Below are 57,792 nucleotides of genomic sequence, written 5' to 3' on the forward strand. Positions count from 1 at the left end.
GGAACATGGTTTCTGTGAGGAAACCTCAGAAATCTATGGGACCTTATCCCTAGCATAGGTGTGGACTTTGGGAGCCCATTCCATATAGAGGAATACTCCCTGGGCTAAGACACATGGGGGTGGGCCTAGGCCCTATACCAAAGGATACAATAGACTCTGATGACACCCTATGGAAGGCCTCAACATTCAGGGGGAGCAGAAAGGATATGTGATAGGTAGGGTTTTAGTTGGGGTGGGGCGGTAGGGGAGGATGGGTGGGAGAAGGGAACTGGGATTATCATGTAAAGCAATCCTGTTTCTAATTCAAATAAAAAAATTGGGGAAAAAAAGAATGTAGATTTTCTCAGTTCTCAGGGTCTTTGACTCTCCTTGAAGATGACATTCACATTCATATTAATTATTTCTTAAAATGTTCAAGATTTTCAGTTTTTTCTTGGCTCTCCTCATAGGTATGAATTCACCTGATTTTTAAATTTCCATAATAATTGAGACCTTGGGAAATCAAGTTATAATTCAATAAAGAATGTGTACAAACAAAATCATGGTCAGATCAATAGAGAAGAAATATGCAAGATGAAGTATAAGTTATTCAAAGAGATAAAAAAAAAGAAACAGTTTATTCAGACACAAAAACACACCAAGCCACCATTGAAAGCCTTGTGTTAACTTGGAGTAGAGTCTGGCCATTTCATATATACTAGTTAGCATCTCAAACACAGAATCAAATCAAGAGAGCACTAGGTGAGGAGGAGGCAGGAGGATGGAAAGTTGAAGGTCAGGCTTACAACATATGAGACCTTGTTTTTTTATGTGTTTGTTTGTTTAAGAAACAAAGAAGGGGCAGGGAAAGAAGGAGGAATAGAAGGAAGGAACAAAGGAATAAAGAAAGGAAACAAGGAATAAATGAAGGAAAATAGATGAAATTTGTATTTGAAAGAAGAAATGTCTAAATTTTCTGTGTCATTAGAAAGTAAACCTTTTGGATAAAAATATTACATTGCAACAGTTAGTGTCCACTTGTTATATCATCACTAGCGAATGAGCAATGAAGAGATTGAGTTGGCTAACAGGAACTTTGGGGATTACCTAAGGGTCCCATGGAGTCACATAATTAATTCTGTCGAAATGGATCTGTTAGTCACCTAAGTGAAAACCTGGTGCAAAAAGAGGTGTGTTTTATGTGGTGACATTAGTGAGATATGTTGATTTAAATATCATACATTATCTGTTCAGAATGGACAGCTTTCTCTGCAGCATCTCCTAGAAAGGGAACCCCAGACTAAGCCCCACTTTTCTCTCCATGGGACATGTACAAGAAGGACCAGGAAAATCTGTTTTTCATTGGGCAATCTGCTACCTAATATACACAAATTACATTACAGTACCATTGGAATGTAAGGGAACACCAATTTAAATTTATATGTCTCCATGTCATGTGATGAGATTTAAGGGGGTAATTAAAAATTGTTCTTATTCCTAGCATTAACTTGGGGTCTGACTTATTGTTCCCATATAACCATGAAAGGAGAGGACAACTTTTCAATTAGGAGATAAAATTTACAGTTGGTAGGGGCTTTTTTTTAACCTCCCAGTTCATTACATGGTGTAGGTATGCCTCATGACAGACATATGATTCCATAGTCAACTATAACATCCTCAAGTGTTCATTTCCTGTGATAAGTGATGGTGTTTTCTGGTTACTAACAAAGTAGATGGAAGTAGAATATTCACTCACTGAAAATTTATTCAATGAACAATTCATACCAAAAAAGATAATAAAAACCTCCTTTCCAAGATCATTTCAAAGGACTGCAGTGTGCAGAGAGCAATTTCATAATGTGGGCTTTAATATTTAATATTAATATTAACAGCTTTGCGAGTGTACACCTATGCTATTCTTTTTTGTTTTGCTGAAAATAATTGCAGTCAACAAAATGAATCCATTTAGCGGACTAACTTTCCAGACTAAAGAACTTTGAGGAAGAGTTCTGGAGATGGTTTTGTGCAAAGCATGACTCTGACACAAATGACATGAGGGGAAAATAGAGACTGGAAATCCAATGCTCCAACCATCTCTGTAGGTTTGCTCCCTCTTGGGTTGACCAGGAGTAGTCTCACTGCTTCAACCTCATGCTTATTCCAGAGATGATTTTGTCAGAACCTGTGTTTTTCACCCTTCCTTTTCCTGCTGTTACCATCTTCCTCCTCCTTTCTTCCCCTCCCTGATTTTCTGGTAGACAGACAGGCCTGGAACTTCCTGTGAGAACATTGACTTTCAACTCCTGATCCTCTAACCTTCACCTGCCATGTACTGAGATTACAGCTGTGCAACATTATGTTTGACTTCATACCTACCTCATTTTATGTTGTTCATGGTACTACTTATTGAATTAAAAAGATAAATTGTGTTTCTTGTCTGTTGCTTTTGACTGAGGATTATGTGAAAACATTATTTCTGGATCCAGACATATTTTCTAATGTGTTGATGACCTACTTGTGTTACCTTGTTGACATCCAATGGGAAGGTATGGGTTACAGGGTTTAAGCTCATGTGTTGGTGTTAGGTCTCTGGCCTTGCTACTAAGGATACTTGTGACATTGAATATTCAATTTCTTCATCTATAAGACATGGTTAATAATAGCACTACATTATCTTTGTGAGGCTGCCATGGGGTGATTTGTGGTGAACATTAGCACAAGCTTGGAACAAAATAAATGCTCTATAAATGTTAGTCATTTTCATTGAATAATTATTTCATTTGTGTCACCAACTTCTTGTTATGTTCAGATTTAGATATGTCTTTTGCAATCCATATATCCAATCCCCATATCCTATCTGAGTGGATTTTATACAGGGTGGATTTTGAATCAGCCTCATACAGTACACGGACCCTAGAATGGAATGTTAGAAATATAAAATATATGGGTATGAAGGTCAGATTCCAAACTCCTTTTAAATATCTGTCTGTCTGTCTGTCTGTCTGTCTGTCTGTCTGTCTGTCTTTGTGCATATGTGTGTTCTGGCATTGAGTTTATGTGTATCACAAGTGTGCAGGTGCCAGCAGACACCAGAGAAGCAGAGAAGCAGCAGATAACCTGGAACTGGAGTCAAGGCCATCTAGGGTGGATTCTAAGAACTGATCCTGAACCTGTGCAAAAGCAATAAACACTCTTTTTAAAAAAGAAAATATAGACTTTTTCATGTTTATTGATATCTTGTCTCATGTCTGTCTGTGAACCACATGCCTGGAGTGCCTGTTCTTACATAAGATGGCATTGGATCTTTGGAAGATGAGCTGCAGGCAGGGACATGTTGGTGCAGGAAACTAAACCAGGTCCTCTACACGAACAATGAGTGCCCTTAACCACTGAGGCATCTCTCTACCCCCCCTATGCTATCATATGGTAGACTTAATTCTGGGTCATGATTTCTTTATTGATGTGGAAGGACTAACACTAAACGTGATTTTTCTGAGACAGGGTGGCCATGTTTGCTTATGACTTTGGTTTCCATTCAATAATGCTACATAATATCAATATAATAATATAATATGTGAATATAACATATAATATATAAAATGCAATATTTGATAAAATATATGTTAATACCAAATTGATATCAGTAATTATAAATTTATTACTACAGCAATTATTCTCTGATATATAATATTCCAGTGCATAAATTACCACAAGGTGCTAATTCTTTTCCTGTTAAATTTGAGTTGTTTGTAGCTTTGCTGTCCTGAATAACAATAGCATACCAAATGCTGTGTCTGTTAATTTATGATGCTTATAATCTTACCAGTGAAGAGTGAGAATACCACACACATTAGGAAAAGCACACCAAATTAACCAGTATATGATTTAAAGCACAGGCTATACAGTTGTAATAAGGAGAAAGAAAATTGTATGTTTGTGCATAACTTTAAATCATCACTGAGGAGGCAGAGGCAAACACAAACTGTGAGATTGAGGTCAGCCTGGCCTACAAAGTATTTTGAAGGATAGTCATGGGTACATAGAAAGACTCTGTATCAAAAACATGAACAAAAAACTCCCCAAAATCAAAAAATAAAATCCCAAACCTAAGTGACAGTAGTAGTGGTGGTAGTGATAATAACAGAGTGAGATCTAAAATAGAGATGCTTATATTATCTTTACCATTTTCAACATCATTACATTGTTGTTTTGAACATTCACACAGTTGCTTGGGATGGCTTAGAACTCACTCAGGAGCCCAGGCTGATCTTGGATTCCCAACAATCTTCCTCCTCTAACCTCTGCAGGGCTGATTAGAAAGGTGCCTTACATACCACAATAGAATTGTGTGTATTGTGACTGGGTTTCCTCGCTCAGAATGGTTTCTTCTAGAGCCATCCATTTTCCTGAGAATTTCAAAATTCCATTGTTTTTTCCGCTGAGTAGTACTCCATGGTGTAAATATACCAATTTTCTCTATCCATTCTTCAGTCGAGGGACATCTAGGTTGCTTCCAGTTTCTGGCTATTACAAATAGTGCTGTTAAGAACATAGTTGAACAGATGTCCTTGTGGTATGAATGTACATCCTTTGGGTATATGCCCAAGAGAGGAATTGCTGGATCTTGTGGTAGACTGATTCCCATTTTCCTGAGAAACCGCCAGCCATACTGATTTTCAAAGTGGCTGTACAAGTTACACTCCCACCAGCAGTGGAGAAGTGTTCCCCTTTCTCCACATCCTCTTCAGCATAAACTCTCATTGGTGTTTTTGATTTTAGCCATTCTGAGAGGTGTAAGATGGAATCTCAGAGTTGTTTTGATTTGCATTTCCCTGATGGCCAAGGATGTTAAGCACTTTCTTAAATGCATTTCAGCCATTTTAGATTCCTCTATTGAGAATTCTCTATTTAGTTCTACATCCCAATTTTAATTGGATTATTTGGTGTTTGGGAGACTATCTTCTCAAGTTCTCTGTATATTTTGGAGACCAGGCCTCTGTCAGATGTGTGGTTGGTGAAGATCTTTTCCCACTCTGTGGGCTGGTGTTTTGTCTTGCTGACTGTGTCCTTTGCCTTACAGAAGCCCCAGCAGCATTCTTATGCCCTCTCCAAGGCAGACAGAAGCATAGTATGTAAAGATAAAGGGACTTCACATGAAGCTCTGCATTGGTGGAGCAGGAGACTGGATGTGAGACAGGAGGAAAGGACAGAAAGAAAAGAAAGGGACCATGTGAGGGAAAAGGAGAAAGACAAAAGAAATGGAATAATTATTCTACAATGTTCAACTGGATGATTGAGCACTGCTCTCCCGCCAAAACTTTGAATCTGATATTAAAGAAAATTGTTTAAAGCTAAAATATCCAGGACATTGAACCTCACTTCATGTGAATGGAAGCTGCTTTGTCAGAGTTTCAGGTATGTGATCAGCATCATCTGTTTCATATTTCACACTTCACAGTTAAAACAGATCTGTCTTCTCTCATTTCATATCTGTACCTTCTGGACTCCTCCACCTATGAGTCTCTCAGTAGGGCAATGATTTTCTGCTCTTAGACTCCTACTACAGCTTACCATGCACCTTATGCAAAATGTGGTTTGATATGAATATTCTATGAATCCATAATATTGAAATTATTAAATCCCATCACCTACTTTTCAACAACAGTCTGAGCACTCAAAGGAAAACAGGAAAAATTAGGCCAGACCAGAAATGTCAGCTGCAATTCAATGGTCAGATTGAGAGGTGGAGTAGTGAGTACCCAGAGCAAAGTGGGACAAAAGGATATCTTAGCAAAGAAGGATAACTTCTGCCCATAATTTAGGAAACAGAGGACAGCCTTGGCTGTTTTTTGCCTTGCACTTTAGTAAAAGGTTCTTAGAGGCTATGAACCTTCTTTTCCCAATTTTTCCTAGAGACAAAGCCTGTAAACTAAGTCTTCATTTGCTGTATTGGTATGTGCCCAGGAAGCAAAGTGTGAGGTTGGTAAATAGTACATGAACTCTTCCTCCTGTACCCATAAAAGGAAATTCAAACAATAACTGGGGCACTTGAGAACCCTCATTCCTATAGACTCATGTCACTCTTGACAGTATGTTTCCTTCTGATCAATACTATCCATTGGATTTGAGGAAAGTATCTCTGTTACTTTGCAATCTCTGTGGGCCTTTATTTCATTTTTGAAGAACCTGAACACATTGGCTCAGAGTCCTCACCACTAGTAGCACTAATATTGACTGAGGCTCATGGTTTACATTGGATTGCTCTTTGTGTCATTTATCCCACAGGTTTTCACAAGTGTTTATTGGCAGTCTCAAAAAGAATGGTTTTAATTGTTTGAATCCCCCTTTTTATCATATACTAAGCAATCTCATTTTCATCCTAAAAGAAATTAGAAAATATTTAATAGACTTGCTTACTATACATTGGAAATAGATGTACAGTGGTCCTTAAGGGAAATCCAGTCCCTCTGGTAAACTAACGAGAAAGTGGAGGTGCCAATTGTTCACACTTGTAATATCCTACCTGGGAGGCATGATGTTAGGGATTGCCCTGGATAGAGGACAACGTAGGCTTCTGTGTTAGTCACAGTTCTCTAAATGAGCCAATAGAATGAATAGATACATACAAGTATAAAAGGGTTTGATTAGAGTGGCTTACAGGCTGTGGTCTGATTTATCCAACAATGGTTCTCTCCCAATAAAGTCCAAGATTTTAATTGTTGTTTGGTTTGCAAGGCTGACTATCTTAGCCACTCTTCAGTATATTCTGGAATCCTGAAGAAATAAGCTCTAATACCAGTGAAGGTATGAACTTGCCAGTGAGGGTGAAAGCAAGCAGGCAAAGCTTCTTTCTTTGCTGTTCTTTGTACAGGCTGCCATCAGAATGGGTGGCCTGGATTTAGAGAAGTTTTCATATCTCAAGCTACCCAATCAAGAATAATCCTACCCAATCAAGAATAATCACTTTCATGTGTACCCACACCCTTAGATTCAGTACATTCCAGATGTAGTCAACTTGACAATCCAGAATAGCTATGGAAACTACACAGTGAAACTGTCTCATAAGAAAGGAACTGTGAAAGAATCGGTAGTTTATGTTGACTGTGGTTTTCAGACTTTGGACCTTTAGAGACAATCCTTAGCTGTAGCCCCTATGCTTGAACTTTGATGCCTTCTGTTTTATTCTTGTTTCTTTGAATAATGAAATTCATAACAGAATAGGCAGAGACTGTTGTCTGCTTTAACATATCTTTAATGTTTTATGTGTATGGGTTTTTGTCTGTATGCAAGTCTGTGTACCACATGCATTCTTGCTGCCCATAGAAGCCAGAAGAGAGCATCAGTTCCCCCTGGAACATTGGAACTACCAAGTGCATTCTGAGATTTGAACCTGGGTCATCAGAAATAGCAACACTGCAAACACTGAACCATCTCTCTAGTCTCATTGGCTACTATTATAATGAATCTATTTAGATATAAGAGAAGTATCTTGGCAGGAAGACCTTTCACACAAATGGTACAAGAGAGAAAATACGCTGAAAGGGGAAAGCTGGAAATACAAGTTCAACCATGCCTATCCTACAGGATTGTCTTATCCCTCCCTTGTTTCTTCATAACTCTGTTTTATTTTTCATGTTCAGTACTCTATTCAGTGAATGAACCATTCTACACTGTCTTAGAGGAAAGTCATGTGGGTAACAAGATTGCTAGGGTGAAAGTACTTGTCAGGTAAGCCTGGGAACTTGAGTTCTACCCCTGATGTCCATAGTGAATGGAGAGACTCAGCTCCTAAACTTGTCCTCTTGCTGGGTGGTGGTGGTGCATACCTTCAACCCCAGAATTCAGGAGGCAGAAGCAGGCAAATCTCTGTGAGTTTGAGGGCATCCTGGTCTATATAGTGAATTCAGGGCTACACAGAGAAACCCTGCCTCAAAAAAAAAAAAAAAGTTGTCCTCTTGACTCTACAAATACCTGATGTGACACACATACACTTACACACACAATTATAATTTTTAAAAAAAATTTATTAGTTCAAATTCAGAACAAGCTTGCTTCACATGTCAATCCCTTCTCCCTCCCCTCCCCCCAACACTCCCTCCTACCCCTCACCTGCTCCCCACCCCATCCACCATCCACTCCTCAGGCAGTGTAGGGCCCTCGATGGGCACACAATTATAATTTAAATACAAAAATTTAATTCTAATTTAGGCTCTGTATTGTTGTGATACATCTACCTGAGATTACTCAGATACAGGTTCAAGCCTATAGGAAGTCTTTATTACCAGGCTGGCAAACACACTGGATATTCAGGATCCCAATGTAGACCCCAGTCTTTCTCAGGGTGAGTTTCTAAGTATAAACAACATATCCTGGGTTGTCATACTTCAGGTTCAAGAACAGATAGCCAGACGTGGAACTACAGAATCCAAAAAACAAGTTAGTAAATTTAAACACTTTCTCAGAACTATGGACTTTGATGTACTCAGTCTTTGCATTTGGATGTAGCCAGTGGTGAATATTATACATGTACTGAGTAGTATGGCTGAATGGTACTTCCATCATGGAGCCAGATGTGCTAAGGTCTGGGGGCCTGCTAAGGTCTAAGGCCCTGTTACAGTGTTAGTTGCCCCACCCTAGTCTAAGGAAAGTGTCCTTTAGTTATATTAGGCAGGCTAGGTATAGAGATAATGCCCATAAGATTAGATGGATACAGTGCATTTTAGACTTACACTATTTCATATTATGGTGGATTTGTCATGATACAATTTTCTCCAAAGTCAAATACAAGTTTTACTCTGATATTTTGTCAAATCTTTGACTCTACAGTGGTAGGTACCTGTTCATATTGGGATCAAATAGCCCTTGCTTATTGGCTACTAAACATGGATTTATATACATGGTTGTGACATTAAATGTGCAGAGCCAACAGTAATCAGAAGGAACAGTAGGACTAGAGGGCCTGCAACATTGAAAAGTACAGACTCCAGCCAAGAGAAACCAGATAATGAGAACAGAAACCCTGGGCTACCTCAATGCAGAGTCTTTCCCTTCTGTGAGGTGTTTTCTATGCATAGCTAAATTAGCTCTAAGGATCCCTAAATGGTTTGTATAAAAGCAGAAAGTAGAGAGCCTAGGCCTGGCCCAGGATGATGTTGTGGAATTTGGGGAGCCCCTGTGGAGGGCTCTACCCTCTATGGGGAGTGGAGGGAGGAAGGGGATGGCTGGGGATTGGGGAGAGGGGTGAGAGGGAGAAGGGATTGACATGTGAAATTATAATTTGTAAAAATTAAATAAAAATAAAATAAAATAAAAAATAATTTGAATTGGATAAGAAAGGAGTGGTTCATACCTAGGAAAGACAAAAAAAAAAAAGCAGAAAGTATCCCCCAAGGCCATACAGTAGCCCCAAATTCTGTATACCTCATGTCAAATGTCCTACCATGTTGTAAGACTACCTCAGCTAAAGAGTTCACTTGTTCCTCTAACTTTGCAATAGACTTTTCAAATACAAATAAATCCTGGGTTATGTGAAATCCTATATTCCTGCAGTTAGAGTCAGCCATGCTATGCTGGTTGCACCAAGAGTGACTCCAGATGTTCTTAATCCTAAACTTTCAATATGGGGTATAGATATCTGAGGTGGTAGAAGGCTTTTATACTTTGGATCCCAAAACATTAAAAGGAGGCAATATAATCAGACATAATTACATATACCGTATTAACATCACTAGGATAAAACTTGCATCAGTCTTCTCTTTAGTGGACCTTCACAGGTCCTGAATTGGTCCATCTCTCTGGAACTTGGTTGTTGGCTTCCCTACACCTGGGCCACCTTATCCCTCTGTGATACCCTTGGTTAGGGAGTAATGTATGGAGGTGTGGATACCATCTACCTTGACATCAGAGGGGGTAGTCACCATGCCCAGATAGGCTCCCTTCCAGCAGGCTACTAATTCAGCACTTCCATATTTCTTGATCCATAGCTTATCTCCTGTCTATAAGGAAGGTGGATTAGATTATTAGACACTGAAGTGTAGACTTAACTGAGGAGGACATAACCACATGAGTCTGAGGCAAAGCCTGCGCAGATTGAAGCAAATGATTAGTAATTCCAATATCTAATTCCAGTCCTATCTGTGGGAGGATAGGCGGAAGCCTTCCAAAAAAATGATTTCAAATGGAGTCAGCCTTTGACATGAGTAGTACAGGGAGGCCTAAGGAGGGCAATGGGAAGGAGCCCCACCCATCCTTCACCAGTCTCTATGGTTAATTTTGTTAAAGTCTCCTTTAGTGTCCAATTTATCCTCTTTACTGTCCTGAACTTTGGGGATGACACGCACAATGTAATTTCCAATTGATCCCCAGAACAGCAGAAATACTTTCAGTTACCTTGCATGTAAAGGATGGTCTATTATCTGGCCCAATGGACAATGATATTCCAGACTTAGGCATTATCTTACTTGAAAGTTTCTTAACTGTATTCTAAACAGTCTTGGTGGGAAAGCTGTCTATCCATCCGAAAAAGGTATCCACAAAAACAAGTCAATCCCTGTATCCTCATAGTTAGTTATGGCATGAATTCTGTAAAATCTTCTTCCCAGAATCTAGCCTCTGCTGAACATTGTCCTCTAACCCCTGGAGGTGGCACCATTCCTGAGGAAGCATTTGTTTGTTGACTGTCTTGACATCTGGGAACAATTTCTCATATCCTGTGGTCCATTCTTGGGAAAAAACAATCTATTCCTCATGAATCAGTTAACCTGGTTTTTCCCAGGTGAGTCCCTTCATGGAGTTGATGAGCCAAGTGCTCATCAATTTTTCTTTTTAAGTCAACATTGCGGGGGGGGGGTGGGGGGGGTGCTGCTTCTGTATCCAGCTTCTCTGCTGGCTTAAGGTCCTCTTCTGAGTCATCTGGCTTATCAGACAGGATGAGTTCTGGGAAGGAAGGCAGTCATTTTACTGATTTAAAGGAAATTTCTCTGGCTGCCCTGTCAGCAATGCCGTTTACAGTTGCCTCCATGAATCCCCTTCATGTTGACCAGGACCGTGTATGAGAACAACCAGTTTGTGGTTGAAATTGTAGCTAACAGGTCCAATATCATCATCTTATTTTTGAAAAGTTTTCCTCTGCTACTAAGAGTCCTCTCTGCAGGTAGATAGCCTATGGACATTCAGCAGCACAGGCATTTCTACTGCCAGCACATATATTTATAGTCTTTCCTCTTCCCAATTTGAAAGCCTCTGTGAATACACCAATTTCTCCCTTCTGAGAACCTGCTGGTGCCTCTCTGAGACCCCAGTCCTCTCTGTTTCAGCCCCCAGTCTGGAAGCCCTCAGTGACTCAAGGCTCCTCTGTGTTGTCTAGGCTTTGGATACCTGACCCCAAATACTGGGACTCTGATTTATCGGCCCCCATACCAGGAGTCCAAGGGGACCCAAAGATAGTCAGAAAAGAAAATGACAGTTATTTTCTGAACTCCCAGATCTCTCAGGGGCCTCCAAATGTTATAAGTCTGGGTTCATTCAGAAATTCAGCCGTCTTACTCAAGTTTTTGGCTTTAGTAAATTAGAGGATTTTGTTGTTGTTTTTTTGTTTTGTTTTGTTTTTATTAAAATGAGACTGGCCAAGACCAAACCAGAGAGAGTTCTTTAGGTAAGGCCCTGGCTATTTTTAATCCAAGGACTATAAAGGTCAAAACCACAAAGTTATAATTTGGAGGAGTCACATTAACTCACATCACATTAACTCTCATGTCTGGGTGTGGGCAAGAATTGATTTTATAACAGAGGACCAGCAGGTGCCTCAGCCATCCAAACAAGCATTTCATACAAAAGGAGAACTTGGCAGTTACCCTGTTAAATCTTGTGGTCCATTACCTTGTAGGAATAGCTAAGGAAATGAAATATTTCACAAAAATCAGCAAATGTTTTAAAGAATAACCCAACTGCACCAAAAAGTGATCAATCTTGAGCCAGCTGACAGTTTGTATTCAAAGTAGGTGTAACGTTCTCATGGCTTATACAAGCTAAAAGCAATTTTGTCTTTACAAGCCTATCAGAGTCAATTTGTCCTCTAAACATAATGTTCCCCAACACATATATACATAGCTCTGCCATGTAATCTTAGTAAATTGACGTTTCCTTTATTCTATACTACCCCTGCTCCCACCAATATTCATTGACCCAGTATCATATAGCCTCCACACTGTCTGAGTGTCTGTATGAGATATCTTTTCATTCTCTCTAAACCTATTAATTTCATTGTGTTTACAATTTGTTTAAAAGCTATAAGCAAAGGTCCGCAGGTGGCATCAGGGAGCCAGCACCAGCAGGTAGGCTGATGTTCTCTGTGGTAGGAATGTCAACTTCAGTGAGGAGGTAGAAAGAGCAATAAATCCAGAATAATCTGGAAAGAGCAGAAAGACAGAGTCCCAAGGCCTGAGGAACTATGGCAAGTAAGTTAAGGAGTTTGCAGTTAAAGAGTGTGAGGCCCCAGTGTAGAGTAGTGCATCAGAGAGTAACTGGTGTGTGTATCTGCTATTTCTGTAAGGCTGAAAAAGGGGAGAAGTATCCAAAAGGTTCTGGATGTCCTACTGATCCCTTATAAGCCATCAGGATGATTTTACTTTAGGGGAATGAGCAGTGGTCCTTGCCAGGATTCTCGGTGTAGTTCTTCTGTGTAGATGGAGTTTCTTTTCTACCTGGTCCCACAGCTGTTTAGCCCCAAATAAGCACACAGAGGCTTAAAGCAAATATACATTGCTTAGCTGATGCCTTAGGTTTCTTATTGGCTAGCTCCATCTTAATTATGAACCCATAATTATAAATCTTATCTTACCAGAGAATGCCCAGCATCCTGTCTTCCCTGAAGCTACATGACGTCCCTCTGGCAGCTCCTCTCTGCCTTTCTCTTCTCATCATTTTCCTAGTCTGGTAGTCCCACCTATACTTCCTTCCTGGCTACTGGCCAATCCACATTTACTCATCAGCCAATAAGAGAAACATATCTTCGCAGTCTACAGGACATCCCCCATCATCTCTGCATTAAGCTGAAGCTAGGGATGAACCCTAAATGTGCACATGCCTCAAAAACAAGCTGAAAAGCCACCTTGAAGATAGTGGAGATGTTTCCATGTCGTATACCCATTTTTTGCTGGAGCTCAAAGGCAGGAAAGACATGAGATTAAAAGGAATACAATGGACCAATGAGCCTGAAATCCAAAAGCTGGCAGTCTTCCTCTGCAGAGCATGTCCTCTAGGTCTTACACACACACACACACACACACACACACACACACACACACACTTGAAAGGGATCCATCCTGGATCTAGGGCCAGTATTTTCAGGCAGGCATGTGTTTTGTTGTTTTTTTGGTTTGGTTTTCCTGAGATTATTTCATTGTCTGAAGAGAGAAGGGGACAGTACACAGGCCTCATTATATAACACATTATGATGATGAACCTTTAAAAAATGTGGGGAAATGACTATGGAGAAGATTAGGGATGGGTGACAAAAGCCACTCTTTTAAAGGCACCATCCAGGGCAGCTGCTGTCTGGTGTTGTCCAATAAGCACCCATTCTTCTGTTGATGTTTCCAGTGGGGGCATGCTTTTCAGAGCCTTCCAAACCTCATTGGAAAGATGAGTTGCTCTTGGTTTGGGAAGGTGGTAGAGTAGCCCTTCAACAAAACCAAGTGTTATATGCTAGCCTTGCTCTTTGGCACAGGACAGTCTACAACCCACCGTCATATCTCTCTTGTTAAATGATGGTGTGTGCATGTGTGTATTAGTGTTGTATTGTTTGGACTTGGACCCTGGTTCTTAAACATTCTACACAGGTGTGCTACTGCTGGAGTTACATGCCCCAGATCCACAAGATGCTCTTGGCTCTATGTCAGCTCTAATAACTACTTTCCCTTGATTCACTGTTGTGGTTCTCATCTTATGCAAGTGCTATCTAGGAGCCAGGGATTGAGAAAAGACTGCCTTTGGGAGCAGCAGATGAGTGGAGGGACACCTTATCCCCTCCATTGAGCACTGCGCTCCTCTCTGGTTCTTTGCTGTCTTTCTGTGAGAAGAGGGGATGAAAGGCAGCTTGTGGTCAGGGCAGGGACTTGTCCAGGACAAACTTGAGTTCTGATTCTGTAAAGTGCAGGGGTGTCCAGAGAAACATGGGACTGTTGATTCCTAAATGTGGTGTCCTAAATCCCTATAGTGGGGCTGTAAGCCAAGTCTTTTATGGGTACTTGTGTAATCTCCTTTTCCTTTCCTGTGATATCATCTACTGAGGATCTTTAGAAAACCTGAAGGGATACACTCTGGCCCTGGACACATGGGAAAGGGCCCAGGCTCAGCACAGGAAGATTTGGTGGACTTTACAGAGCCCCTGTTGAGGGGCTCTCCCCTGCCTGGGGAGTGGTGGGTGGATGAAATGGGGGGTAGGTTGGGGGTGGGGGAGGAGGGTTAGGGTTAGGGTTAGGGTTAGGGTTAGGGTTAGGATTAGGGTTAGGGTTAGGGTTAGGGTTAGGGTTAGGGTTAGGGTTAGGGTTAGGGTGAGGGGAGGGAGATGGAGAAGGGACTTACATGTGAAACAAGCTTATTCCCAACTTGAACTAATAAAAAAAAATTAAAAAAAGAAAATCTGAAGCCAAAGGGTTTTCTTCTCCCCATCACTGGTGAGGCCTGAGGTCAGAACTCATTAGTGTCAATTCCAAGCTCCCTCGTGTTTTAATCTTCCTTTCATGTTTAGATCTCTGCCTCTCTGGTCCTTTAAATTAACAAATGCCTCTGCACCATCTGGCTGCTTAAAGGAAACTTAGCCAGCTAGCCACCAGCAAAAACAGCCTTTTGTTTTGTTTTGTTTTGTTTTTGTTTTTGTTTTTGTTTTTCGAGACAGGGTTTCTCCGTGGCTTTGGAGGTTGTCCTGGAACTAGCTCTTGTAGACCAGGCAGGTCTCAAACTCACAGAGATCCGCCTACCTCTGCCTCCCGAGTGCTGGGATTAAAGGCATGTGCCACCAACGCCCGGTAAGAACAGTCTTTTAGCAATGGTGAGGATTCCTGAACCAGCCTCACCATGTGCATGGAGCTAAGGGATCTGTGGTACAGATGACAAAAGGTGTGATTGATACAGATCAGCTGTGGCGATAGCCCTCTGAGGAAACAGCACTGAGCCAGGTAGCAGGGAACAGTCCTGGAAGCCAGACTCACCTATTCATAGGCCTCAGGAAGCTCAACTGGCTGCAGCTCAAGAGTTGAACCAAGGCCAGGCTGAACAGTGTCTTGAGACCTTGGTTAGCCTGCCATCTCTTATCTTCAACTGCCCTGGGATTTCTCAGGGCTTCCTGTCTGGAAGGTGCCACTCTGAGGCCCCAGGCTAAAACCAGGGTTTCTAGCAATACACAAATGTTCTAGCAACAGATAAAAATGAACTCATAAGGAACCTCTTTACAAAACAGGCCTGAGAGAGATCCTTCTTACCTTAGCCTTTGATTTCAGGATTCTGCCTTACCTCTGCACTCTAGAATAGGGCTAAGAGAACTCAGGCAGTAGGGATCACTTTTTCAATATCTCCACATGTTAGAATATTATTTTAAGATGTGTTACTTTTGTTTATGCTATATTTGTTTAACTCTGTGAAGCTGTGACTTTTTGCCTGAATGGCCAATATCTAGGCAGGAGAAAGTATAGATGGGACTGGCAGGCAGACAGTATAAATAGAAGGAGAAACAAGAAAGGAGAGAAGAAGGGGAAGAGGAGCTCAAGGGCCAGCCTTCAAGTCAAACATCCAATCACAGAGTAAGAAGGAAAGGAAAGGTATACAGGAATAGAGAAAGATAGAATCCCCGAGGCCAAAGATAGGTGGAATGATTTAAAGTCAAGAAAAGCTGGCAAGAAACAAGCCAAGCTAAGGCTGGGCATTCATAACTAAGAATAGGCCTCTGTGAGTGATTTATTTGGGAGCTGGGTGGTGGGCCACCCAAAAAAGCCAAAAGAGTAAAACACAACATTACTAGTTTTGTTAAACATGTTGTTCATTCAAAACAATTAAAGGAATGAAAAAAGTCCTAAATTCAGACTCCTCATGGGGCATTTGCTTGAGTCTTGCTGTCTTAGCCAGTTTGACAATCTCTTGCAATTGATGAGTTGGAATCACCATTGCTCAATGGAATTTTAATATGTTTGTGCCCAAATTGGCCACCTTGGGAGGACATTCCCAATTCTTCATATATTCTGCATTCTTTTCCTATTACTCTGCTTGCTTTGAGATCGAGGAAGTGTTTATAATTCTATTTTGTCTGTATCATTTTATTATGCTAATAATTTTAAGATACTCAAGACACAAGGTCAACAGCCAAAATTAGTTTTCCTATATATCAGTAATTAACCTCACAAAATAAATAAAGTATCTAGCAATAAGTCTAAAGAGGCAGAAGGCCTTTAACAATTGAAATTATAAAGCATGAGAAAAGACATTAAAGAAAATACTAGAAGAATCAAAGACTTCACATGTTCATGGATAAAGAGAACTGAGAATGTTAAAATGGCCATTCTATAGAAAGGGAGCTCCAGTTTCAATGTCATGCCCATCAAAATACTGTCTTTCTTCATAAAACTGGGAAAATATCCTAAAATTCACATGAAGCAAAAGAGTCACTAAGTAACAAAATAATCCTCAGCAAAAAGGCAAAACTGGAGGCTTCACAATTCCTGTTTTCAAATACTAATTACAGAGCCATGGTAAAAAAAAAAAAACACACACACACACACAATGTGGCATTTGCATAAAAAGATATATAGATAAATGCAATATAATAAAATACCCTAAAATAACCCACTTGGTTTAAATCGAAATTTTGAAAAAGGTTTTCAAAACATATGCTGGAAAACATAACCTTTTCAACAAATGATGCTAAAAATACTGAGTAGAAGATCCCTCTCTGACCCTATGCAAAATAAACTTAAAATAAAATTTTAAAACAACTTAATATAAGTATTGAAAGTGCAAGAAAAATATATAGAGAAAAAACACCTCCAAGACATTGGGACAGATAAAATTTCCTGAGTGGGAGCAAACATAGCAAAAGTAAAACCCTACTGGAACTATCCTACAGATGGGGAAAACCTTTGTTAGCCATTCATCTGGCAGGAGACTGCAACCCAGGCCTGTGACAGTTACTGCTGATAATCAGCATGGTTGGCTTAAGAAGTGTCTGGGGATAGTAAAGCCCACCTCGGTGTGTCTTTAAGAACATTCCAGAGAGACTCTTCTAAGAACAGAAAATCTATCCTAAGTATGGACAGCATCATCCCACAGGCTGGGAGCCCAGAAAGAATAAAGCAGAGGATCCTCTGGCACAGGCATCTTCTCTGCCTGCCGTGCTCCACACTGGTATCAGTATCCAGCTCCACCATGCCCTTCCTGTCACAATAAAATGACACTGAGCCGAAACGAATCCTTCACCTGTCTCACTGTTTCTCTCTACTGTATGGCATAATGACATGAAGTCTGACTAAAACAGGTACTGGGTTATGGGGCTGTTGTTGTGACAATTATTAACCATGGGGACCTCTGGAACCAGTTTGCAGAAAGAATTTGGAAAAGATGTAATTATAGGCTTCAGGCTTTGTTTTGAGGCTACATTTAAAGATGATAGAAAACTTAGCAGAAGCAAGTTCAGGGTAGTAGAGTTTGGACAATGATATTATTATTGCCAGCTGTTTTTAGCCAGGTTTGCAGTGAAAACTGGGAGCAAAGAGTCTTTCAGAAGATCAGAAAAGCTTATTTGATTTTGGGACCAATGAAATGTTCCTGCTGAAGAAATTAAAGGCTATCAAAAGAAGCCAAGCACGGTAGACAGACGACTGCAGCTGCTTCAGTACCCACAATAGCCGCTCACAAACACCTATAACTCCATCTTCAGGGGATCTGGTGCCCTCTTCTGGCCTCTACAGACATCAACACCATACACACAGAAACAAAAATAAGTCTTCTAAAATAAAAACAGACTTTCAGCATTTACCATGTTATCTGGTTCATATAAAGAGATCCCTGGCTATTTTGAAATTGTTTTCAGATACCTAGAAAAATAAGACTTTCTTAATATTTTCAATTGTAAGGAGGAAAATATAATTCTTTGCTAGTTCTCTGAAACTAAGAGCCACTGTAGGTTTACATGATGGCACCCACCATGTATACACAGGCCTGAATAGAAAAAGCAGAAATAAGTTGCTTTCATTATTAAAGGATGATGGAATCCTCTTTCCCTCCTCTTCTTCTTCAGCCATGGGAAGTAAAAGTAAGTTTCTACCAGGAAGCAGGGAAACTCTTTCTTGGAAGTTGTCCAGTTTGCACCCAATACCTGATGTGGTTTGTGTCTAAGACCTCTACCAGCATTCTGTTCATGAAGTATTTCCTTATTGTGACTTCTCTGCTTTGGGGCTTTACTAAAATAGGTGAACTTGAGTGAATTGTGTGTCAGTTCTGGGATCTGGACCTCTCGTCTCTTTCCTTCTTTTTCTCTTTGAATGGTGGTACCTTAATCTGTGAGAACAATGCTCATGGGCAACAGCTTCTAGCACCTTCATAAAATACCTCAGCACAGCTTAGCATTGTTGCAGAACTGGTTTTAGACTTAAAAACCAAGTAAGTAGAAGAAAAAAAACTTTATAAACAATGGAAATAATTCTAGCTGTAGTATTTAGTTGAACTAATGTTTATTATGGTTGATAACATGATTGATTCTGTAAGTATTTGGGATCCTGTTTATAGGGTTAGGGAGGGTTGCAGTGGGAGAAAGGAGAAATTGATTATGTTAGAAGGAAAATACTGCTCGTATGTGTTTGTTTTTCTTTATATCTGTCTTGCTAAAAGAAACTTGATATTCCCTGTAGTTGGATGGGGGTTTGAGGCCTCTGTCATCTGATATGCAGCACAGTGTGCAGAAGCATGCAGGTGACGTGTGGAGTGTCCAGCAGGTTCAGGGTGCCCAAGGGCAGATTTACAACCCTTGTGTCTGTGGCTGCCATGCCCCCCTCCCCAGTCCTGCCAGCCTCTCCTGATGATCCATTACCTCTGTACATAACTAAAGCCTAGGCAAAGGAACATGTGTGCATGTCCAAATGTGCAAATGAAAAGAGACAGACAGAGAGACGTACCCAAGGAACTTGGAGAGGTAAGTGATATATCTTGGTCTCAGAAAATGAAGGTGAAACGAGTCATCCTCTGTCATGTTAGTGAATACTGTAGTAGCCCAATTTTTTTAAATCTTATTTCCTTTTCTTGTATCAAGGATAATTCTGTCTAGACCAAAACACAAACAAGGGAAAACTCAAATCAAGAAGTTTAAAGCTAACTGCACACTTGGCATCTATAGCAAGATGTGGCATTTCAGGATTGGTTGATGAGATGGAAGAAGTGAGAAATGGTGTTGGTTTAGGGAAAAATTAAAAACCTTTCTGCCCTCATTCTGTGGCAGACTTTCTTGGCTCTCTGATTTCTAATACAAACTATATCTCAAGAACTAATTTTTTAGTAAATATCTCACAGAACTTGAGTGGGATTTGATTTTGATACCAAAGACACTGCTGTACTGTTGCTTCTTGTTAGGCTTTCCCAACAGTCAGAGGACAGGGCAAAATGCTAAAGCTGAGGAAAACTTTACCTTGTCTCTTTTCCTGTTTCCTTCACTCCTTCCTCACTTTTTGAAAGATATCTTACTGGCCATTCTGGCTTTGGAAAGAGATTGATTTTATGCCTCCCTGGTGCTCTTTGAACATGGGTTGTATCGCTCAGCATAACATTGATATTCTTGCAGAGCAAGAAACTTGAGAAGTGCAAAAAATAGAATTTTTATTTTCCTTTATCTAATCCTTACAAATAAAACTAGTCCATCCAACCTGTTATATAACGGTCAATATTCAGTTATGAAGAGAAGAGCAGACTACATGAAAGCTAAATGCTGTTTTCTTTCTCTCCTGTATAGCTGTGTTTCCTATACTGTGTTTTTAGGGTATGGCCTCTGGGAAGTTAAAAAGTGCATTGTTTAGGCATACTATTGATAAGGTAGACAGAGAGAGGGGGAAAAAACACGTGGTACTAATAGTCCAACAAACGTGATCAGGTTGCTAAACTTCATGAAACCTTACTTGTTATTCTGACATGTAAAAGTAGTGTTGATGTTGTGTGACTTTTCAAAGCATTAGGTAGGTTTATATGGTAATAGGGATGTTAACAATAAGAGCTCTTGGAACATGCTGTGGGAAAACAATGTATGCATCAGGAACATCATTTCAACTATGAAAGTGAGGCTGCCGGCTTCAGGGAGGGAAACAGTTTATGATTCTTCTGCATCCCTGAGTCTGCACACACTGCACACACTGCCATCTTCTGCTTTAAACGCAGGGCACTGTCAGGAAGTTAAGAACCCCAGACTTACTTACTGGGGGAGGAGTGAAGCTAAGGTCTGCTGTAAAGTTTTCCCATGTTTTGTTTACTCGTTCACCACTGTTTAACATAACCACAACCTCACAAAAACAACTCAAAGCTTCTTTGCTAAATTGGTAGTGGTATTGATCTCCATTGCTGGATCCAAGGTCTTCAGGCAGATAGCTGGCTACCATGCTATTTCAACAAGGAAACATGGAGCTCCTTACGTGATCTCCTTAGATAAAAAATGTGCAGTCAATGCCCATCCAGTCCTGAGAGTGTCTCAGGGTCTGAAAATTAAAGAGGAAGTGCAATACACTTTTGCACGCTGGTGTGACTGTCACTTAGGAGCACTGTGGTAGGTTGGCTGGGGGGGGGGCATGTCTGCAGAAGACACGCACTTTATAAGAATGAAGTGACGTAATCAGTGCTGGCCTGGTTAGATTTAAAATTGCAAACTATGTGGGAATGGGGATGACGTGTTTGCCAAGACTGCAACCATATTACAACATTGGTTTTATACAGTAAGTGGCAAATGGAGTCTCCAGATGGTGAGAGGCTTCTTTCCACTCCTTACCTCTGCTTCCATGGAAATGTGTGCATTACTCAGTCCACAGGAGGACTTACTGAGGGAGGGACCCTATTCCCAGAGTGGGCCTCAGTCATTCCTCTCCTCTGTGGTAGCAGTCAAGGCTAGGTGAGTAAGTGTGGGATTTTCTGCTCACCAGTTGTCCAGGAGCTGTGTATACCTCATTTCTAACTCATGACTAAGTAACTTTTGGTTTAACTTCTCTCAACCCTACAAAGTTGCCAAGTCTGCCCTCCCTCTTCTCAGCAGCATTGAACTCTGGCCTATAGCATCATAAGACCTGTCGCCTATGGTGGGACTGCTCCCCGGCCCCTAAGCCTCTGAATGTCTTGCTTTGAAGCTACTACAAACTGAGGGCAAATTGCAATCTCTGGTCTCTTGAGTTTCCCCCGCCCCACCACCTTGCCTTCAAGCACTGCCAGCTATCCTCTCCCGGATCTGCTCCATACTTCCAACTGCTAGACCCACAACAGCTTCTGTCCTTGCCTTTTCCAAGTGGGGTCAAAGGCTGACCCTTCCCCTCTGGAGCCTTGGGGTTCTGCTCATTGCCAGGACTTGGTAGAAAGGACACGAAAGGTTCTTTTAAGCTGACTGCCGCATACACATTTCTCTTGTTTCCTGTGTGATATGACCAAAAAATAATAATAACCAAGCCAAATATTTAAGTTTATTATTAATATTATTATTATGATTATTATTTGACAATCTTATATCCAGTGGGCTTTTTGGAAGCTGCATCCCTGGCCCTTTCAACATCTTCTTTGAATGTAGTTCTCAACTTGTAATCCCCACCCCCAAAGTTGGGGGAAAAATAAAAAGCTTAACCAGGTCAGGTCATAACACTGCTGCTATAAGCCATGGGAGGGTGGTTTCTTTGTTTTGTTTTGTCTTTGTTTTGTTTTGTTTTTCCATTTTCAGCCAAAACCAAAGATTTCTTAATGATTGTATAAACTCAAAACAAACAAACAAGAACAAAAAAAAAAACAAAGAAAAGGGAAGTCTTTGGCCTAGATCCAGTCTGTGGCATCCTGGCATTTAGAGACAAGCTTGAGGGCAGGTGAGGATACCCCTGACCAGCTCAAAAGGGCAAGCAACCTTTTTTCCAAGTGCCTGCTCAGTAGTTTTGGCTCTTGCCAGCTTGTGAGTGGAACACGCATAATGCATAAAAAAACATTGGCACATGACGTTTTCTAAAACCAAAGCCAAAACTCCATCACCACCACAACTCAACTAACAGCAACCAGGGTCATCACCAGAGCTTAGCACAGGGCTTTAGAGCTGGGAGCTGCTGCAGGATGGCCAGGGACTCCACAGATTGGGGACGCTGAAGACACTGGCGCAGGATTGGCTGCTCTGCTGGGTGCTTTCACCCCTGGGGCTGGGTTTACACCCGAGGGGCCCTTCTGAGCCTACTTTCTCTTTTCTGTACTAGAACTGCTTGGAAGTGGCTGTCCATTTGTTAGGAAACAAAGAGCAATTATCAGACTTTTCTTTCCTTGTTTGTAGTTTTGTTTCCTTTTGCAGCACCACTGTGCAACTATGCATTGTATTTCTACAATGTGACTTTTTAACTTGGGGTTGGTTGGGTGGGTGGGTGTTTGCAAATGAAGGAGATTTTTACATGGATCTTTTTCATCTCAGTTGATTGGGGGAGGGAGGGTATTTGGTTCTAGGGTCATACAATGCAAAATCCAAATGTTAATCATATTAGCCTGATGCAGATACCAAAGACAATTTCTCTCCTGCAGAACCTTAGACTTGTGTACTAAATACGATTACCCAGCACTTGCATTAGTCTAACCTCAATAATCCCGAAGCTTAGATGTATATTTTGGTATATTTCTAGGATATTAAAAGAAAAAAATGTCGTTTACCTTCTTATTTGTTTCAGTGTAATGCTCTTAAAGTCATAGCATGAAATACTTGCATTGTCCTATTCTTGGTAGTTTGAAATAATAGTATTTTTGTATGTTTTGGGTGTGTCTGTATGTATTAACATTCAACATAACAGTTTTTACTGCCTAGGTGTTCGTAATAAAAATGAAAGATTCTGAGTATACATATTAGTCAGTAATCTCCATGTGTCCACTTGAGTGTGGAGTCACTTATAATACCCAGCTGGGATCTGGTTTTAAAGAGACAGTGATTGTGTTTTTCTAAAGATGTTTATTTCTGTTTTTAAATATCAACTTCTCCACCCCACCCCCCGCCTTTTTTAAAAATTAATATTGATCCAGGGGTGTTTTCCCACTGTTGTCAAGGGAGGAACACAAGGGGAATTGGCACCTTGAACTCCCAAAATATATTATTTTGTGTACTTTAAAATGTGACTTTGAGTTCTTTGTGGAAACTTAGAATATGATATACATGATTCTTTCCAGAATTGTCCAGCAGCAGTATTGAGGCAGTGACAATTCCTGAGTAGTTGATTGGATGTCCTCTTACATTTCTCCTTAAGGTGACTGCAGTGTGGGTGGCTATTGTGTAACCTCACTGCCCCAGAGTGTCTGTAGCCATTTCTCCTCAGGGAATATTTTATAAAATCAGCTGGTAACTCGGGGCACTGGCCCTTATTATCTGTGCCCCTGGGAAACCTGAAACACAAGCAGTTGTACTTGTTGGGGATTAGCTGATCTCCAGAGGCCTGGGGATGTGGTGGGGGCTGAGTGGTTCTGTCTCTTTAAAAGTGCTCTTTATGTCATTCCCCTTTCTGGGGCTTCCAGAGGGGCCACAGGCTTTGGGAGAGATTTTGTGGGTGCCAGTGAATCAGAATGAAATGGTGGGTTTGTGTAGATGCATTTGTCTGCTGTAATTTTTATATATATATTAAACTTACTGTAACTGTATAGTTCCAATTTCTGTTGTAAAACATTAAACCATTTTCCAAGTGTTAAAAAAATAAATAAAATAAATGAAAACAGACCAAGTAATTTGCATGGGGACAATAAGAAAGATGGCTTCAGTGTATGTAAGGCATAGGCTTAAGGGTGTGAAGGGTGTAAACGTTTTAACAAATTTAAAACACTATATTTTCAGAAGAGAAATGGGTGGTACCCTATTCACACAGGGACACCTAGGGACTCATTTCTCCACATTCATCCAACAAGGCATACAGAGGCACCTATAACCAAGGGGACCCATTAGTGCTCAGGTTGGCAACAGACTGTTGTTATCAATAATATTCTGGTTTTCTAGGCATATATTAAGCAAGAGTTATGACTTGCACATTTTCCTTCTTGTGTAGAAGGAGAGAAAAATCTTTACTGGTCGCCCTGGGTACCATATCCAGCTTTGATCTCATTATCTCTTCAAACAATAGTCTGATAGCTATCATTTTAAAAAATTTCAAGTATTACCTCTTTTATTTGATGCTATTTCTGTCATATATTTTGCCAGCTGTTTTCACCTCCCTCCAGAGTGAGTTGTTTCCCATGCCTTCCTTACCCAGCCTGTTTCTAGTACTTGAAAGTTCATGTCTACTGACTCAGAAGTAGCACACAGAAGTGATTTCTCTAGTTTTGGTCTAGTCTCAATTTTAGGGGGACCCTGTATTCCTCAGTCTTGGAGATGGACCCTTCTCAAAGATCCTGTGTCTTCCCAACTGTGCTGGTTGGGTTTTTGTTGTTGTTGTTTGTTTGTTTGTTTGTTTGTTTGTTTTGTCAGCTTGACACAAACCTAGACATATCTGGGAAGAAGGAATCTTAACTGAGAAAATTGGCCTGTAGACAGGTCTCTTGAACATTTCTTAATTAGTAATTGATATGGGAAGGCTCACCCCATGTGGGTGGTACAACCCCTAGGAAGGTGGCCCTGGGTTCTATAAGAAAGCAGGCTGAGCGAGCCATGAGGAGCAAGCCAGTAAGTGGCACTCCTCCATGTCCTCTGCATCAGCTCCTGTCTCCAGGTTCCTGCCTTGAATTCCTGTCCTGACTTCCCTCAGGGATGGACTGTGATGTGAAACTGCAAGATAAAATAAATCCCTTTTTCCCCAAGTCGCTTTTGATCATGATGTTTAGCAGTAGAAGTCCTAAAATATCAACACTAAAAGGTCTACAAGGATCTTGATCCATGACAGTCTCCTGTGTCCCCACTAAGAGCATAAATTGTCACAATTTTTCTTTGTGTGTCCTTAATAGGTCTTCACCAGAACCTATTTAACTTGTTTTCCCTCCAGGTGCTAAGGGAATTTGTTCCTATGTGGTCTTCAGTGTTTGGGTGTTTGCTCATTGTATGTGTATGAGAATTTGACCTACATATATCTCTGTGTACAATGTACATACCTGGTGTTCACAGGGCATCAAATCCCCTGGAACTGGAATTATAGATAGTTGCAAACTACCATGTGGGTTCTGGAAATTGAACCCAGGTCTTCAGGAAAAGCAGCAAATGCTTCTAATTCCTGGGCCATCTCTTCAGTCCCTGTGACATGTTTTGAACCTGAACCCCAAGGGACAAACTTTATCTGGTCATTCTACTGTCCCCAATCTTCATCATGGACAACTGTCAGTATGTGATGGATGTAATCTCCCCCTGGGAGGGTGGTTCCCAGGGGTTCTATGCCCTTGATGTAGCCCATGTGCAACTTTTAGCACTTTAATAAACTCTAGAGTCTAGTCATTCTCCTCACATGCTGGAGAGGGAAGGTGAGCTGATCAATATTCACACCTTCCTCCTCCAAAGTGCTCATCTACCTTTGTTTTTCGGGTCAACCATTCCTCCAGCCACCCCTGTGGTGTTGTCTTCCTATGATGGTTTTCATCATTTTCACTTTTCATTCTTTTCATCCTTCTCTGCCAGAGAAGGGTGTGTTAATTTAGAGCCAAAGACAACACAGACACTGATGTGGTCTCTAAAAGAGCTAAAGTCTTCTGGAAATTGAGGCCATGAGATAAACATCCCATCTTTCTTTCCTTCCCACACCCCATCACACACAGTCCTGTGGTCTCCACAGCAAGAAACCTTTCATCTACAAACACCACATGGTCTAGCACTGCCTTTGCTGCATTGACCCCCCAAAGCTAGCTGGGCTTCCCAATCAGAGTTCAGTCTTTTTTTTTTTCTCCTGGAGTGGCTTCTCTGCTGCCTCCTTAGTCCAGACTTTAGTCCAAAATGCCACTTCCTTATCTTTCAGCCCTTGGGCTGCCTGAGTGGTTGCACCAATCTTCAAGTATTCTTCCTTCTGGTTGTATTCTGGCCATGCAGGCAATGTCTTCCCATTGGGATTCCTAGAATCAAAATCAAAGTTTCTCAAATCTGCTTTATGGTTCCCATGTCTCTCCAAAAATTGGATAGATTCTGGGCATACTGTTGCCATGGGTCATACAGCTCTGGAGATGAGGAGCACTCCATCTACTTGGATAGCCTGACCACTGTTAGAGAGTTCTCATTGTCAAAGTACAACAGTCATATGCTCAGGCCTTTGTCCAGTTCAACTTTAAAATCCACCACTTCCCCATGGGTACCCCCATAACATCCTAGCTCTCCCATTATCCCTGTCCATCATTGCCACCAGTCTCACCCATTCCAAGCAAAATTGCCCCAAAACTTCATCACCATCTTGCTGATTCTGCTTTCTTCACCTGAGGCAACCCCTGTGAGAAAGAAGGTAAAAGCCCTTTGATGCTCATACTGGGCCACAAGCCAGCAGCATCACTGCCATGAAATCCTTTACCATTATGGATTCTCTACTCTTATACCATATTAACTGAGTCAAAATATCTACATTTGAATAAAATACTGGCCAATTTCACACTTTCAGCACTGTGCATGTAATCCATCAGAAAGCTGGATGCTTTTGTTTTCCATACCATATCTCCAGCTTGTCCTATAAGTTTGAGGTGCCATAACTCAGGGCTTTAAAACACACACACACACACACACACACACACACACACACACACACACAACTTTCACAGTCTAAAATATATTAGAAATGTGAAAATCCTAATGAGTAATCCAGATTGGAGTTACTGGTGTGCCATGAGAGTCAGATGGGACTGCTGAGAGTTAAGGTACTGGAGACATTTGTGAAAACATGCCAGAGCTAAAATTATCTAAGTTTTAAATATATAGAGACATAGATAAACACTTTATACCTAATTCAAGGTTAATGCAAATTCCAACCTTCGCCATACTCCTATGAGCAGGAAACTACTGGCACTCTCATCTTCAGGCAATGCAATGTACAGGATTCTAAGAGACTATGCCGGGGACACAAACACAGTCCTCTTTCATGCCCATTAGAGCAGGGAAAGACTAGGGACTGCTCAAGCTAACTCAGCTCCTTTTGATGAACCATGAAACTAAAATCAAAGAGGAGAAACTCTCTCAAGAACACCCAAAGAAGACTGGAGTCCAGGCCTCCTATCTTCAGGCACATAACTAACAAGGAGTCATTACCTTTTGTAAAAGGGGCACCAAATACTGAGAAGAGCTCATCCCCGTGGTCTCCCATCACCATCCCAGGTTTCAAGTCCGATGAGAAGCTTGGGTGGTACTGAAATTCATACATGTATATGGGGGCTCCAGCATCTGAGAAAACACAGGTCCATGTACAATTCATGCTGAGGCACACACCTGGATGGTATCAGGGTCCCCAGCACTAGGAGAAACTCTTGACTGTTCTCTCGAGCTCTCCAGCTTCTACCATCTATGTTAAATATGTGCTTAGCATGCATCACCAAGATCCTCCTGATCTTCCTGTGTCATTTCCTCATCTCCCGTCTATGTTTTCTAGAACCACCTTCTAAATTAATTACATGCATTTGGGTCCTTTCCTCAGCAGGTGCTACTTAAAGGCAGATAATACAACAGGTCACTACCCATCCACAACCATGTAGAACAAGACTTAGGGCCTAACTTTCAACAGTGTCCATGTCTGTCCATACTAGGAGATAAATGGGTCAGAAACTAATACTGATGTCAGTGACCCTCTGCAACCCAACCCCTGGGTCTCACCTCTGTGATGACGGGCCACAATCACAGATGGCACAGCAAGTAACACATCTCCTATCAAGTCTACAAACAGGTCTTTGTTTTTGACAGGGTCTTCTGCCCCTCCTAAGTACTCCTTGATGGCTGCTGGAATGGCATCCTCAGGGACATTCTGAAATGGATCAAAGAAGCAACCCCTGCCCTGAATGAGGAGCAATGTGGTTTAGAAGTTTTCATTGATCATGAGCCCTTTTAACCCTTCAGTCCCTGGTAGGATGATGAAGTGTTACAGACAGGAAAATGAAACAGAACTCCAAGCCTACGTATATTTGTGCCATTGGATTTTCTGTTATTTGAGATGAGTCCCCAGCCCTTCTGTGCTTTCAGTCAATTCTCATAATCCCCATAAGCCTCTTACGAAATAGGGGCTAGACTTCCTCAGAAGAGATGTGGCTGTCTTCTGGTCCAGTTTGCCTGCAGAGAGTGGATATCCCATAATCTGTTGCAAAAAAACAATGTGTCAAGTACTTGTGAGTCTTCAAGAATTAACAGAAAGAACCTAATAGGAAAAGCAATAAAATCCATTAAAAACACAAAATTTCTTTGTTGGGCCTCAAGGAGCACAGATCTTCCAAGAATTAGAAAAAAATCAATGAAACAAAAGGACTTAGATCTAAAAATTCAAGAAATACTAAGGTAGGTGTGTGTGTGTGTGTGTGTGTGTGTGTGTGTGTGTGTGTGTGTGTGTGTGTATTTGACATGTCAGTCTATGTGGTGTGCTGATCCTTCAGTCAGTGAAAAAATATAAACAATGGTAGTGTATGCAGAAGCAGAGATCTCAGGGACAGAGGACATAGAACACACCACCCCTCAGACTTGGATAATAGCAGAAACCAATATCAATCGTGATGCTTGTGTTCTTGGTGACCTCTGAAATTCTCCTGCAGTGAGAGCTGCAGAACTCTCAGCATGTTGCTGGCTATATTCAAAGCTCTTCAGTCAGAGACAGGAGTATAGCATGGCTAAGGAGTACAGTAGCCTAAGGCATAGCCCAGGATAAGCACAGCCCCCACTATGCCTGCATGAGAAAGCTTGATGCTTTTGGGTACAGTTATTCTAGAAAGTATCAATTATCAACCATTTCCCTGCTTGGGATGTGAATCTCCTACTCAAAGCCATCTCCTCAAAGACCTGAGAGCAATCTATAAAAAATAAAAATAATTCAAAATGTCTTCAAATAGCAGTATTTGGTGAGATAAGTCTTGGCCAAGCTACCACTCTCTGCAGACAGATGTTTGAATCCCATGAGCACCTTCCTTCACAACTCTGATTCCTATCATGAAGAGTTTGACAGTTCTCCTGCAGGTGATCATTAATTACTAAAGCCTGGGTAGAGCCACTTGGACTCACAGCCTCAATACCTTCTTTGCACTCAGTCCATCCTGGAGTCATCAATATCTTTTAGTGTCAGGGATCTAGGTTCCAGGAATGATTAATTGTTTAACTTACTGCAGTCATATTACTGCATAAAGCCTATCCCACTGCTTCAACTAGCATCTGACTTAACTGTCCACTGAGACACCTGAGATTATGTATGGAGATCCACAGGACCAGGGACTCCACATGCAGACTGGAAGCAATTATGCTAGGCCCAGCTCTCCCTACTCTCCAGTTCCTTCCCTTGTCTGGATGTCCTTCTGAGAAAGACACAATTATTACTTCCATGGGTCCATACAGGACTCTTTAATAAGAAGAGTGTTTATGAGATACATTACAAAGGCTCCCAGGGTTGAACAATGGAGAAGATTTTCATGCCAATGTCTACTCATAACAGTGAGCTCAGTTTCTCTGGACTCAGAGAAGAGGTAGTAAAGCCTTGAGTGACTTAGGGTGGGGTGTATCTGTGTCACATCTGGACTTTCTTACCAGTGGAAGAAGCCAACCAAACTCTTGCTTGTTGATCCCCACAATGTAGGGTACAATGCTGAAATTCTTCTCAGTCAGAATCTCTTCTGGTGCCTTGGGCAGCAGCACTCCATCAATAGCAGTAGGCAGGAAGGGGCAGTTCTAGGGGAGAGAAAAGAAGCACTATCTGTGATTATTTCTTCCCAGAGAACGCTATGTCCCACCCTACCTTTGAGAATACAAAGTGAGTACCCAGACTCCGGTGGCTATGAGCAATAGTCACAGAGACTTACAGTCCTAACAAGGGGGCTGAGACATGAGGGCAGAATGCCAACTGGGAAGCTAGCAATGATGATATAGAGGGGTGCACAGGGCATCTTCACTTAAATTGAAATATACTTGGTATGAGAATAATTGTGATTTATTTACACATAAATACACATGTGGACATACAGATATTATATACATATAGAGTTCTTGCTCTTTGTAGAACTTATGTCTTCAAAGTTGCAGTAAATATGAAATTAATAAATATTGAGTCACCACTCCAAGGAGAATTCTCCAGTTAGAATTCTAGAGCCCTAGGAGCCTCTAATCACAAAGTTTTCATCAGCTCTTACTTGTGTGGGAGTTCCTGTTTATAAACACAATGTGCTGTTTAGGTTTATTGATACATGTAACATTTATACAATGACTAAAAAATTTTTAACATTTTCCTGACCTGAGTAAATTAGTTGTAAATTCCTTTTGGCTTCAATCTCACAAACATGCTTTCCATGATGTACTGTGTATGTTTATCTTATTGATTGTTAAATAAAATACTGTTTGGCCAACGAGACAGCAAGTTAGACAGGACTAGAAGTCAAAGAGGATTCTGGGAAATGTAGTAGAGAAGTGGTGATCCAGGCAGGAAGTGACATAGCAAGGGGACATATTTAATCGAAGGAGAAACAGGAAGGGCCCCTTTATCCCATTCACATCCTCCAGTGGCAGGATGTGATCCACCGGCAAGGAGGGATGCCAATAAGGCGTCTGATAAGATAAGTCTTATAAAATATATAGGTTTATGATAGTTAAGACTGAGCTAGCAGATGAGAAATCCTAGTCATTGGCCAAGCAGCTTTGAACCTAATACCAGTTTCTGTGTATTCATTTGGGCCTAACTCAGGCCGGCGGCTGGCAAAAAGCTCACACATGGCGGTGGGGCTAGGGGCTTTTGGCAGAAAGACTTATTGCAACATTACATTATGCTTTTTTTAAAAAAAAACTATCATCATGAGGAGGCATAGTGGCCCCTGCCTGAAATTCTGACACTCTGGAGCCTGAGGCAGGAGGATTGCTACAGGTTTGAAGTGAGCCTGAGCTACATGCTGAGTTCAAGATTATCCTGGGCTAGTGACTGAGACCTTATCTCCCAAAAGAAGTAGAGAAGAAAGGGAGGGAAAAGAAAGATACGTGGATTCCCCTGGGAAGGAGAAATAGACACAATCTCCTGAGTAAACGGGGAGCATGGGGAGGGGGACAAGGGTGAGAAAAGTGGAAAATGAGAGAGAGGATGAGAATATGAGGGAACAGGATGGTCGAGTTGGGGGAAAGACAGAGAGGCAGAGCAGGGAAAGAAACATCTTGGTAGAGGGAACCTTTATGAGATTAGCAAGAAACCTGGCACTAGGAAGATTCCCAGGAATACACAAGGATGACCCCAGATAAAACTCTAAGCAATAGAGGAGAGGATGTCTGAACTGGCCTTTTCCTGTAATCAGATGGAGGACTACTGTAATTATCATCCTAGAGCCTTCATCCAGTAGCTGATGGAAGCAGAAGCAGATATCCACAGCTAAGCACTGGGTGGAGCTCCCAAAGTCCAGTTGAAGAGAGAGAGGATAAATAATATGAGCAAAGGGGTCAAGACCACAATGAGGAAACCCACAGAAACAACTGACCCAAGCTAGTGGGAGCTCACTGACTTCAGACTGACAGCTGGGGAAACTGCATAAGACCAAACTAGGCCCTCTAAATGCGGATGACAGTTGTGTGGCTTGGAAAGTTTATGGGGCCACTGGCAGTGGGACTAGGATTTATCCCTACTGCATGAACTGTCTTTTTGGAGCCCATTCCCTATGGAGGGATAATCTCTCACCCTAGATACAGGGGGGAGGGCCTTGGTCCTGCCTCAATGTGATCTGACAGATTTTTTTGACTCTCACCCTCTCTGAGTAGTAGATGGGGATGGGTAGGGCATCTTACCTTTCCAATGAACTTGTGGTGATGGACCCTTTAGGCATGGTTTCAGGTGCTGATGTGACCCATTAAGGTAGAAAAGAGGCGGTCTCAAGCTCTCTTGGGTTGTGGAGAGCATCAGAAGGACAGAGACTACATCTTCTGGATCAGGAAGACCTCTGTGGTTATTTACTCTTACCTGTGTAAGTGCTTTCCTAATAAATACTTATTTATCATTTATCGTGGGCCTAGTTAACACATTTAAACCCCTGCCTTCACAGGGGAGATGGGGGAGCAAAAGAGGGAGAGGGAGAGGGAACTGAGTTTGATATATAAAATTTTTTTAAGATTGTTTGAATTTTTTCATCCAAAAAGGAAGGAAGGAAGGAAGGAAGGAAGGAAGGAAGGAAGGAAGGAAGGAAGGAAGAACGGCCAAGTCTTCAGAACGAAAGAAAAGGTCAACCCCTTCCCATGTCTGCAGATGTAGCCGCCTTCCATCCTGCCACAGTTTTATCACACACTTCGGAAGGAGCAGTTCTTTCCCCACAGCAAGACAAGCAGGAACACCTTCCTCCCTCTTTTGGATGTGCTGAGATGTTAATTGATGCTCTCAACACCTGCCAATTTCATTTTTATCTTAAGTCTGAACACATAACATTTTGTTTTCTGCATATACATTCCAACACTGAAATGGAAGATGCCACAGACAGAGGAAGGTCCTAATGTAGCCTACCCACCCCAGAGCCATTTTGGAAGAAGAAAATGTAGATGAGAATGTGGAATCTAGCAGGGGATATGAGTTGTTGACAGGAAGCACTGGAGTAGAAGCCAGGCAAGACTTAACTCCAGTCTTCATGTCTGTGTCTGTGTTACCCTGGCAAATGACTTTCCCTCTTAGGGCATCAGCAGTAAACACACAAGGAATCCACATAGGAAAATTCTCCATTCATAGTTTGACATGGAATAATACTAATAAGATTAAAAACTGATAATTCAGAGGGAAAAGTTCCTTACCTCTCTGGAGTCTCCAAGTAAATTGACCTTAAAAAGTTTCTATAAAGAAAGAGGTAGAGATTTTAGTGAGATGGTCTCCATGAATAAAAGCTGATCCTTTGACTGTCATCCCTAAGGCATCAGGTTATCCCTTGTAGCTCCTCCTTATATGGGCCCAGGCTAAGAGGACACTACGCAGAATTCTCTGAATATTGGCATGGTCTGGGATGAGAGAAGGGGGCATCAATGAGGTAGATTCTTAGACTCAGAGCCCAGATTGCTGAAGCTCTGGGGAAGACACCTACTGCCTATGAGGTTATTCTTTGTCTTTTCTCTTTTATTGTCTTAATGTTTAATATTTGCTGTTTATCATAGATTATTTTTTCCATCTTTTTTATTTGAATTAGAAACAAGTTTGTTTTACATATCACTCCCAGTTCCCATTCCCTCCCTCCTCCCCTACCACCCCCCAACTAAAACCCTACCTATCACATATCCTTTCTGCTCCCCAGGGAGGGTGAGGTCTTCCATAGGGGGGTCATCAGAGTCTATCATATCCTTTGGGATAGGGCCTAGGTCCACCCATGTGTATCTTGGCTCAGGCAGTATCCCTCTATGTGGATTGTGCTGCCAAAGTCCACACCTATGCTAGGGATAAACACTGAACTACTACAGGAGGTCCCGTAGATTTCTGAGGTCTCCTCATTGAAACCCATGTTCCTAGGATCTGGATCAGTCCCATGCTGGTATCCCAGCTATCAGTCTAGGGACCAAGAATTCCCACACACCTATGAACACCTGATTTTTGATAAACAATCCAAATTTATATGATGGAACAAAGAGAACATCTTCAACAAATGGTGCTGGCATAACTGGTTGTGGACATGTAGAAGAATGCAGATAGACCCAAGCCTATTGGCATACACAAAACTTAAGTCCAAATGGATCAAAGACCTCAACATAAATTCAGCCACACTGAACCTATTAGAAGACAAAGTGGGAAATACCCTTGAATTAATTGGTACAGGAGACTGCTTCCTGAACATTACACTAGTAGCACAGACACTGAGATCAATAATTGATAAATGGGACCTCCTGGAACTGAGAAGCTTCTGTAAGACTAAGGACACAATCAGCAAGACAAAACGACAGCCCACAGACTGGGAAAAGATATTCACCAACCCCACATCTCACAGAGTGCTGATGCCCAAAATATACAAAGAATTCAAGAAGCTAGTCTCCAAAACACCAAACAATCCAATTAAAAAGTGGGGTGCAGAACTAAATGGATAATTCTCAATAGAGAAATCTAAAATGGCTGAAAAATACTTAAGAAAGTGTTCAACATCCTTAGCCATCAGGGAAATGCAAATCAAAACAACTCTGAGATACCAACTTACTCCTGTCAGAATGGCCAAAACACCAATGACAGTTTATGCTGGAGAGGATGTGGAGAAAGGGGTATACCTCTCCACTGTTGGTGGGAGTGCCAACTTGTACAGCCACTTTGGAAATAAGTATGGCGACTCCTCAAGGAAATGGGAATCAGTCTACCACAGGATGCAGCAATTCCACTCTTAAGCATATAACCAAAAGAAGCACATTCATACAACAAGGACATCTGTTCAAAGATGTTTACTATTTGTAATATCCAGAAACTGGAAGCAGCCTAGATGCCCCTCAACTGAAAAATGGATAGAGAAAATGTGGTACATTTACACAATGGAGTATTACTCAGCTGAAAAAAAAAATGGAATCTTGAAATTTGCAGAAAAATGGATGGAACTAGAAGAAACCATTCTGAGCCAGGTAACCCAATCGAAAAAAGACAAACATGGTATGTACTCACTCATATGCAGATTTTAGACATAGAGTAAAGGATTACCAGCCTACAATCCACACTGCCAGAGAAGCCAGTAAACAAGGAGGACCCTAAAAGAAACATACATGGTTCCTTGGAGAAGGGGAAAGGGTCAAGATCCCCTGAGCAAATTGGGAGCACGGGAAGAGGGGGGAGGGAGCTACAAGAATGAGAAGGGGAAAAGAGAGGGATGCAGAGGACATGAGGAAGCAGAAAGGTTGAGTCAGGGGAAGAATAGATGATAACAAGAATGGAGATACCATAATAGAGGGAGACATTTTAGGTTTACAGAAAAATCAGGCACTAGGGGAAATGTCTGGAGATCTACAAAGATGACACAAGCTAACAATCTAAGCAACAGAGGAGAGGCTACATGAAATGTCCTCCCCAGATAATGACATTGATGACTGACTTATATGCCACCCGATATCCCTCATCCAGAAGCTGGTGGAAGTAGAAGCAGTCACCCACAACTAATCACTGAACTGAACTGGAATCCAGATGCAGAGAAGGATGAGTGAAGAGCAAAGGGTTATAGACCAGGCTGGTAAAACCCACAGAAACAGCTGACCTGAACATTGGGGAATTCTTGCTCCCCAGACTGATAGCTGAGATACCAGCATGGGACTGATCCAGACCCCAGAAACATGGGTTTCAGTGAGGAAACCTCAGAAATCTATGGGACCTCCTGTAGATGGTCAGTACTTATCCCTAGCATTGGTGTGGACTTTGGGAGCTCATTCCACATAGAGGAATACTCCCTAAGCCAAGACACACAGGGGTGGGCCTAGGCCCTATCCCAAAGGATATGACAGACTCTGATGACACCCTATGGAAGGCCTCACCATCCAGGGGGAGCAGAAAGGATAGGTAGGGCTTTAGTTGCGGGGTTGGTAGGGGAGGACGGGAAGGAGAAGGGAACTGGGATTGTCATGTATAGCAATCCTGTTTCTAACTCAAATAAAAAAAATCTGAAAAAAAACTTAAGTCCAAATGGATCAAAGACCTCAACATAAATTCAGCCACACTGAACCTATTAGAAGACAAAGTGGGAAATACCCTCAAATTAATTGGTACAGGAGACTGATTCCTGAACACTACACCAGTAGCATAGACACTGAGATCAACAATTGATAAATGGGACCTCCTGAAACTGAGAAGCTTCTGTAAGGCTAAGGACACAGTCAGCAAGACAAAACGACAGCCCACAGACTGGGAAAAGATATTCACCAACCCCACTTCTAACAGAGGGATGATCTCCAAAATATACAAAGAACTCAAGAAGGGAATCTCCAAAACACCAAACAATCCAATTAAAAAGTGGGGTAACAGAACTAAATAGACAATTCTCAATTGAGGAATCTAAAATGGCTGAAAAGACACATAAGAAAGTATTCAACATCCTTAGCCATCAAGGAAATGCAAATCAAAACAACTCTGAGATACCATCTTACTCCTGTTAGAATGGCTAAAATCAATAATACCAATGATAGTTAATGCTGGAGAGGATGTGGAGAAATGGGAACAGTCCTCTGCTGCTGGTAGGAGGGCCAACTTGTGTTTTCTATCTACCCATATTCCCTGGCAATAACACCAAAATTCTCCTTTGGTGAAAAAAAGGAAAGATAAAATGACTTGGTAGCAGGGATATAATGGCCTCAAGGTGAGATAAAGCAGGAGGCAGGATGGACCATCAAAAGAGAATTGGTTTGTCCCTCCCCCACCCTTCTCTGCTATCACTTTGTAAGTTCAGACATCTGTATGAGTTGAGTCACCATGTCCCTGAACCTAGAGGCTAGTCCAAAGATGGATGTGTGCCACTGTCAGTGCAACAGAATTCAAATCAAATGTTGGGACTTAGACAGTTTCTAAGGAAATAGGAAATAGTGTAGAGTGCTCTGTCTTTAACCTGCCAAGAAGATAAATATGCTTCCAAAAGATGCCAATAAAGAAACATTAAAGCTGTGATGTAGAGTCTCAATAACATCTCCAGAGTCCACATGCTAAGACATGAGCCCCTTGAAGATTCTGTTGCTCTTTCCTTTGTCAGTCCAAGGCCTCAGGCCCCGAGTTCTGTCTTACATTAGGAAACCTTGACCCTAATAATCTCATTTTCTAGTTCTAAACCATGCTTTTCTGTAGTGTGTTCATCAAAGCTGCAGTGATCACAATGCTACAACTTAGCTTTCAGGTCTGTCCTATATATAGGAATCAGTCCTAGGACCCATCCACTGTAATAGATGGGGTAAAGCTCATAAGACCTTGACCCTACACACAGAACTATAGCAACAGGGGTAAGCTGGGAGCTGGAGAGGTGATCTCTTCTCCGGGAAGAGCACAGCAATTGGTTTCCCAATGCCAAATGGTCAGCCTTGAAAACATATATACAAGTAACATTATATGGCATGAACAGGTTATATTTAGGAACATATGTGAATAAACAAATACATAATTTCATGCAATAACTATCAGTGAGAAAAGAGGTCACAAATTTGAAGGAGAGTAGGGAAGGGCATATGAGAGCATTTGGGTAGAGGAAAAGGAAAGGAGAGATTTTGTAGTTATAACCTTAAAAATTTAAAAATAAAGCTATATTGGGCGGGTGGATGGATGGATGGATGGATGGATGGATGGATGGATGGATGGATGGATGATGGATCCATGGATCGATGGACAGATCGATGGATGACAGATAAAGAAATAGTACAGGAAAAAAAAAAAGCTTAGCATGGTGACTCACACCTTTAATCCCAGATTCATGAGGCAGAGGCAGGCAGATCTCTGTGAGTTCAAGGCCAGCCTTATCTACAGAGTGAGTGCTGGAACAGCCAGGACTACACAGAGAAACCCTGTCTAGAAAAACCAAGGAAAGAAAGAAAGAAAGAAAGAAAGAAAGAAAGAAAGAAAGAGAGAGAGAGAGAGAGAGAAAGAGAGAGAGAGAGAAGCAGGGAGGGAGGGGAAGGGAAGGAGGGAGGGAGGGAGGGAGGGAAGGAAGGAAGGAAGGAGGAAAGGAAGGAAGGAAGGGGAAGGGAGAGAGGAAGGAGGGAGGGAAGGAGAAGGAAGAGAGGAAGGAAAGAAGGAAGGAAGGAAGGAAATAAGGAAGGAAGGAAGGAAGGAAGGAAGGAGGAAGGAAGGAAGGAAGGAAATAAGGAAGGAAGGAAGGAAGGAAGGAAGGAAGGAAGGAAGGAAGGAAGGTTGATCTATTCCCAAAATTGGGACAGATGCTCATAAAAACTAAATAAATTGTGGCACCATTCTTCTAAAAACTGTGCTTAATGGCCTCATCCTAAAGTTCATAATAGCAATTATTTGTGGAATAGGGAAATTTAAATTTCTGAAAATAAAAATATGAAACATTAATAGGATGACTAGTATTGCTTTAGGATAGATCATAGATTGCTACATGGTTGCTTTGTTGAAGAGCTGAGGAGTTTGCCCACATAGTGCCAGTGCTGTAACATAGGTGCCATCCCCAGCCCTATTACACAATTGCCATCCTGCTGCTTTTGAACTTTCTTATATTTGTGGTATTTCATAATAACATAGAATAATGGAATTCCAAGTTTGGGTCAAAAGGCTTCTAACAGGTGAGAACTTTCTTGGACAGACCACCCAAAGTAAGGTACAGCTAAATAGATAAGTCTTGAGATAAGGAAACAAGGTGGGGCTACTCAGAGGAGCAAACCTACCAGTTTCAGTGTGGTCTCCAAGAGCTCATCCTCTGTCTTCTGGTGAAGGCAGTTAACCATGACAGCTGAGGTGGTGGTTGCACACCCAGCAGCAATAGCAACTTGCTATACAAAATCAAAAGTATCAGCAGAGGTCAAGATCAATGTCCCTTCCCTCCATCAATATAGATAGAAGTTTTTGACACCATCCTTGATTTCTGAAGAAGGCAGGGGGTACTTGAAAATTCTCTAGACCAACGGGCATGTGACCAACAGGGGGTTTACATATGTTTCTAATTGAAATGATGACATTATATCTATATCTCTATTACCTGAACTGTAAAAATTGGCACCAGCTGTGTTTCATGCAATGAAGAGCAGGGAATCTTAAATTTCACTGTCTGATTCACAACATCCTTCTCTATTCTCTGGCCTTTTACTTTCAATGTTTCTACCAAAAGATTAGGATGATTATTGCACCTGTCACATAAGGAGGGCTGGTGCCTGTGACATAATGAAGGAAGGTTCTTATCTCTATACATCATAACTTATAGGAAGCCTAGACAACACAAATTACACAATGATACATCCAGGCTTAGAGAATGTGGTTTGGGTGGAACTCTGCAGGCTTTCCTGCTCAGCTGTTCTCACTTCTGAGATTCTGTAAGTACCTTTATTTGTTTTTTTCATACAATATATCCTGATTCCAGTTTCTCTTCCCCAACTCCTCCCAGATCCTCATACCTCCACACCCACCCAAATCCACACTTTTCCTTTCTCTTTCTCATTATAATATATAATAATGTATCCCATCATCATCATCATCATCATCATCATCATCATCATCATAATAATAATAATAATAATAATAATAATAATAATAATAAATAGGAAAAAGGCCAAAGAAAAGGCACAAGAAACATACAGATGCAAGGACACACATATTCACAAACAGAAATCCTATAGAAACACAAAACTGGAAACCAAATGTCCAAACCAAGCATTATGAGACAAAAAAAACCACTCCAAAAATGCTTTTTAACAGGGTTCATTGTTAATTTTGTGTTGGCCATCTATGGGGCCTGCCCTTAATAGATTGTATGCTCAGTGAGATTTCATCAGAGAACACTAATTTTTTTCCTTTGTGAGAAGTACTTTGGGGGGGCTTGTGTCCACTTTTCCTCTCTGCACTGGGACGCCATCTGGTTTATACCTGAATCTTTAGGCAAGAAAGACCTCCAAGGACTCCAGAAGAGCAGAAGAAAGGGCATGGGAGGTGTTCCAGGTAGGTCTTACCTCAGCCACAGGTCTGACATCTTTCCTGACCATACCCGGGATAAGGGCCACACCACTCTCAGAAATGGCTCTGTGGAAAAGGTTCTTGGCCAGAGGAGACAACAGCTGGCAGGAAGAAACAGAGTTTGTATTCACAGAAGTGGTCAGTGACTCATTTGCCCATTAAGTCTCCCTCTATGTGCTTCTCGGTCCTGGCTATCTAGGGACTTTGGTACTCTATAGATACAATCATGTATCCCAGCATGCACCCCAGGTTACCTGTAAGACCAATTTTCCTAAGAGAGTCTCACTGGAACCAGAGTTTTGAGTAAGAAACAGAAAGGGAAGTATGTATGTGTTAAGTACTCAATCATAACAACAAAACTATTGGAAAGAGAGTTAACAATCCCTGACCTCAGATTCCATTTCAGCACTTCTATTACTTGGAATTAATCCTACGAAAGGGTAGTCTGAACAAAAAGAACCAAAAAAGAAGTTATTCTGGCTACCAGGAGATATCCACTTAAAGCAGTGTTCTCAACCTTCCTAATGCTGCAACCCTTTAACTCAGTTCTTCATGTTATGTTGACCTCCGACCATTAAATTATTTTTGTTGCTACTTCAAAGCCATAATTCTGTTACTATTAGGAAACTTAATGTAAATATCTGTGTTTTCTGATGGTCTCAGGTGACCCCTGTGAAAGGGTCATTTGACCCTCAAAGGAATCACAACCCACATGTTGAGACCAGTTGTGTTAAAGTTGTGTAACTGCCCTGTTGTGCCATCCCTGTTACAGTCACCCCTGTGTTGCAGTCATCCACCACCTCTAACTCATACAACACTCCCCTCTTCTGCAATGACCCTTGAGTCTTGGAAGAAGGGATGTAGTATAGTTGTCCATTTGGGTCTGCACCTTCTGCAGTCTCCTATTCTCTGCATTCATCACCATCTACTGAAAAAAGGCACTTCTGTGGTGAGGGCTGAGAGATGCGCTAACCTCTAGGTATAATGCTAAGTTCTTAGAGATTACTTTAGTTCTATGTTCATTTAGCAGAATAATAGTAGTACACTCTCTCCTAAGGCCGATGATCCATTTAGCTGAAGGTTCTTACCAGAAAACAGTGCCAGGATAACTCAATAATTTAATATTAGGAGATTAGATAGGTAAAAAAAATAATATTACATAAGAGAGTTTAATGTTTTGGGAAATATTTATACTATATTACAATATTAAAAGGAATTTGTTAAAATCATAGATAAATAATGACGAAATGATACATGGGGAGGTAAAGATAGATAGAGATGGATCTAGGCATGATGGCACATACCATCAATCTCAGGATTCAGGAAGCAGAGTCAGGAAACTCTCTGTGAATTCAGGACCAGCCTGATCTACATAGCAAGTTTCAAGCTAGCTGGGGCTATGTAGTGAGACCCTGTCTTTAAAAAATACAAGATAAGAGATATAGGGGAGTCAGAGAGGAGGGAAGAGGCATAAAATGTGGAAAAACTAAAAAAAAATTGTCAAAACTATTACATTGGCAATGCCTGGGTGGTGGGACACTGGATAACTTTATTCCTTAGGCTCATCTGAAATTTAACATTTACTATACTTTAAAAACACACTAAAATGTTTTGTAACTGTCAAACCATGGAAGAAGCATGCATTTGAACAATGAGGTTAAATGAGGGGCAATCCTCTGCTCATCCCAGAGGTATCTAATGAGTTCCTTACAGCTCCCAACACCATCTGGGTCCTCAGTGTCCACAGCCTATTTCTACACCAACACATCACTGTCCCTCTGGACTTGTCTGTGTTCCACGTTCTCTGCTCTGCTCTCCACTTCTTGTTTTGCTCATTCTTCCGTCACCTACCTTTATCAACCTGCCAGTCCTCAATTACAGATGCTCTCCCTCTTAAAGATAGAGAAGCCTTCATACTACCTCAGAGGAAATTCTTGCCTGTTGCCAAGTTCTCCAAAATGTAGACTTTCCTTGTAGCCATTGAATGGCATTCTGTCCACTCATGTTTTTGTTTTTTCCTATTTGAATTCTATCTACCCCTAGTTCCCAAGCATGTAAAGTCCTAATGCTAATGGATTAGCAAAGAAGAAAAGGCTCTACAGTAAAAGATAGGTATGTCCCTAGCTTAGACATAATTAAGTATTACTATGGCACCAGTATGTAAAGCTGAGTTCTGAGCTTTCTGAGAGCAAGGAAAATTTGATCCTTAGCTCAACACTATCTGATATTATACAATAAGTAAATTGAACTCTGAGAGCAAAAATGTCATGGCTGGACTGACTAGCCTCCTAGAGATCCTATTAGAGCCACATAAAGGTAGGTAGGAGATCTGGTGCTGGGGACACTTACAAGAACAGAGACACTTTCACCTCCTGCTGACTCTCCAAAGATGGTCACAGAGCTTGGATCTCCTCCAAAGTTGACAATGTTGTCCTGAACCCAGCGTAATGCAGCCACCTGGTCCAAGTGGCCCCAGTTTCCCCGACTGTGTTCATCCCCTGTGCTGCAAAAAAATAGGGTGCAAGTATGAACAGATACATCATAGCAGGTTCTAAGAACCATGGATTGACTAGAAGTTCAGTGTGAGCATTCTGGAATAAGGCTGATTCTGTCCATATTCCTGACACAGGGAACTTCATCTGCCCCTCATCCTTATAGCATTGTTCTAGATGAGGCTTCCCTCTCTCAGAAAGTGTGTTCTGGAGCATCACTATGTATCTAAGAGTGATCTAAGACCTAGAGCACAACTGAGAACTAAACAAAAACTCCTGACCACAATGAAAATCACAATCAGATGAAAAGAGAGCATACCGCCATCTAGTGGGGACATTAAAATGAGCAAAGAGAAGCTAGGAAGAGATGGAGAGGGGAGAATGTAGGATTTCGTGGTTATGAAGAGATCCTTTGAGGCACTGGCATTTAACGGAGATAAATAGAATGAACATGTCTACTTCAGAAATTATCAGAGGAAGGAAGTAGAGCTAAGGGAAAGGTTCCAGGGCCATGGGAACAAAGCTGTGTAGGAAGAGAGTGTGTAATGTGGGAAGAGCATGCACTGTGAGCCTTGTATGACTTGTAGACCTAGACCAAAGTGGGGGCACTGTCTAGTGACAAAACATAACTCACTCTGACACATTCCTACTTTAATCATGACATTAGCAATATTGCAATAAAATGTGGTTAAGATAATTATCAATGTCTGGAGGGTGGATGGGATGGGGACAGGTGGGGGTTGGAGGGAGAGGCAGGAGAGGGAGAAGGGTTTGACATGTGAAGCAAGCTTGTTCCTAACTTGAATTAATAAAAAATAAGAAAAAAAGATAATTATCAATGTCAAAGACATAGGGCTTTGATTAGTAGATTCAATGTATTTAGATTCTAAGCATATTTCAAAGGAAGCCAAGAAAAATTGATATGGAACTGAATATAGGGAGGGAGAGAAAGAAAAATCCAGGTTTCTATTAGACCTTTGTCCTGATCAAAGGGGAAAGTGGAGCTGCCAGCAGCTATACAGGGACCTTTGAGGGAAGAGGTATGTTTGTTGGAGAGGTAAATGTAAAGGCATCCTGTAGACACCCCAGGGAAATAAGATGATGTAGCTAAAGGCAAGCACCTAGGATGCCAAGGAGAGGTGAGGACTACAGATAGGGAGCTGCAAACGGACCATTGGAATCACTCAGGTATTTACTGGAGCGGGAAAAGGGGCATCCAACAAGAAGGGGAATGACCAAAGCCAGGAGAAGGATTATCTCAAAGAGGCCTCAATGGCTGTCCATGGCTGGTGCAGTGAATCACATGCAGTTAGGAGTACTGAGAAAGGTCACCGTTGGCCTCTGGGGCAGTTTGAAGTGCATGGGCAGATGAAAACATGCCTGCAGGAGCACTCACTAAGTTCGTTCAGCAGACTGTCCCTTCTTTCCTTTCCTATAAGAAGATGTATAGAACTCAGCTACTATGCTGTGTGGTAACCAGCAGTACAGAGGAATGCAGTGTGCTGCCAGCACCGGCCAAAAGAGGTGAGTGTTTCAAAAGTGATAACACGAAGAGTGGGCCATAGAGAACACATCAGGGCTTCACAGGTAGGTAGAAATCAAAGCAGGAGAAACAGTACAAACATTCAAAAGCAGATGGACAGGCATTGCTGCGGAATAATGAGGTGGGTGAGGTCAAATAATGAAGAAGAGACAAGAGGGTTTTTGAAAGAGTTGAGCAAAGACCTCCATGAGAGATTGTATCACTATAGCTGGGTTCTAAAATCTTTGAATTGGCAGATGTTATGGTTTAGGTATGGTTTGTGCTACCAAGGTTCATTGTTCCCCAAAGTGACAAGAATATATAGTGATGGATCCTGTACAATACAAGGCCCAAATGGAAGGTGACTAGGTCATCAGGTTATGCACTTGGAATGCATCTGTGAGAAAGCTCTTATAGGAAGAACAAGGCTCCTCCTTTTGTTTCCCTACATCACTATGAGATGTATGCAGTTGTTTAGGCTGAAGACTCCCTGTTGATGTATTGGCGGTGTGGCAGTGCTGATAAAGGCCTCACCAGATGCCACCATGAAGTCACTTGATCTTGTACTTTGACTCTTCAAAAACAGAGCTAAATTCACCCTTTTATTTTGTATAACCAATATGCAACTGACTATTATGGGAGCTAATGCACAGTCTCCAATGACCTACCTGAAGAATCCCCAGATGCCAAGGCGGTACTGAATGGCTACCACCACCACATTTCCATGGGCAGAGAGGGCCAGTCCATCATAAGTTGATGCCCCGCCCATCACCAGAGACCCTCCATGGATCCACACCATCACCTGCAGGAAATAGCAGCAAGGGCTATAAGAAGCAGAACTGGGAAAGCTACTAGAAACTGTCAGTTCTTGTTGGATTTTTTCCTTGCTCTGACTGAAGGAGGCCAATGCCCAAGGTCTATGAGTGCCCAGCAAGGATCAAAAAGCATCTTCTTCCATATCCCCTCACGAGTGCTCAGCCCACCATCCAACTTTGTGTCTGCTGAAAGTACATGCCTTTCACTCCCACCCTGAGTGCCATGTATTCTAATGCTCTTTGCATTGATAGCATCGTTGCAGTCACAGGAAGGATCAAGGATGTGCTGTTTTCCCCAATACTCATCCCTGGACTCATCTACCTGAATTTATACTCCATAGCAGTTAACTCTGTAGTTGTAGGTTAAACTCTATTATATATAGTGATTATCTCAAGACCCAAGAAATCCCCCCTGGGATAGTTAGAATGAAAATGACCCCTGTAGGCTCATAAATTTGAATATTTGATCTCTAGCTGGTGGAACTGCTTTGGAAGGATTAGGAGGTGTGGCCTTGTTAGAGTAGGTACTTCACTGGGCATGGGTTTGAGGTTTTAAAGATCCCTGACCCAGTAGCTTGTTCTTTTCCTGCTGCCATGAGAATGTTTAAATAATATTATAACATTGCCAATTAAGTAAAACTTGTAATTTGTGACATATACCCAGCACTGACCTCCAAGCATTAGAAATAACTTTCTTATCTATTCTTTATGTCATTTATTCCCAGGACTCTTCAACCTGAGAACATTGTAACCCTACTTTACATTATAATTCTCTTCATTATTTTTTCTTTTAATAGTGTTGTTGGCATAGTGGTAATAAACTCACACTATCTTCCTTTTAATACATTCTACCTTTTCATTATTTTGAATGTTCTTTTGTATTTTGTCATATTCTCAAAATATAACCACTAAGACATGTGTTGTTGTTTCAACAACACTCTAAAGAGTAAAGTACATGACACACAGATCACATTGATGATTCAGGGAAGTTGTGCCATGGTTTCAATGGTTCTTGCCATTTCTGGCACCATTAGTTGGTGTAGTCATGTTATTCTTGCTTAGGGTTGGTATTTTTAGCCATGTAAAGTTTGTGTTTTCTAGGATATGACAATTTCAAACTATATCCCTAATGAATCAGAGATTCTAGACAGCTTCTCCTACATGAAATTCAAAGTCTCCACTCCAATTGATAAAGAGTTTGCCATCTGTCTTAGGTGGGAACTATACCTCTCAGAAGCATGGGGAAGGTTTTACAAGATGGATCATCATTCTTCAGTCCCCCTAAAACATTTTAGGGACCACAGCTCTCAGGGAGATTTGAGGTGGGAGAATAGGATATAGAGGGGCATTAAGATTGATAAATGAGAGAATCTAGTGGCAGAGAAAAACTGGAAACCCCTTTGACCACAAATTACATGGAACAAGCCAGCATGTATGGAAAACAAGCCCAGTGATCTTCAAATGCTGGCAAAGCCAGGCTGTGAAATGAAAATCTTATGGCCCAAGGCCTCTGAGCATCAGACCCCTCCCAGTTCTCCAACTCACTTCATTCTCAGCAATATTTTTCTCTTTCTTAATAAACTTTCTCTATTTCTTTTTTTTTTTTTTTGGTTTTTCAAGACAGGGTTTCTCTGTGTAGCTTTGGAGCCTATCCTGGCACTCGCTCTGGAGACCAGGCTGGCCTCGAACTCATAGAGATCTGCCTGCCTCTGCCTCCCGAGTTCTGGGATTAAAGGCGTGTGCCACCAACGCCCGGCAACTTTCTCTATTTCTGTCACTATTCATATGTCCCTGATCCACTCTTCTGTTTCAGAAAACAAGAACCTAGATGTCTTGGTAGGAGCACTCTGGACTGTAAACACCGACAATACTAGAAGGAAGGCTGTATGAGACTGGTCCATTATCCCGCCTCTTACTGACCCTGAGTGTATAAGAGAAAATGAATACATGGGTGAATGGTCTCTATCCCCACTTCCTTGTGGTTTCAGAGTACATACAGAACAAAACAGGAATTCTAAGAATATAACCTAATACTTCACTCCTATGTTAAAAGTCAGAGCATCTCAAGAGCATCATGATACCCCAACTTCTTCCATGAGTCATTTTCTATACCATAGCCCCTTTACCTTCAGCCTCCAATTAATAGCCAGCCCCATTTCTGGCTCTCCATTTATTTGGAAAATTCTAATTCACTAGGTCACCAGCCTGTGATGAGATGAGGAGGGAAATGAGCTACATTAAGTCCCAAATATATGGCCAAAGTGTTTCTGACACTGTCTCACTCTACACCCTCCACACTGCCATAGGACAGTAAAAGGTTTTACATATGACAGCTGCGGAACAGCCTCATCTAGTTCTTAGCTCATGACAAAGACACTGGTGTGAAGATCAGAAAACCCAGTCTCTTATCCTATATCATTAATGGTTGACATAGTCTTTTCTTCAATTATTGCCCTAGTTTCTCTCTCTCTCTGTAACAAAAAGTTCATTATTCATCAGTAAGATTCTTTCAAGCTTTAAATTTCTGTAAATTATACCTCAGCTGCTCTAGGGATTATATATTCTCTTTCTAGTAACTAAGACCACTGTGCTTCTGTTTGTATGAGAGAACTTGGCTGGGTGAGGTGTGCATCCCAGATGTGTAGCAATCTCAACCACGGCCTGGCTGACATCACCAGGACAGCGTGAGGGAAGGAATGCTTGCATTCCCAATAGTAAAGGAATACTCTAGACCCTGCCGGAGAGCCCCTGTCCCCAGTCTCCTTCACCCCCTTCCAATTGCACAGAAAAGCCAGATGCTGGAAATCACAACTCCAGATCAGTGGTCCCCATGCTCACCGGAAGCCTTGTGCTCTTTGTCAAGTCAGCAGGAGTGTAAATATTTAGGTAGAGACAGTCTTCAGAAAATGTGAGAGGAATGCTCTCCTTTCTGTTGGTGAAGAGATCAGAGATCATTTTCCCTACCACAGCATCTTGGGAGCACCTGAGACAGAGAGAAAGAGAGAACATATGAGGTTCCACCAGACAGATACTGGGCATGTCACCTGGGGCTTAGCTTTGCCCTGCAAAACTTGAACCTGGAAATGAGGTTGGATTTAATGAGGGAATTACCAATATGGAATCAGGTAAAAATATAAGGGTATTTATTAGGGAGATGCCTTACTTACAGAGCAACCTAGCCAGCCAGCAGGGCAGGAGTAGTATAGCAAGCCAATGATGAAAAGGAAGAAGAGAAGTTCCATGTGCACGCCCCCCACTCTTAAACCTTCTCTATGTCACCATGACCATGCCTTCGCAGGTCAGGCATACCTGTAGCCAGCCCCTAGCAGGCATGGTTACGGTATCTCCTACAGGTATCAAAGGGTGAGGGGGTCTTTGTGTTTCCTGAGGGACCATGGAATTCTGTAGCGTCTCCTGAATCTGCAGAGGATGATGATCTAGCATCACTCCTCTTTCCGGAGTGTTTGGGCTGCCTTAGTCAATGTAAGGAGTTGCTCACATACTGACTTGTCCTGGAAGATGGCACCTGTCTGATGATTTTCTTCTGTTAGGCTTTGTATAGCCTATAGGGTGGACTACTTCTCCACCACATAAACATGATCTAGTTCTTGAAATACTTCAATCAACCAACAATATACCTCTAATGACTGACAGCCCATGGCAGGTCAGGGGTCATATCTCTGTGGGACAAAGAGTTTCATTCTAGCCCTGCCTCAGCCACTGATGTGCTAGGCAACATTGGGTGACTTTCTTTCCTGCTCGGGTTCCTAATCTTCCAGGTACAGTTGAGAAGAGTGCTGTCTTCAGGGGCCTTGCCATTCTGGCCTGAATAAGGTTCTATTATCCACCTGCCCCAGTAACCATTGGTGACTTCCTTGATGAAAGGTCTTAGAGATTATTCCCAGATTGTAACTATTAGTGAGAACTGAGTTCTCCCAGTTGATTTAAATTGGTATTGATTTAAAGTCCCTTTATGAGATAACATATTTAAGCCCTAGATTATCCAGAGTGCATTCTTTCATATCCTGAGTTCCAAATAAGAAAAGTGGGCACAGCTTAATTAGAGAAACTGTCCAAGGTACTATGAGCAGGAAGACACCATAGTGTTTACATTCCAGGTAAAGTATAATCAACATCCCTGATCCCAGTGGATTCTAAGGGAAGCATGCACTCCTTAGTATAAAAGGAAAAACTGAGGCTCTCTGATACCAGAATCACACAGATGTCAAGTGGCAGAATCTGAGATACTAGAAAGGAATTTCTGATTTCCTTCTTGGAGAGCATGTCAATAATAGCAAGGGGAATAATATTCGTAAGAGATTTTAATTTTCAAGTACCAAAGAGGAAAAGGAGTCCAACATCACCAGTAATTTAGATAAGCATAATGCAAAGATCTAATGCTATAAATTATTGCTGTGATTTAATACTATTAGTTTACTCATTCAGAAACCACAAAACAAGCATTCTTTGATTAAGCCCAAGCATTGACAAGCATCTGCTAACTAACGACTTTTTCATATATCAGTGAAAGAAGTGTGTATATTTAGAATATTTATGAAGAGAAATTGAGCCAAAAGCACATATTATTTGATTCAGTAATGCCATTTCTGGGGCTAAAATATTCATCAAAGTGTGTAGCTAAAACATATCCACAATATTCCTATTCATTTGGTCAAGAATATCAAAAACAACTCAACGACCCCCAGAAAGAAATTGACTAAATAAACTGTATTTCAATAGCAAAATTAAGGCAGCTTCTTAACATCAGACTGTGATAATTATGGGATAGAATAATGATGATCCTGATATTCTTATGAATGAGTGAAGAGTCCTCCACAATGCCTCTGTCTGTGAACAGGAAGAACATACAGCAGAGACAAGGATGAGAAAGTTCCTGCAGTTCTCTCTGGATGATGAAATAGTGTGCAATTTCAGTTTTCCTGTCTCCACTTCCTGTGTTCCCCAACAATTTTTTGCAAACTGTTTGTGTTCAACTTGCAACCAAGAAAAGAATAAATGTTGTTTTAAAAGGAAAGAAAAGTTAGGAGTCCAAAAGAAGCAGGTTTCTGGAAACCTTCAGAAAGACTTGAGAAGACGGGTCTGGACTGACATTGATGGGTGTTCAGACTTCTTGGGGAATGGCTGTCAGACCATCTGGAGTACCCAGCATTCTTCCCTCACAGGCCACAGTGACGAAGGAAGACCGACCACCAATCATCTTGTGACTAGGCAGTATGCTTGGATGTGCAGTGAACCTCCATTACCCTCACCCACATTTCTAATGACAGAACAGGCAGAATCTTACTGCTCAACTCCTTTATCTCATCAAAGCACTTAGCGTATTCTCTAAATTATTTATTATTCTACTCATTATCTCTTAACAGCAAGTATCCTGCAGATCATTGTTTTCTTTGCTCATGGATTCATACTCCCAGGGCATTCCCAACTCACAAGAAGCACTAAACGAACACATGATGGATAAGGGCTCTAAAAAGCCATGAAACTTCTGGGCTGCTTTAATTTCTAGTGTTTGTAAGGACTTCAGACAAAACACAGTTGATCACGCAATTGCTGACTCCTTTCTGCATCACTGAGACAGATGTTCTTGTGGAACAAGGCCCAGGGGCACCCCAGTGACTTACATAGGTGGGTAGGAGGTAACATTCTTCACGAAGCTCCAGGGCTCTGTAGGCTGTGGTGGAGCAAACCTCAGGGTTCCAAGAGGAGGCTTGGCAAAGGGGACTCCCAGGAAGATGGCCACAGGCTGTACAAATCCTTCTAAGCTGACGTACTTCCCCAGGACTTTGCCATGCATGGTGTCCACCACGGGAGGTGAGGACAGGTTGCCTGCTGGATATGGAGAAGAAGCAAGAACACATCAGACTGACAAGACCAGTCCTGGATTCCGGTTTTCCCACTATCTATGCAGGTGACCTTGAATAAGTCACCTCAAATCTCTAGGCCATGGTTTCTTCTCACATGAAATGAAAATAATTCTTCATAACTCACAAGAATGGTGGAATGAATAAATTAGAGTTGGAGGTATAAAACTATCCAAGCAAAGCGGTTGTAAACAGAGAACTTCCAGTGAACATCAGTTTCCTCTCAAAAAGCCTCTGGAAGCATTTATCTGCCGTGATCCTAGTGCAGGCTGGGTGAGAAGATGAAAGGTATATCTACTTGTTTGTGGAGAAATGGCCCAATAGGTGAAGGACCACAGACACACTTGACCTGGCTCTGTGAAAGAGGTTTTTATCCTGGGAGAGGACAGGAAGGGTAATAACGCCTGAAAGGAGCGAGGCCTTCTAACTGGTGTGATCATGGAGGAACTGGATTTACAGATGGGGAGATGGAATAAGGTCAGATGGGAACAGAGCATACAAAACAGAGAAAAGAGACTGCACAAAGACCCAGAGAGGCCAGAGCACAGGGCCAGGCCGGGAATGGCAAGTGAGCATGATGCCACCAAGTGGAGTCTATGATGAGAAGAAGATGGTCCTGGATGAGCAGGTGAAGTCTAGCATAAGGATTGAGATTATTTTGTGGACAATAAGCTGCAATAAGTGTGCTGGAGGACAAAATGTATAATTCTAGAACTTTCCTTTGTTGGCTCTGGGATGGGCCATGCAGAGAGTAGAGACTGGGTATCGGGCTTCTGTATGCTCATAGATGAGATTCTCTCAGACAAAACAATCCTTCTCCACTGCCATACTTGACCTACGGGGACACTGACTGAGCATCACCTTTTTCAAGACTCCATTACTCTGAGCCGCTCTTGTCTGGCTTCAGTAATCTATGCATGTCATCTATGCCCCAGGGTATCCTTCACCTGCCTTCCCAGTTACTGTGGAGACATAGATTGAAAGAGAACACCTGCTCTGGCACTGGTAGGAAGGAATCAGTGGGTACATCACATATGTGGCCACCACAGACTTCATAATGCTTCTCGCTCAACCACAGGCTACCTCATGGGTGCAGTTTGCTTCCTGAAGAAGGAGACTCTGCAGGCAGATCCAGTGGTAGATTGTCAACATCTCTCCCACAGTGTGTGGCCAGAGACAAAACAACAATCTAGATTTGGCCTAAGAGGAGAATACTCCAAGTATTAGAAACACTGTATGGGAAAGGCTTTTTAAAACAGTGTCTGGACTTCTAATTCCCTTTTTCACTCTGAATTTTTCTTGAGTAATTACTTTATAATTAGTAATAATTTATAGTAATGCACTACATTCCTCATGAAGAAAGTATGATGTAATGTATGAACTGGTAGCATATGTTGAATAAATGGTTTAGCATAAATTGAGAGTAAATAAAATAACAAATAAAACAGTATCCGAGTCTCATAGCGCCAACATGAACATTCAAGTTGTTTTTTTATGGTGGCTGCTAATTATTACAAATATCACTGTCATGAACTTTCAGGGAGACATGTTCAAATAGTCCCCAATTCATGGTGTTCCGACTTAACATTTTTTTAATCTAAGCTAGAGAACATAGCCTCATCATGAGTCTAAGGACATAATCATTAATACTAGAAACTCTAGAAGTGGCAAATCCACATGCCTGCTCTATGGGTTATCACCAACAGCATCGGATGCCTATGGCCAGCAGCCTTGCAGGTTGCTTTGCCCCTGGTGAATTCTACAGGGAATAAATCCCATGAGGAGAGGCAAGGAAAAGGCCATGAGCAGTTGCCACACATGTAATAGAGTACAGGCACTTGTACAGTACACAGGCTCACATAACAGGCACTTGCTATGTGCCAGATGTGCATTCCAGTCCCATGTACAGTTCCTCAAAGTTGCTTTGCTGGGTGCCTGTCAACATGCCCACTTAACTGGTAAACAAGCAGTATTTGAAAGCTGCCTGTCGGGAGCTCCTAAAGAAGAAAATATGTTGGCATTGCCACAGTAATGTTCCACTCCAAATTTGAGCCCTTCCTAGCTCTGCCTCGTGTTCAGTTCCTAGCCTCTCATTGTGCCATGTGTCCAGAAAGAAGATAAAATCCAGAAGAGTCTTGGGCTGCCAGGACTCGGATAGCTCACCACTGGGCTAGATTCTGGAATCAGAGATGTATGTGCCTGGATGTGATTTTCAGGTGACGGTCAGCAAGTGTATGTCCCTGAGAACCTCAGTTACTCCCTCTGTATAAAGGCAATGCCCCTCATCTCAGACCTCTACTGACCATGGATTCTGTTTTCCTCTCTCCTGGTGTGGCCTGAGGGAGTCACATCCCCTGTACCCAGTCACTCCAGAGTCCACACCCCAGACACCAGCTTTATTTGGGTCTCATAGACTGGACTTTCCCTAAGCTGTCCTGATCACCCAAAATTGGACACCAGAAAACTGGGAACAGCCCATGTGCCCCAGAGTCCTCTGAGATAACTCAACATAGCCCTTGTTACACACAAGTTTCCTCTGCCTTTCCCCTTCCTTTCAAGAGAATCACAATAAAGGCCATTGTCCACAATTTTTCTACTGCATGCCTCCTAAATGACCTGATACCCATTGGGAACACTTATGTCCTGTGTGTGTCTCCTTCTCTAGCCTATCCTAAGTGTTTGAAAAACAGGCAGCAATTTTCCCCTCACTGCAAATAGTGCTAATAAGTACTATTACTATCCCTATTTTAGAGATGGGGTCACCCAGACATAGAAAAATAAATGTCTGGTCAAAGGATACACAGCTAAAAGCCTGAGCTGGATTTAGAGTCACATTCCACCAACTTTAATATTCTGCCAAAAAAATTTAAACATATTTTTTAGATAGTTCATGATCCAGGCAGACTAGTCTAAGAATCAAAGGGGAAATAATCTGATCTCTTTTAATCTGTGTGAAGCCTGCTATCAGCACACTGGCCTCCTGAACCTGATGCTTGCCACAGGGTCTCAGAGACTTTATTGTCTTCTGTGTCATCTTTCATGGCCAAGGCTGGTTAGACATGACTGCCCCAAATTCAAGTCTGAGTTTGGAAAACAAACCATGCTACAGAACCAAACCCATCATCCCTTGCAGTTCTACCCATCTCTTCCCTATAACAGAGCTTCTCCATATTCATATTTCAGGGGACTCACCATAAGCCATGAAAACTGGAAAAAAGGCCAGGACCAAAGCGTGGGACCACATCGTGAAATGTCAACCCTTCTTCCAGGTCCGATTTGTCCATGCTCCTTTTAAAGAATGCACTGTCCCCGCCCCAAACCTCCATCTCCGCCCTGCATAAGCAGACCAACTACAATATCTAATGGAGAAGAAACACCTCCCTCTTCAAAAGAGCTTCCCAGAAGTCCTTTAAGGGCCACCAAGCCATGTCTATCGTCCTTCATCTGAGCCATCTGTAACAACTGGCAGATGGATATAAATATATCTAACTTTGTATATCGGACTTTCCCCATTGTAGAACTCCAGTCTCAGAGTCAGATAACATCAGGCAAACTGAGTTCTAAGAAGAAGGTGCAACATCATAGAGCAAATTAAGGCCCCAAAGTTGCTCAGCTGTGGTGTTAGGACACATCCCCTGGCTTATGTGGTCTGGTATTTCCGATGGTTCTAGGCTTTCAAGTTTGAACATGATCATACACTTTCGCCAGGCCTCTGCTGTTATGATTTCATCAAGAAGTGTCTACCTAAAATCTTCCGTGTTTTGAAACGTTGGCACAGCATATGATGCTATTGAGGTGAGTGGATCATGAGAGCACTAAGTTCTACAATTTAGCAATCATTTGATGAGTCCAGAGCTGAATGACTGAGCTGTCAGGAGGAGGGACTGAGGGAGAGGGCATGAGCTGCCAGGGCATGCTTTTCAGGGGGATGTCTTTTCCCTGGACTCAACCCTCTCCTCCATTCCCTCTCTTTTCTGCTTCATATTTGGAGGTTTACACCATATCAGTATACCACCTATGTCATTGGGTTTTCTTTAAATTTCTTTAAATGCATTAATTATTTTTTTTACTTTCAGACATTCGTTTCTATAAATAGAAGACCAGTATTACCTCCACTAAATTAGGGGTAAATATAACAGTTTACTTAAAAATTAAATGTTGATAAGATAAAAAAAGCAAATGAGGAAATACAGATAACAACATATTATATTTACAAAACAATCTATACCTGAAAGCAAGCTGCTTAATGCAGAAAATGAACCATTGATAGTCATTTAGTAACAGACAGACAACTGTCTTGACCACCATCACCAGCTAGTTGACAGAAATTAGATTGGTCAAAGTGATAATCACTGCTGTCATCTCCTGGAGCTTCAGAAAACATCTACTGTCAGAGCCTTGGCCAAATGCTATATTCTGTGTACACCTCCCAGGTTCTAGATTCTGTGCTATACACTATGGAGCTTCTGTTGCTGTGATAAACACCATGACCAAAAGCAACTTGAGGAGGAAAGGGTTTATTTCAGCTTACAGCCCCCATGTCCCAGTCCATCACTAAGGGAGGGCAGGCCAGGAACTCCAGGCACAAATCTGGAGGTGGGAACTGAAGCAGAGGACATGGAGGAACACTGCTCAGAATAATCATCAAGAATGGATGATCATGGCTTATGAAAAACAAGACTCCTCTCTGGAACTTCTTCCACCTTGGGGACAGCATAGTGGACAAGGATGCTGTACTCTCCAATTCTTTCAGCTGTGGTACTTACCAGATGTTGAGAGACAGAATGGATTACTGTTGTTGTTTGTGGGTGAGCCTAGCTCTCTTCTGAACATGCCCCACCATTGCAGTGTCATCCGTCCTGAAGTCCTCACAGGAGCCAAGCAGATGCCAACACCATGCTTTTGAACTCCATGCCTGTGCATTCAATAAGCTTTTGATGTTCATGACGCTCTCAACCTCAAGTGTGTTGATACAGCAACAGAAGATGGACTAATATGACTCTCTGGTTTTTGGTTTGCTGTTTTTGTTGGGTTTTGTGTGTGTGTGTGATTGTTTTTTAAGTATTTCCTGCAGATCAGGCCATGAAAGCTGTCCCCATAGGTGCTCACATGGGGAGCTCCTTTGCCATCACAAGCAAGCTCTCTCCTGGTCAGCCCTTCACCAGCCTGCACATTTGCCACCACGCTACCACAACACCTTTCCTGGCAGGTCCCCTTTACTAGACGCCCTTTACGCATGAGCTCCAATCCATTCAAGTCAGCACTCATTAGTAAGTGTGCTCTGTATTTTTACCCACTCATATGGCAATGTAGGTTGGTTGGTTGTTTGTTTTGTTTTTCCTGACTTTTCCTGCCCAGGGAACAAATGAGGCACACTTAAATCAACTTTAGCTGAGGACACAGGTTATAAGCAAATGGCCTCCCCCTCTGCGTTAGGAGAGATGTCTGGGGAAGTACCCATCGGGTGTCTTCCCTGTGGAAGGCTGAGTACAATTCCTACTCTCTCCCCATCTCTGAGAAAGATGGAAGGTGACATGCATCTCAAGCCAGAGGCTGAGAGGGGAGAATTGGGCTTCTGGCTTGAGCAATCCATCCACAGTCTGAAGTCCCTCCAGCGAACAGAAGACAAGCCCAGCCTGGAAGGAAAGTCTGCCTCACCTGAGCTTCTCAGTCATAGGAACTTTCCGGGAGAATACAAAAATAAAAACTTCAGACCTTGTTCAACCTCTGTTCTGCATACGACTCTAGCCTTTTAGGTCATGGATTACACTGCTTCCCATGCTAAACATTACAGAGAAAACAGGGGATAAAAGTTGTTCTTTCTAGTTATCAGTTCCATATGCTTGTCTTCTACTCTAGATCTACACAATTGCAGCCACTGCCAGGAGCCGCCAGCGGGAGGAAGCACCTTTTCCTTGTTGTGGTGCTGCCATCTCCTGGATACTACGAAATTCACAGGCAAAGACTGCTGTTTCGGTCCTAAATAGGAGATTGGTTGGATTTAGTGGAAAAGGTCCAAGACTGGGAGTGAGGGAGCTAAAACTACCTCATGGTAAAAACCAAACAAATAATTTATTGAAGGTTAGTACATATTTGGGACTTTTACAATGATGGAAAAGCATAGATGACTGATATGTTCTGCATACTTGTGTTGCTGATGAGAAGGAAGTGGTGTGATTCTTTAGGACAGTGAATTCATATATAGCTCACAAAGAGTAAACTTAAAGAGTCTGACTTACCATTTAATCCCAGCACAGAAGAAAAGGGGGTAGGCAGATCTCTGGTCAAGGCAAGCCTAGTCTACAAAGTGAGTTCCATGCCAGCCATGAATACACACAAAAACATTTCTCAGACTGTTAAGAGTACAAGCTACTCTTCCAGAGGAGCTGGGTTCAATTAATACCACACACAATGCATCACAAAACTTCCATAACTTTAGTTCCACAGGATCATACACCCTTACCCAGACATTCATACAAGGAAAACACCAATGAACATTAAAATAAATCATTTTAAAAAGATTTTTAAAAATCTGTAAGGAACCCAAAAAAAACTCATGGTTCACCAAAAAAAAAAAAAAAAAAAAAAAAAGGAGTCTGGCTTATACCAGCCAGACTTGATTCCATAAATAATATTTTAAAATAAAAATAGTCATTTATTCCAAAAATAGCTCATGAAATTATGTCTCTAAAGATAGATGTGGAGGCATATATGTATAACCACAGCACTGGGGAAGTAGAAGCAGGAGGATTAGGAATCCAAGGTCACTCTCAGTTATGTACTGAGGTCAAGGCCAGACTAGGCTACATGTAATGTGTCTCAAAACACCATAAAAACTAAAGTGGAACTATATGCATCCATGTCCAGGATATTAAAAGAGACTTCTGGAGAGATGCTAGCAGCAGATCAAGTGTATAGACTGAGCACAGACTCGGCGGTTCTTAAAGTGAGTATCAGATGTCTGTGAACTAAAAACACAGGTGCCAAGGTCATGCAAGAAGTTCCTACTTCATGTGACTGGAAACTGGTTGGATACTGGAATAGTCATCCAAATCATTCTTCCACACTCCTCAGAGGGGAGCCACAGTCAAATAGGAAAAAAAAGACATCAACTTTCATTTGTATGTCAGCTTCCACTCCACAACACATAAGATTGCATGTGAACAAGGCACGATTGGGCTCTGCATCTGGGTGATATGGAAATGT

General features: G+C 41.7%; 1 protein-coding gene across 1 annotated transcript; it reads right to left on the bottom strand.

Annotated features, from left to right (window-relative positions):
* Window positions 1-26,030: 26,030 nt before the first annotated feature.
* Window positions 26,031-53,830, bottom strand: Ces1 (carboxylesterase 1). The gene is made up of 14 exons (XM_027406086.1): window positions 53,779-53,830; window positions 50,347-50,554; window positions 47,543-47,687; window positions 44,558-44,691; window positions 42,225-42,378; window positions 39,872-39,976; window positions 38,597-38,701; window positions 33,068-33,106; window positions 29,855-29,995; window positions 28,347-28,427; window positions 27,953-28,100; window positions 27,395-27,526; window positions 26,514-26,586; window positions 26,031-26,220 (listed from the first exon to the last, which is right to left on the bottom strand). The coding sequence occupies exons 1-14, from the start codon at window positions 53,828-53,830 to the stop codon at window positions 26,031-26,033; spliced, it is 1,707 nt and encodes a 568-aa protein (XP_027261887.1).
* Window positions 53,831-57,792: the final 3,962 nt, after the last annotated feature.

This window comes from Cricetulus griseus, chromosome 3, assembly GCF_003668045.3.
Source record: "Cricetulus griseus strain 17A/GY chromosome 3, alternate assembly CriGri-PICRH-1.0, whole genome shotgun sequence".
Taxonomy (NCBI): domain Eukaryota; kingdom Metazoa; phylum Chordata; class Mammalia; order Rodentia; family Cricetidae; genus Cricetulus; species Cricetulus griseus.

Excerpts from the sequence above, each read along its gene's own strand:
- Ces1 (XM_027406086.1), bottom strand. The coding sequence starts at position 53,830 with ATGTGGTCCCACGCTTTGGTCCTGGCCTTTTTTCCAGTTTTCATGGCT. Across the intron at positions 50,555-53,778 it reads TCCAGTTTTCATGGCTTATG|CAGGCAACCTGTCCTCACCT; the intron begins GTGAGTCCCCTG and ends CTCCATATCCAG. Across the intron at positions 29,996-33,067 it reads TACTTGGAGACTCCAGAGAG|AACTGCCCCTTCCTGCCTAC; the intron begins GTAAGGAACTTT and ends TCTCTCCCCTAG.